Raw genomic sequence first — 65082 nt, 5'->3', positions numbered from 1 at the left:
CAGTCAATAAATCTTTTAGTTTGTTACTTGCCATATCAAGCCATCTCAAGTTACTACAGAACGCATGATTTAAGTCCAATTTTGTGTACTTGAGCTAGTTTAGCATAAAGGTCTTCTATCATAATGGTAGAATATCTATCTATTTGAGCAGCTCTGTTCACAGTCAGCTTGTAATCAACACAAATCCTCACTGTGCAGTCTGGTTTTAACATAGACTATTGGTGCAGCTCACTCTGAGAACTGCACCAGTTTAATTATCTCTTGGTCTTCCAACCTCTTCAACTGCACCTTTTTGATGTAGGGCGTAAGGGACAGGCCTGGCTCTAAAAAATGTTGGTCTTGACCCAGGGTTCATGGAAATTTTAGTCTTTACTCCTCCTATGCACCCCAGCTCTCTCTGAAAGACTTCTTGATACATACACAAGAGCTCCTGTAAAACACCATCTGTGGGTTCAGCTTGATTTGCTTGAGCCAGTTTCCTCCCAAAAGGCTAGGCCTCTGTCCTTTCACTGCCATCAGGGATGGATCAGCAGACTGGTGCTGGTAAGATACCAGTGTTGAAGTTGTGACTAATAACTTCAGTGCCTCCCCCGTATAGGTTGCCAACTTTGCCGAGGTATTGCTGAGCCTCACAGGTTGCAGACCCTGAAAATACTTACAGGTTTGTTCACCTATTACCATGGCCAAGGTGCCTGTATCGACCTCCAGAGTTAATGGATTCCGGTTAAACACAAGGATGATTTCAATGGGGGTGTCTTATTTAACTTTACAATGTTGAGCTTATAAACTTTGGACTTCTCTTCCGAATCTTCAATCTTGCTCCCTGGAGTCATTTTTTTTGTAAAGTAGGTACCGTCTGTCTGGCTTGTATGTGGCCCTTCCGATGACATCTGAAGCAAATGAGTTCTTTGCATCTGCCTTGGGGATGGTTTCAATGATAACACTTGTCAAACGCTTGTGGCTGATGATTTCTCTTCCTTCTCTTGGTTCCTGGTGACTGGTTTTTCGAGCTGCTGCCATTTCCCACCAAATTTTGTTCACTTCACCCTGCATGCCTTGCAGTTCAAAAGCGCTTTCTTCAGTGTTCTCAGTTACTTGAGCCAATTCAACCGCTTTATCCAGGGAAATTTTATCTTCAGCATGCAGCTTCTTTTGAATGTTCAAACTGCCAATACCACGTATGAGATGATCCCACAACATGATGGGAAGAAATTAGCTCAGCTTGGGACATGAACAGAGAGGGGAATAAAATCAGTAGCTAGGAACAGCTTTGTTAATGCGGTGAACTTAATGGATTTACTTTGCGTTAGCGTGGCCCCTTTCAAGGGTTTGTGTTCGTGGGTCACATGACCCTCCTGGGGCCTATCAGGAGGAATCATGCAAACTGTCGCCCATCAGGTGTTAGGGTGTGGAGCCTGGTGGGAGGTAACCTTCATTGTGAGTCCGGGATGGAACCGAGATCTCACCATTGCAATCCTGTTATGGGCATCTCGAGAGAGTTAGTGGCCATAACAGGATTCACACCTACGGAGAGCAGGCCCAGAAAATCACAACTGGAATGTCACACTAGTGCATCACACCCAGACCTGATGTTAATTCAGTGTAAGTGAATGGGTTTTGAATGCATTAAAGTCAGGCCTGGTTGACCAACCCTGTTTATTTTCATGCCTTTTGGGCAGAAGGCCTTTACAATATTCCTGTCTTGTCACCTGAATCACAAAGGACAAAAAGTCAGCAGTGACTCTGCCACACTTGGGTACTTGTTTTTGCGGGCTGACTAACTAATTGTTATGAGGCAAGGTACTCACTCGCATGCGGTTTACCTCAAAGTGCAACACAAAATAAACATAAGAAAATCATCTACAGAGGCCGGAATGTGGAATGGGAACAGAAGCACCAGAAATCCACCAGCATCTGGAACGAGCAATAATGGGTTCAACAAAACGTGGGAATGCTGGAAAATGAAAGAAAAAGCAAACGCTGCGACTGCTTATCAGGTCAGATAAATGTCGGAGCAGTTTTGGGGGTGGACCTCCTTTGCCTGTTTATTACGAGTGCATAATGTCACCCTCCTCAGAGCTCAGCTACGTGATCAGTTGCTGATTACAAGTTTCAGCAGCTATAATTTTTGCTTACAGATGACAAAAGAATTCTGCCAATAGTGAGAAAAATATCCAGTCCAATCGTACTTGCTAAGCTCTGCACGCTTCAGTGAGAACAATTATTCCTGACAACAATCTTGATTTCAAAATTAGCACAGTAAAGCATCAAGACTAAAGTGTTCATAATCTGTATTGCAATCTCATTGCCTTCACCCAGAGTGTTAAGTATTGTTGTCCCTAGCTGGCGTTAGCAATCTGTAAATAAAGCTGATCTCACATTCAACCCAAACAATGGTTGTCCGAGCAGAATGAAAAGGTAGATCGGATTTCTTGACAGTTCCTCACAAACCATTCAGCAGAAATATTGTAAGACAATGCTTCTTGGTGGTGCCACTGCTAATAGCAACCGAGTGCCAACATTGGTTTACTTCCAGGTGCTGCTGTTATAAAGCCGGGGCTGTGAGGTTTGCTTCAGATCACTTTCAATATTCAGTGTTAGTTGTACAACCGGCGCGGTTAAAACTCTCATCTGGCTGGCAAGAGCTTGAAGTGACAGTGTGAAGAACGGGTGTGCGTACTTCTGACATGAAGGGTTCTTCTTTGATGCTGATGGTGCCCAGGGGAGCAGTACTTTTGACAAGACGTATCTTTAAACTTGTCATGGAGTTGCTCTCTTGAGTGTCATCTATTGCAGATCTCTTTATTCCTCAAGGAGACCGAAGGGTAATTTTCCAGTGTAAATGTGGATTAATGTTGCTGGCAGCATTGCATTTTTCTTTGTGATGACTCATTTTCCTGGCAAGAAGAATCTCTTTGATATATGCATTCTACGCTGCAAATTGTGCTCTGAAGGTTTAATGTTTATTTACAATCCAAAAGATTACCAAATTGGTGTTAATGTTAACCAAAGCATTAAAGATTTCAAATGAATGACAGAGCTATTAATTTGCTGCAACTAATTAAAAGTTGGTGATAGTGGAATGTCTGAAGAATTTGTGACCAGTAATGCTGAGCTTTATTGGACTACATCTAGACACATCATTTCAGGTTTAATTTCTATACAGCTGTTATCGATATGTTGAAGATTAATCAATATGTTCACTTTTTTCTGCAAGTAGTCATTTCATGAATATAATTCGGCAAAACCGCACGTGATGTAAGGTTTGCTTTTCCTCGTTTTTCCTGTTATATTATAACTACTATATTTGAATCCGAATCAATAACTGTTCATAAATTGTTTCAAGAAGGAATGAATTTAGAGAATGGCAGTAATGTATTTGGTCCTTCTAACTTTTTAAACATTAATGAGACTATTCTTCTGTCCCAAGCATAATAATTCAAATGCAAATTCTTGTTTTAAGCAAATGAAGAGAAGGCACAAAAACTCCAATAATTTCCTTTTCTCAGAGCTTCACCCCAAGAGTTGTAAAGAGAAATTGGCTTTTTGGTCTCCCTGTCTAAGTGTTTGAATTCCCTTTGATACCACAGCTGGGATTTTGCCACGATATAGGATGCAATGGGGGAGGGCAGCAGGACCACAGCGGCAGTCCTTCCGGTTTCAGTCAATTAAGAGGCTGCTGGACGGTGGGCTGTCTATCTGAGGATTGAGAGGGCCAGCAGCTGTTTTGTATCAGCCGTGCCACCGACAGACATAGCCGCCACTGAGGCTGCAACTGGAAAGATAGGGTGTCTCCATATCGAGATGCCATCAAGAGAAGTTGAAAAATATATTTCTGTGCCAGGCCCCAGCAATCAGACAGATAACCCCACCAGCGCAATGTCAGGGCCAAGGGTGCTGGGCAGCTATTTTTCGGTGTATAGAGTTCCTGGAGATGAAGGCTTCTTCAGGGGGGCCTCCCAGCTCATATCCAGAGTGCTGACAAAATCCCGTTTTGCTAATTGAAATGCTCCGACTTCTCAATGCTCAGGAACAGGAGAGATGGAAAGGGTACTGACTCTATTTGTACCTCTTGCTGTCACAAAGTGCCCTTTGGTTCTGACACAAATGATGTTGGTCCAAATTTTGGTCTATCATGAATACATTCAAGGATTGAATTGTATGAGCCGCTTCTGTAAGTATCTCATGTGCTTTTGCTGGAGTTGATTCCTATAGCTTAATATTTACTTTTATGAGAGGTTAGCTGAGAATCCTAATAATCATATCCCTTGTGATCTGAACTGGATACCTATATCTTTCATATCTACTTCAACCTACTTGACCATCACTAGGCGGAGCAAACCAGTGAGCTGTTATGAATCAATAGCGGTTTTATTTCAGATATGGTAAAGATATAGAAAAGCAATGATGATTATTTTCACTTAATTTGATCAGTACAAATTAATTCATGTGACAATACAAAATAACGAATCCACTGTGCTCTCACACAGAGGTGGGTTGTTTTACTTGAACAAGAGTCATGGAATGCAATTTTCACCAATAGTTATATTTTTTTATTTGATTTATTATTGTCACATGTATTAGTATACAGTGAAAAGTATTGTTTCTTGTGTGCTATACAGACAAAGCATACCGTTCATGGAAAAGGAAACGAGAGAGTGCAGAATGTAGTGTTACAGTCAGAGCTAGGGTGTAGAGAAAGATCAACTTAATGCAAGGTAGGTCCATTCAAAAGTCTGATGGCAGCAGGGAAGACGCTGTTCTTGAGTTGGTTGGTATGTGATCTCAGACTTCTGTATCTTTTTCCCGACGGGAAAAAGTTTATAGATTGGCTTCCAGTTTTATACTATTCAACTGGCCAATTCATTGTAAATTGATTATTGTATACTGTATAATGGGAGGCTCATCTGCCAGCACCCATGCTGAAAGTGAAACGTACTCGTAATATGCAAAAATTGAATTGAAGCTACTTGCACAAAACGGTGTTGAATATTCCTCAAGAGAAAGTAGGAGGAGGAAGTTGGAGACCGATGGGGAGGCAAAAATAACTGAATTAATTATTTTGTCTATTGTTATTCTCTGTATAGTTTAAAATATTGCAGCCCATAATTACTGTCACAGAATCATAGAACCTCATAACACATTAGAAGGTCATTTAGCCCATTGTGTTTATACTCACTCTTTGTAAGATCAACCCACTGAGTTCTGCTTTACTCCCCTTTTCCCTTATTAGTACTGAAGACTTGTGCTCCAGAACTTGCTTGACTCCAAGTCAAGATGTTCCAGTGCAGTTACAGCACTGGCATCTATCCGGCAATGTGAAAAATTGCCCACATACATCCTGTACACAAAAATCAACACAAATCCAACCCTGCCAAGTGGGGTTATGCTGCAACTGTACAGGACCTTGGTGAGACCACATTTGGAATATTGTGTGCAGTTCTGATCACCTCACTATAAGAAAGATGTGGAAGCGCTGGAAAGAGTGCAGAGGAGATTTACCAGGATGCTGTCTGGTTTGGAGGGTAGGTCTTATGAGGAAAGGTTGAGGGAGCTAGGGCTGTTCTCTCTGGAGCAGAGGAGGCTGAAGGGAGACTTAATAGAGGTTTATAAAATGATGAAGAGGATAGATAGAGCGAACGTTCAAAGACTATTTCCTCGGGTGGATGGAGCTATTACAAGGGGGCATAACTATAGGGTTCGTGGTGGGAGATACAGGAAGGATATCAGAGGTAGGTTCTTTACGCAGAGAGTGGTTGGGGTGTGGAATGGACTGCCTGCAGTGACAGTGGAGTCAGACACTTTAGGAACATTTAAGCGGTTATTGGATAGGCACATGGAGCACACCAGGATGATAGGGAGTGGGATAGCTTGATCTTGGTTTCAGATAAAGCTCGGCACAACATCGTGGGCCGAAGGGCCTGTTCTGTGCTGTACTGTTCTATGTTCTATGTTCTGCCAATTCCTGCCCCATCAGTCTACACTCGATCATCAGCAAAGGGATGGAAGAGGTAATCAACAGTGCTATCAAGCAGCATTTACTCAGTTGCTCACTAATGCTCAATTTAGGTTCCACCAAAGCCACTCAGCTCCTGCTCTCATTACAGTCTTGGTTCAAACATGAACAAAAGAGCTGAATGTCAGAAGTAAGGTGAGTGTAACTACATAAAGGAAGATGGTTGTTGTTGTTGGAAGTCAATCTTCTCAGTTCCAGGGCATCACTGCAGGAGTTCATCAGGGGAGTACTGTAGGCCCAACTATCTTCAACTATTTCATCGATGACTTTCCTTTCATTATAAGATCAGAAGTGGGAATGTTCACTGATGAAGGCACAATGTTCAGCGTCATTCACCACTTCTCAGATAATGAAGCAGTCCATGTCAAAATGCAGCAAGACCTGGACAATATCCAGGCTTGGGATGGCAAGTGGCAAATAACATTCACACCACACAAGTACCAGGCAATGACCATCTCCAAAAAGAAGGAATCTAACCATCACCCCTTGACATTCAATGGCATTACTATCGCTGAATTCCCCAATATGTAGGGTGTTTTCCTGTTGTGTGAAGGTCATTCTGCCTTACTGGTCACAACTGAAATCACTCATTTATGGCCGAAGGTCTGGGTTTACATTTATGAACCATGCTAAGGATGATAAATAATATAATCGACACAGGTTTCAAGTTTTGAATAAGAAAATGTTTATTATGTACAGTGCATCTAAATATGGCACAATCGATGCTAAGCGTTCGTATGTGGCTATTCCAATACAGGTTACTTCCCCTTGGACTTCACCGAACTGAGCCCCTCCGGGTTCCCTTACTCACGATTGTTAAACCCCCAAAATTATGTAAGGTTTGGTGAGGAGATGTGAGGTGACTCTCCACACAGCGTTGGTCTGAGTCTTCTGTAGGGTGCAGATGAAACATTTACCCCGTCGCATTCCCTCTGGACAAAGTCTTCGGGGTCACACCCATTCCTTGGGGAATGCGACTTTCTTCAGTCCTTGTTGTAGAGAGACAGAGAGTCAGATAAAAGAGTCTGATATACTCATCTTTTCGAGCTTTATGCCTCGTGTTCCTTCCTTTCATTCCAGCACTGTTCAACCCCCTCCTATTAGAGACTGCCCCGATTATACCATTTCCTGCCTGATCTACCCAGATGGTGAAAACAAACCAAAAATTGTATCGATTGATCCCCTGGAGAGAAATCTTTCTTCAAATGTGTATTGTTTCCCATCCCTTGCCTAGCTGGTATTGTGGAACAATGGGAACTCCTGAGTTTGAAAATTGCAGGATGTATGAACTGCCTTCCAATGAACACTATATTCTCCTTAATCAATCAGACTGATCGATATTATTGTCAGCCCAGCCAATTTGGAGCCGGTGATTAGGTGGTCGTGTCTCTGGGCAGCGTTGATTTTGGTTTAACATTTGAGTCATTTTGTCCTTTCGGGTCTTGGAAACAATGGCCTGTGTTTTATACAGAGTCCCTTTTCCCAAAACCAGGATATTTCCTGGGGAAAACTTGGATTAAAAATGATGACCCTGCGACAGTCTGGAGGCTTATCATTGACTAGAAACTGAACTGGACAAGCCATATAAATACTGTAGCTAAAAGGTCAGGTCAGAAGCTAGGAATCCTGTGGTGAATAACTCACCTCCTGACTCCCCAAAGCCTGACCAACATCTAAAAGGCACAAGTCAGAAGTGTGAAGGAATAATTTCTACTTGCCTGGATGAGTGAAGCTCCAACAACAGTCAAGAAGGTCAACACCATCCAGGACAAAGCAGCCTGCTTGATTTGTACCCCATCCACAAACATTCAATCCCTCCACCACTGATGCACAGTAGCAGCAGTGTGTACCACCTACAAGATGCACTGCAGAAACTAACCACAGCTCCATAGACAGCATGTTCCAATTCCATGACTCCTACCATCTAGAAGGACAAACACAGAAGAAACATGGGAACACCACCACCTGAAAGATTCCCTTCAAGTACCTTGTCTTGGAATATCATCATTCCTTCAGTCACTGGGTCAAAATTCTGGGATATCCTCCCCAACAGCACTGTGTGTATATCTACATCACATGGATTGCAGCAGTTCAAGAAGGCAGCTCACCACTGCCTTCTCAAGGGCAATTAGAGATGGACAATAAATGCTGGCTAGCCAGAGACACCCACATCTCACAAACAAATTTAAAAAAAGAAAATTTCTTCTTCTAATATTTATCTACTTCCCTTTTAAATGCAACAATGGATTCTATTGTGGACCCACTATTGTTTTTGGGAGGACATTCCGCATCCTAACAAACCTTTGCATAAGACTCTTCTCCTAACTTCTCCCTTAAGCTACGTCCTCTAATTACCAATTCACTAGCCAGCTGAAATAAATTCTAGAATTATCTTATTAAACATCTCAGAATCTTTTATTCATGCCAATTGGTTACCCCCATATCATGAGCTTTTATTTTCCACAACAATCTTGGATGTGGCAGCTTTTTAAATGTCTTCTGGAAATTTAAGTTCAGTACGTGCACAGGTTCCCCTTCATACATAGCACGTTTTACTCCAAAGTTATCCAACTAATTAGTTAAACATGATTTTCCTCTCCCAAAACCATGTTGACATTGCTTGATTACTGTGAATTTTTCTAAGTGCCCTGCTGTAACATCTTTAACAGTAGCTTTTAACATTTTCCCTATGACAGGTATTAAGGTAACTGGCCTGTAGATTCCTTATTTCTGTCTCCTTCCTTTTCTAAATAAAGGAATTAAAAGGGCTATTTTTCAATCTAATGGAATCTTTACCAAATCTGGGGAATTTTGGAAAATTAAAACCAATACATCAACATTCTCATTTGCCACTTTTGAAACCCGAAGATGAAGTCCATCAGGACCCGAGAACTGCAGCTCCACTAATTTGTTCAGTACCACTTCTCTGAGGATTGTAATTTCTTTTTTTAGTTCCTTCCCTTTTTTTGCTGATTTACAGCTATTTCTAGGATGTTACTTGTATCCGCTACAGTGAAGACCAATGCAAAATACCTTTTAAATTCACCTGCCATCTCCTTATTTTCCATTAATTCCCCAGACTCACTTTCTATAGGACCAATGCTCACTTTGTTAACTCTTTTCTAAAACATATCTATCGAAATTCTTACTATCTGTTTATATATTTCCTCCTTCTATTAATCTTTTAGTCATTCTTTTCTATTTTTAATATTCTGTCCAATCTTCTGACCTGTCACTCATTGTTGTGCAATTATATTTTTTTCTTTACATTTGATACTATCTTTAACTTTTTAGTTAACTGTGGATAGTAGCTCCTCCCCTTGGAATTTGTCTCCCATTAGAATGTATCTATTCTGTGACTCTGAAATATACCTTTAATTGTCTGACACAATATCTCTATTGAACTATCCCGTAATCTAATTTGCCAGTTCACCTTAGCTGGCTCTGCTTTCATACCCTCATAATTGCCCTAATTTAAGTTTAAAACACTAGTCTTGGATACACTTTTCTCTCCCTCAAACTGAATGTAAAATTCAATCATATTATGATTGCTGCTATCTAGGGGCACCTTCACTATGAGGTCACTAATTAATCCAATCTTGTTGCAGAATACAGGTCTGGTAGAACCTGCTCTCTGATTGGCTCCAGAACATGCTGCTCTGGAAACTTACCTATAAACATTCTACTAACCCCTTATCTAGGCTACCTTTTGCCAACTGATTTTTCCAGTCTATATGTAGATTAAAATCCTCCATGATCATCGCCATACCTTTCTGCTATACTCCATCCTATCATGTGTGGACTGTTAGAGGACTGGTACAACACTGCAAGAAGTGACTTCTTGCCTTTATCATTTCTCATCTCATCTCTACCTAACTGCTTCTATGGTTAGGATTGTATTTGCGGGAGTTCAGAAAAATGAAGGGTGGGGGTTTCTCATAGAAACCTATAAAATTCTAACAGGACTAGACAAGGTAGATGCAAGAAGGATGTTCCCAATGGTTGGTGGTCACAGTCTGAGGATTCAGGATAGACAATGTAAGACAGAGTTAAGGAGAAATTTATTCACCCTCAGCCTATGGAATTCACTACCACAGTAAGTAGTAGGCACAGTGAGAAAGTGACTGGATTTTTTATAAAGGACTGGTAAATGGCCAGTAGGTTGTTGTCCCTTTAAGGTATCTTACTGCCTCTTCCAGTAATGCAGCAGTATCCCTGCTGTGGCACCCGTGGGGTTCTCTGACTTTGCACTGTCTAGCTTCTTTTGAAAACAGGAATCTCCCGCAAGATTATTTTGCATAAGTAATGAACTTTGACCTAAGAAAATTAGTCTGACTAGGGAAAACATGAAAGGACAGGGAGAAGTTAAATCCCTTGGAACTTTGCCTAGAAACAGAGATTGTCTTCCCTGGTTGCTCTGTACTTAAAATAAGGGGGGGACATTCTCCAGGCCCGCTAGCTCCCGACCCATAGAATTGGGCATTGGGCAAGAAACGGGTTTGGTGCCCCCACCACACCTGCCCGATCAGGTTCCCTGACAGAGCAGGCAGAAATCTGATAATCATGTAAAACCTCTGTTTAGCACTTCATTCGTGGGCTTGAAGCCTGATTCAAATCCCTCCCACTGTTCACTCACCTCAACAGTGGGAGCTGCACCTGGTGGGCTTTGGTACAAGTCCTGACAATCGTGAACCTGGTGTGTGGGACCCCTAGTGGGGTCAAGGAGGTAAGTCCAGTGCCCATGTGCCTGCTCCCACTGCCATGCTGCAAAGGGAGGGTCCCCTGAGGGTGCTGGGGTTGGTGAGCAGCTGAAAGGCTGGAATGAATAAATCGATCACACGGCTACCTGAAATCACCATGCCATGGGTGATCTTCAGGTCTGCCAGGATGGAAGTGGCAATCCAGCCATAGACACCCATCCCAGAGGACAGTTCCCAACCAACCCCTAGGATTTGGTGCCCCTCCCTTTACAGTGGTAGAGGGCATATGGACACTGGATTTAACTCCTTGAGCCTCCCCTTGGAGTCCAGCATGCCTGGCGAGAGTGTCACTGCCAGGGTGCCAGGGGAGAGTGCATTGTTGGCACTGCCAAGGGGCAGGGTCTGAAAGTGGGCCTGACTGGGAGTTTGAAGGAGGAGAGGGGCTGAGTGGGGGGCTCAGTTGGGTTTTTAGGTGGGAGGAGGTGCTGAGTAGGGAATGAGTGGGGGGCTGAGGAGAGAGGTGGGCTAAGTGGGGATGTTAGGTCATCTTCATGCCTGAATGGAGGATGAGCAGTTATTTGTGGGGGAGGGGGAGTGGTGGGGGAAGGATACCAGTTTTTGTCAAGGGGTTGGTAGTGCTCCCCTGATCAGTGGGGGGAGGGGGGGGGCAAACCTGTTCCTTGCCCAATGCCCGATTCTACAGGCCAACATGATTCCCGCCGGGAGCTAGCAGGTCTGGAAAATGTCGGCCCCTTATTTTAAGTACAGAGCAGCCAGGGAAGACGATCTCTATTCCTAGGCAGAGTTCCAAGGGATTTAACTTCTCCCTGTGCCTTCATGTTTTTCTCTAGTCTAACTAATTTTCATAGGTCACAGGTCATTACTGAAAAGCCGGGTTGGCTGGCGGGATTCTCAGGATGCATAACTTTACATCCATCAGATGAGAGCATCCCACCTGACAGTAGTTGTCAGCGCCAGCAAGACACACTCCGGTTTTCACACTGGGGCGGGCACTTGTTGTCAATTTGGGAGAATCGCTGCCAAGACCTCAATATACCAATACCAAATTCTCAAGAAAATAGAAAACAGAAACCATGGCCATCAGATGACTTTAGTGATGGAGGTCCAAAATCTTCCCACAAAACGCTCTGGCCAGAATTCTCCAGCCGATAACGCCCCGGCGATGCTGCCAGTGAGGATGGAGAATTTGGCGCTCAGCCAAATCTCTGTTCACTGCAGGGGGACCTGAGAATCCCGCTGGCATGAACGGCAGTAGAATCCCACCTTGACGGTTTTCTGTCCCGTCTGCTATGATTCCTGCAATGGGCGGGACCGAAAAATTTACTCCTGAATGTTGGAAAATAATCTTCTGGTAATTTATGAAAAATAGGTTGGGTCATTAATACTTTGTTTTGATTTTGATTCTGCCACAATGCATTCTTACAAAATATAATACCACTGTTAAGTGGGAGTCAGAACATCTGGAACATTTAAACTCCAGACTTAGGCTCCAGGACTCAAACATTATTACTTTCGCAACAATGCAGAGCCTGAGTCAGACTGCAACCACCAGAACACCAACAGAATCAGTGTGCCTGCAGCGTTCACTTTACTGCATAACTGATTGGAGATATAAGTTAAACACTTTCACTGGTTTGTTTTCCTTAACCAGATATTAGGTCAAGTGTGCTACCAATAAACCGTGGCTGACACTTTCAAATGTTGTCAAATTGCAACCATTGTGTGGAACACATATGGTCTCTCCTTGGGAATTAGCACAAGCTCAATTATTGTAAACTGTAAATTTCACTCCTCACAGATGCATGAAGTTAAGTTGGGAGTACCAAAATCTTTGACATTGGCTCTTCGGACATAATGGCCCTGAAACTGCGATCAGCCTGAAGTTTCTCTGACAAACCAAATTTATCAAAAGATTCACAGAAAAGAATCAACCATCAACCTCTACTGCCACCAAGTGCCTGATCTTTGAATCTTCTCAATTGTTAACAGAACCTAGTAGCTTTTCAGCTTGTTGTGCTGTTCAGCTAATCAAAGAAAGATCTGGGGCGAGATTCTCAGGGCCTGTTCACCGCGGGGTCAAATCCCATTATGGCTGCTAACTCTCACAAGAGGGCCGTAATGTGATTTGTGGTGGCGAGATCTCAATCTGAGATCATCCCCGCCATCCACTGGTGACGTTTTCTGGGCGTGAGCCTGACTTCCGTGAAATTGACTGCATTTAAATGTCATTGGACGGCTTCATGCCATTGCTTCCAGGAGCATTGAATGCTGCCCCGCTGGCATGATGTCACGTCGGCTAGTTTTCAAAATTAAAATTCAATTCTGATGACCGTGCTGGGGACGCAGAGATAAGTATAGCTCCCAGGTGGTGAGAGACATGGCCGGACACTGCCCAGGTTGGCACTGTCAGGGGCGGGGCTGTCTGTGTAGCCCCATCGGGGAGGGTTCCCTTATGTGTGGGGGGGGGGCACCCCATTTTTTTCAGTTGTGTTCGGGGCCTGCCCCTCTAAGTACAAGGGTTGGGGGTGTTCCCCAGGTCCAAGGGGAGTCCCAGTGTTCTGGAGGATGGGTCGAGGGGGGGAATCCCAATGTCGGTGGGTAGGGATGGGAGGGGGTCTTTATCTTTACTGTGAGATAGGGGCACCCTCACCCTGATCTCCAATGCCAGCTTTGCCAGCCACTTAAAGCCCCCTCCCCTCCCCAAGCTGTCTGTGTGACCCTCGCTTGCACTTTGAAATTTCCCGGAGTGATTGCAGTTTGATCAAGCTGGAAAAGGCAGATATGAAACCATAGTTTTTCTCACCTGCTCTGTAGCACTGAGCAATTTTTGGAAAATTTCCCCTGTAATCTTTGCTAAACATAACAAAGGAAATTGAATTAAGCATAAATAAATTGCTCATCAATCTCCACATCTGAAAGAAATTTTCAACTGTTGTGTCTGTCGATGACCTGGGAATGTGAGTATGCCATCCAGAGACTTTTTGTGAGAGGGATTCCATTCTTACAACGAATTTCCCAATATCAATTATTCTAATAATGCAATTACAACTGATCCATCTAAATGCCTGAAGAAGGCGTACCCTGGTGCACTGTTTCCATCGCAATAACTCCACTAAATAATTGGAGAAGTTTGTGGGGTGTGGTTGCTAAGCTGTGGTATTTGTTTTTCTTGGTCACCATAGATATGAGCAAAGTTGAGGAGGCTGCCGACAACTTTTCTGAAAGTAGGTGCACGGTTTCACCTCTGCAACTAGTTGAAAGGCGATAGTATGCTTTTATTGAAGGAACATTGCCTTCATTGGTTTGCAAACACACAACACAATAATGTAAACCATACAAAAATATATCACTCTGACTTTGTACATGATGTGACGAAATAGTCACTTCCCTGACTTGCACACATAAAAATGGTGTTTTGTATCCAATCAGATTTTTTGTTATTGCAGATGTTTGCAGGGAGGACAGAAGACTCGAAGTTTACATGTGCTTTGCACGTAGGAATGACCTGAAAAATGGACAAGCATTTTGGGAGATTGTAGAAGCAGCATGGAGGATATAAATTTTCTCTCTCTCTAGTGGTCCCTAAAAGCAAGGTGGATGCTTGCCATAGATCACATGGTAAGATTTATTTCAATGAGGGGATGCTGTTGTGCTGCAGCTATCTCAAGCTTCTGGTTGGAGTCAAACCGTCTACTCTTGGAAACATTTTAGAGGCAGCACAGAGGTTGCTAGGTGCAGAGGCGGCTGTGCAAAAATCCCTGCTTGGTGATCCAGCACTTTGTCTCAGCCTCAAAAAAACACAATAAAACAAAAAAAAGCTCCAGCTTTGACCCACCCCCGCACACCCACGCCCCCTTGCCCCATCCATGGCAACCAATGCCATGTCATGCAAGTCTACCCACCCCATGTAATGATGCACGCTGCAGACTTTATCAGGAACATAAAGGATGTTCATTGACAAGGAAAATCTATACAGAGGCCAGCAGCCCCCTGGCTGCCCTGGAGCAGCCCACCAGCTGCCCCAATCCCGACATGTCTTCTACATGGCTTTTAGATGTATTCTACCTAAGGTAAGACTCCACTCTCTGGGGTGATTACCAACTCTCGTCCCAATGGATCCCTCAACACAGGTAATCCTCTTCTGCTGTGTTGCTCTTAAAGGACAATTACCATAATCCATTATGCCCTCCATGCCAATCTATGTCCTTCTACCCATACCTCATGGCCTGCATACCCTGCATGCCAACCTTTGCTCTTCCAACCACTCTCCATGACCTTTAATACCCCCGATGGAACTTGGTGCCAACTCAAGTCAACCAATGCCGCCTTCCACAGAGTATCCGCCATAAACAGACTTTGGGAAATAAAGTTTTAAGTTCTAAGGCCTGGACTCTTGCAATGATGGAGAGCCTCCAATTGGGAATCTTCATTAGCCTCAGCTTTTTGCAGGAAGGAGAGGAGGACCAGGCAGGTCAGGTAATGTTTATTTATTTTATTAGTCACAAGTAAGGCTTACATTAACACTGCAATGAAGTTACTGTGAAATTCCCCTAGACGCCACACACTGACGTCTGTTCAGGTCAATGCACCTAACCAGCATGTCTTTCGGACTATGGGAGGAAACTGGAGCACCCGGAGGAAACCCACACAGACACAGGGAGAACGTGCAAACTCCACACAGACAGCGACCCAAGCCGGGAATCGAACCCGGGTCCCTGGTGCTGTGAGGCAGCAGTGCTAACCACTGTGCCACCCATGGTAGCATCACAGGTGTTATGTGCCAAGATGTCAATGTCCCCATACCTATACCAAGGTGTCTGTACCTCACCTGACAGATTATTCCATGTGGAGGCTCCAACCTCCAAAGGAAAATTATGACAGCAATCACAATGTCATTAAAGTGAAGCCTTCAGGCTGGATACCTCTCCAATCATCTGTGGGGTGTTTTCGATCATGTGAGGGCCATTCAGCCAAACTGGTCATGAACTCACTCATTTACAGTTGAAGGTCTGGGCTTACATTTATGAACCATGCTAAGGATGACAAATAATGTATTTGACAAGATTTCAAGTTTTGAATAATAAAATTATGTTTATTACGTACAGTGAATCTAAATATAACACAACCTATCTTCAGGCATTTGTATGTATTTACCTAGCAACAATTATAGGAACTGGTCAGGGCATCTGGATTAGCCACGTAATGTGGCATCTGTTGCTGGGACACATGGAGTTAGCATGCACCCTACGACTGGCACAGCCAATAACAGAGCCAGCCAGCTACAGCCTTACAACTACTTCTTGCAACAACTCCTCAACGTTAGCAGCCATTAAACATTCACCAACAGATGAGAGACTCCATCACTTGTACTTTGCGTTTCTTCTCACTTAGCTCCACCAAACAAATTCAAATTATGGAAAGCAATTAGGACCAAAATTCTATGCTAAAATCAGAATTTGCAACCAGTTAGTATTATTAGCACAGCATCCATTTACTGTCTGATTTCACCTTAATCCAAAATTACCCCCCCCCCCCCACCCCTTTTATCGCCATGATACAAGTTATAGTGAAGCCTGAAAACTGTTCAACTAACATTCTATTGCATGGTTGTAAATCTGTAACGTTATACCTTCACCCAGAAATTTGCTGCTTATGGAATCATAGAATCCCGACAGTGCAGAAGGAGGCCATTCAGCCCACCAAGCCTGCACCAACAATAATCCCACCCAGGCCCTACCCCCTAATCACACATTATTCACCCTGTGGACTGTGGGAGGAAACCGGAGCACCTGGAGGAAATCCGCGCAAACGCTGGGAGAATGTGCAAACTCCACACAGGCAGTGACCTGAGGCTGGAACTGAACCCAGGTCCCTGGTACTGTGAGGCAGCAGTGCGAACCACTGTGCCACCATGCTGTCCATATCTGTTCTAATACCTGTTTAACAACAACAACTTGCATTTGCATATCTCAACACCTGTGTTAACATTGCAATATTTTTGAAGGTATTTCTCTTAAAAAAAAGTGTCAGGAAAACATTTGCTTGCTTCGAGAGGAAAATAGTTTGAAGAGCTCATTTTTGTAATAGAGGTCAATCAATTGGAATGATATTATCAGCATTGTTCAGTGAAGGGAGTGTGCTTTTCAGAACACAATCAGCTATATCATAACTTTGTACGGTGGCACAAAATAGGTGATAATGAATCGGAAACATGTCTTACTCCCCCCAATTTTTAGTTCCATGTAGCTCATACTTGAAGAAAAAAAGAAGACAAGAAAAATTGTCATACTGTCTGGTCAGCCTAATAAGCAACGTACCCACTTGACATATTGCAGTTAACACAAAAATACTGTCCGAAAATATATTTAGATTAGTGCAATTGTTTTGTGATTTCCAAAATAAATTGCTTAGCGTTAATACAGATTGTGTCGCAGTGCTGCTGTGCTATTTTGGTTCTCGCTCATTCACTGATTTCCGCTGGTTGTTTATGCTGCTGCTGTTGTTCCTGAAAGAGATGAGAATAAGATAACTTGTCCAATGTGCCTGTGAGAACTGCAGCACAGCAATACATGAATTCACCGGTGCCTAGGTTTTAGAGACCCTCCCCCACAGGGACATTCAAATATGTTGCACAATATAGGCCTTATACTACACAAACAGAAAATGCTGACGAAGGGTCATCCTGACTTGAAATGTTGGCTCTATTCTCTCTCCACAGAGGCTGTCAGACCTGCTGAGATTTTCCAGCATTTTCTATTTCTGTTTCAGATTCCAGCATCTGCAGTATTTTGCCTTTATCGTAGGCCTTACACTGCCTGTCTGTGGATAAAAAGAAGAAAAATGCACCAAGAACACTCCTTCACACTACCATGCAAAGATTTCCTCCCCTAAAGGGCATTGGTAAAGCAGGGTTTTTTTTACAACGATCTGACACTTTTGCGATCACTGGTTTCAGAATTGGGTAATCTGGTTTAATTTATTGAATTTAAAATTTCCAACTGCATGATGGAATTGAAACTTCTGCCCTCCAGATTATGAATCCAAGAATCTGGATTATAAATCTTATGACGTAACATATGCTTCTGTATCCAAGTGGTAAAGATTTAATGTGATGTAATTTTCAGTTGGCACTTATTCCATGGGTCCAGGGTGTTTTTTACGTTTAATATGAATGCAAATAAATAAGGACAGTTTTGTGCTGTAGATCATTACCCACTCAGAATTGGGTTTAGATCCAAGGATAAAATCTTACAATAACGCAGTAAAGGCTATTTGTAACCCACAAGGCTTTTGCAGTCAACAGGGGTAGGTGGGAGTTACATTTCAACAGCCTGGGCTAAACGTGAGTTCAATGCTGCAATCAGTTGTCTAACCCGGATTTTCAACACACGAGAAGCATCTTATGTAGGACTTTTGCAACTGCCTTCGCCAAACAGCGGCACAATGGTTAGCATTGCTGTCTCTCAGCACCAGGGACCCAGGTTCAATTCTGGCCTCAGGTAATAGTCTATGGAGTTTGCACGTTCACCCTGTATCTGCATGGGTTTCCTCCGGGTGCTCTGGTTTCCTCCCACAATCCAAAGATGTGGGGGGTTAGGTTGATCGGCCATGCTAAATTGCCTTTCAGTGTCAGGGGGACTAGCAGGATAAATACGTGGGGCTACAGGCTGGGTGGGATTGTGGTCAGTGCAGACTCGATGGGCCGAATGGCTCCTTCTGCACTGTAGGGATTCTATGATTCTATGGAGAAAGTACGTCTAGAAAGCGCTCACTGTGCTTGCACCAGCTCTGTACATGTGTAATGCACAGAAAGCATGTACTTCACAGGCGCCAAGTATACGGTGTGCAGAGACACACGATCTACTGGAAACTAGTTCTTGATCAACCGGTTGACCACAAACAATGTTTTGGGCAAAATGATTTAAGATGTCAGAATGAATTTTTTTGGTTTTTGTTCCGAGAAAAATTTGTTTCAGGTACAAATAAGGTTGCCAATTGTGATGAAATGTATTTCTGGAGGTTTCATCACATGACTTTCCTCCACTCTCCAGCCAGTAGTCGACCTATACATCTACCCTTGTGATGTATTGTCTTGCTACACCAATTGGAAAGCAAAAAGGCTCATTACTCAACTGGATAATTCTTGACTGTCAACCAAACCGTCTTTACTCCTATTTTCAATATTTTTAAAATCGAGCAAAGAGAAAATGTCCTCATGATTTTTCTCCAGGGCTGTTGAAAGCAGTGTCCTGGAGATTAATTTTCAATTCCTGAAGACTCCAGGCCAATCCTGGGGGGTTGTCAATCCTAGGCACTAAGGTCAGGATAAGGGACAGAGTGTTTGATTACTGGGCCGTTTCCCTTTAAGACTTCCAGGATTTCCAGTGTTTTCCTGGAATGTGGTTGTTGAAGTTGGCACAAATCGATCAGCCCTATTCTCACAAAGCGTGAGTTTGCGGGGGAGCGGGGGGGAGATGAGAAGAGAGGCGCCACTTGTATTATTTCATGACCTCTATGTTTTCTGCAATGGAGGGGGAGGGGGGGGGGGGGGGGACGGTGGCAGTAGAGCATAGAGGTTATTAAAGCGACTCTGCAACAAGTCACACTGTTGCCTGTGCCTGTACTAACAATTGTTGGTGGATCCCCATGGTATACTAAAGAACCACAAGTGAATATTCTATTTTTTTCACCTTCCAAGCATTTTAAGGCGTAATTAAAATGTTCTAGGTTTACGGTTGTCCATTTAATGCCAGCACAAAATCATGTCATGGGGCTAGGCCTGCATTCATTCTGAATCTAGACTATTTAAATGGCTGAAGGTAGGACATCTAGCTGATTGTATGGCTGGACAGGTGCATGACATTTTGGTCCAAGCAGAGGGGGCCTTGAAAATTGCTGGGATGTGTTTAGGGACCAGGGTGGTCTAAGTTTCTGAAATAATTACATTCAGCACGGCTTGGAGCAAAATGTATATTACAAATGTCGAGTTGTGGTATGTATTCTATCACATATTCATGAGAAAAAATAAATCAGAATTGGTTACCTAAAGACAAACATCAACGCTGTAAATCCAGAGCTGCCTTTGTCTCTGTCGATTATTAATAATGTCAATTTGTCAAAAATTTTCTCTTTTGTGATTGCAGAATGAAGTATGAATATAGAACCATAGACCCCTAGAGTCCAGAAAGAGGCCATTCAGCCCATTGAGCTTGCACCGAGTCTACGAAAGAGTATCCAGGCACTCCCTCTACCTGTCCCCACAACTGCATGCATTTACCATGGTCAGTTCCCCTAACCTATGCATCTTTGGACATTAAGGGATAATTTAGCATGGCCAATCCACCTAGCCTGCACATCTTTGGACTGTGGGAGGAAACTGAAGCACCCGGAGGAAACCCATGGAGACACAGTGAAAACATCCAAACTCTACACAGACAGTGACCCAAGGGTGGAATCGAACCTGGGTTCTGGTGCTGTGAGGCAGCAGTGCTAACCACTATGCCACAGTGCCACCTTAATGATAGATAGGTAAATATAAAATCCACATTATCAGTGACATGAGATTACATGGTAACAGAGCATAGAGAGATAGCTGTGTGTGGAGTCTTCTCGGTGTACCTTGTCAACAGTTAGCATAATGTTCAATAGAAGATAGAGTATGATAACAGCATTGATTCCAGCACTATTTGTAAATTCCAAAACACAACTACCACATCTAAGACCAAAAACAATAACAACAATGTGATTTGCCAAAGTCTGCCAATGCACTCTCATCAATAATGTCCATCTTAGGTACTGGACCTATGGAATGGATCTGTGGATTGGACCTGTATATCATATAGTATGTGTTAGCTGTCGCTCAGTGATAGAGCTCTTACTTCTGTGTCATAAAGTGATGGGATCAAGTCTTACTCCAGAACCATTACCACAAATTCTAGTTTGGCACTTCAGTGTAACACTGAGGAAGTGCTGCAACATCAGTGGTGTTGTTTTTTGGATGAGGTGTTAAATGGAGACCTTGGCCGGAATTTTACCACCCCGCCCGCCATGGGAATCGGAGCGGGTGAGGGGCGGACAATGGGAAGGTCCATTGGCCTTGGGAGGGATTTTACGGTTTCTGGACAAACAAGGCTGTAAAATCCCGCCCCTTGTCTTTGCAGGTCGGTGGAATAGATCCCATGGCACTGGTTGAGGAGAAAAAAATGACTTGCACTTATTTAGCATTTTCACAACCTCACAATACCTTAAAGTTTTTTATGGCCAATTAAGTAATAGCAACACTCCAACAAAACTGGGGAAGTGGAACAATATGATCACTGCTTTCCTGTAGAAAACAGAATCACAAAATTGTTACAGTGCAGAAGGGGGCTAATCGGTCCATTGTGTCTGCACCGGTTCTCCTGAAGACCATTCTCCTCCCTTCACCCTGTAACCCTGCACATTTTTCCATTTCAGATAATATTTTAGTTCCCTTTTGAATGTTTCAGTTGAACATGCTGTTAGCATCTCATCCGAGTACTCCCCCATAAGTACAGTGCAGTGGCAGCCTAGAATTTCATGTTCAATTCCTGAAGTAGGACTGGAGCCCACAACCTTCCGACTCAAAGGTGTGAGTTCTACTAATAGGTATGAGCCATGGATAAAACCCCTGATGTCCTGGCCAATATTTATCCCTTAAATAACACCATAAAAACAGTCGATCAGGTTATATCTATCTGTGTACACTCCTTGTGAACCAATTAATTCCTGAATTTCCTACACTACATCAGTGAGCACACTTCAGAAATATATAGGGTCTCAATTGGCAGACTGTAGATTGGGCCAAGAATCACAAATAAATTATGGAATTCATTTGGGGGTGAAGTAACTCCAGATCTGGCCTATATGCCGCATCTTAGCAGAAAAGGAAGATAATACCCCAATTCTGTGATTAAAGTCTGATGAAAATGACATGTAAATGAAAAGCCTCATGAAATTCCTCATGCTGTCTTCTCCAACCACAGTTCACAACATTGTGCAGCACTTTGGGGTACAATATCCAATTGATTCACCCTAATAAGTGCATAATTTTGGTGGAAGATTGGCAAAAGCATGAAGCATAAGCAACCTCTTACCTGTTCTTGCCTCTCCTTATTTTGATGGAATGGTCTGTACACAGTGAATTGGGGTTAGTTGTACCTTTGTGTGATAGTATAAAATGTGCAAAAGCAAATCGGCAGCCATTTTACATCTCTTCAATTTTTATTTACATTGGAGTCATTGGAAATAAAACTGAGAGAGATATAAAATAGGCTACCAACTCACTATAACCTAGTACATAAAGTCACAATCTACCCTCAATGCATACATTGCAAAATGTGTAATGGAATAAGTCTTACAAACGTTGACACTCTAAGTCCTTCAAAATTAATATTAAGCTCCAACACAAGGTCAAATGTCGTCAAACTACATTTTTAAAGTTGTCTCTGAGAATGCCTATATTGTGAAGGTAAATCTGTAATGTCTGAAAATGTTATTACTTTTGATTAATTATCATATAAAATAATGCATTGTGCAGGAATACAGCCATGATATATATGGAGTACTTCAGCCATTCACCCACATTTTGCCAAAGCTTTGTAACTTTCTCCTCCACTCGGTCCATGAAGACACTGTGTGCACCCCGATTCCTCCAGTGTCTCTGGAAAGGAATTAAAATGATAACAGTCGTGTTTCATGCCAGACAGATACCACTGCAAAATTGTGCTCAGGCTACATTAGAAGGACAAATGAAACGCTTTTCACACAGCCACTAAGGGCTGAATTTTTAAATAGCCACAAGAGATGGGAGTGGAGGTTGATGGGTCCTCAATTCCCTGATACCAGTTTACTGCCACGTTTCTACCTCTGAGCCATTTTGAAACTCAACACAGGGTGGGAATAACTACTCACCCGCAAGTGACCGGTAGCTAATTAGGCTTCATTAAGAGTCTATTGAACCCACTCCAGTGATGCTGACTGGAATTTACCAGTCAACATGCAACCCATTCACTAAGCCCGAAACACAGCCCAGGAATGAAGACAGCCTCCTAGTGGCAGGCCAGCGCTGCATCAACCGTTTTTGAGGCCACGCTGTGAATGGTTCCCTCTCCACTGGAACGAAATGGCAGCTGTAGCCAGTTTTAATTTCACCTTTTAAAAAAATCCATCTGTCCTCCATCTTGAGTCACCCTCCCTATCCTAAATATATCTCTGATGGTGGGAGTGCCGACTACCAAAGTGGAGGGCCTTCTTTTGGCCCTGCAGCCTCAGGTGTCCTCAGGTTATCCTTAATTGGACAGCAAGCATGCCCCCTGAACGCTAATTGGCCAACTCGTCATAAACTACCTCGAGTGTCAGGCGTCAATGTAATGCAGGGCTGGGATACAGCAATATGCCCAACTTCAGGGTCGGGACCTCAGGACTAAAATCCAACCCCAAACATCTGGCATGTGTTGAATGACTGCCTGATAAATTAAGTACTGACCGTATAGGAAGCTGATTTCTGTGGCCAGGTTTCTCTCCTCAGGCTGAGCTGTGGGTCCCATTTCAATTCCTGAGGTTTGTGAGTCTCAAAACGTTGAGAACATGTGCCCTTTAGCTGCTTGATATCTGGGAGAAGCTTGTGAGCTAATGAAAGAAATGAAACATCAGTTAGTTAATGTATGATTCATCTGTAGTCAGTCCAATAAATTTTCCATAGCATTGCTCAAGTGGTGCTGTCTTTCAGTTGAGATGTTAAACCAAGGCCCGGTAGCCCTTACTGGTGGGTCTAAAACACCTCACAGTTCTATTTCAACATATCATAAACATGCATGTTTACTGGCAGTCAGTTAGGCCAGGTCGGCACTCGCACCTTAAAAGGATAGAACTGGTTTCAGGAACAGAAGTTTTCAGAAGTTTTCATGCAGCACCAACAGCAGCATGGAGATGAAACAGAAGAGACCTTTAAGTCTCATAACATACAAACAACTTGAGAAACAAAAGGAGCCTATTTGTTGGAAGATGGCTTAAGTCAACTCTGTTCAGGGAATGGCTACTACACAGGTGGAGATGTTTGACTGTGGGAAAACAAAAATGAGAAGATGAACGGTTTGCTGTTTAAATCAAACTGAGTTGAAGATGATTAACTAGGGAATGTCAGTTCTGATACGCAAATGGTAGCACTTGTAGGACAGATAGTTTGAAAAGTCTGAGGACACATACCAATCGACTCAAAAACAGCCTCTTCCCTGCTGCCATCAGACTTTTGAATGGACCTATCTTGCACTAAGTTGATCTTTCTCTACATCCTAGCTATGACTGTAACGCTACATTCTGCACTCTCTCCTTTCCTTCTCTATGAACGGTATGCTTTGTCGGTATAGCGTGCAAGAAACAATACTTTTCACTGTATACTAACACATGTGACGATAATAAATCAAATCAAATCAAAATAAGCCTGAAGGGCTGGATTCTCCGACCTCGCCCGCAGCTGGGATTCTTTGATCCCACTGAAGTGAATGGAGATTTGGCAGAGTGTCAAATTCCCTGTTCTCACTTGCAGCGGCGGCGGGGCATGAACGGCTGGAGAATTCCAGCCTTAGTGTATTGAATAAATGATTCAGTCAGTTTTTTTACACTTGGCAAAATAACGGCAATCTGTTCATGCTATTGAGTGAAAAAGTCTTAATTCCCTCAACCAAATCAATCCATGTGATTTCAAATAGCACACCATTTACTCTGCCTTTAATTAAAGTCATTAGTTATTTGTTATGAGTGTGTCTGCTGACGGTAATTATTCACATTTCTGATTGCACGTAATGTAATATTTTCAATGCCAAGCTTTAGACATGATTCTCAAATCTAGCCATCAGTATGAAAATTGCAATCCATTAAATCCTTCAAAAGTAGAAGTGATCACCAAACACCTTTATATATGCAGTTGTTTGTTTAAGTGATAATCCACTTTAAAACCATTACACATATCATGAGCATTGGAGGCAATTTTTCGCAACTATATGCCCAGGAACAATTAAAAATGTTTGTTCCTCCAATCATTTGTTACAGTGGGTTCGCATTAATTTCCTAATTTATCACAATTAATATACCTGTGTTTAAGTTCTTTGATTTGAGCTTCAGATTGAATGGGTCCCTGTCAAAACTGGTCACAAAGTTCGGAATATTGGTGTCATACTAACAATAGAAGAAAAAGACAGCTATTATAATCATTGCATGTAGTTTTGCAGAAATAAACATACTTTATCACCATGGCAACCTTTGTATGTGTCGACAATGAGAAACATAAGATCGGCTACAACAATTATTACCCAGCAATGCAGCGTAATGGCAGGATCTTGGTACTGCAATTTTCCACATGCTTAAAGAGATAAGGGTTTACAGTTGGATTTCCTCCCACAGCGAGATCCCCATCTCATTGGTACAGTTGGAATGAGTTCTTATTACGTCAGGATTTTTGAAACTTGAGGGAAAAGTGAAGTAGGAAGTGATAAAGGATTGTGGGCAGAGAACAGGGCATTGTGATTAGTTTTGGACAACAAAGAACTTGCATAGACTCGAAGAGGCAAATCTAATATGCTACGGTGTGTTCTGTGCTGTAATTTTCTCAGAGGACTATATCCCCCATTGTTTTACACATTTCTTGAATGGAAAATTAAGGTTGAAGTGGTGAATTCCAGGTCACAATTTCTGAACTGCCCTGGAAATACAGTGATAGTCAACAAAGCAGTGTCAGTGACTACTGAAACTACAGGGCACCTACCCGAAACAGGCAAACTGATGCATTAGGCGGTGGAGAGGCAATGAAGGGTGAGGTGGCGTGATAATTAAATGAGATTTTGTACAGGATAGGATGGAAGCAATACATTTTTGAATCAGTTGGATTTTCTGCCGTTAGGGTTAAAGAGGTTAAAAGGAAGGCTTTGAAAAATTGAAGTTCACAGGTGACGAATGCGCAAATGAAAGTTTCAGTATTGGGATGATGTGCTGCTGGGAATAACTGATATTCTCAGTGTTGGTAATAAGTAATTGTGGTGATAGATTAGAGGTGAGGATTAAAGTTCAGTTCATGTCAAGCTGGAGACCAAGGCTCTGCATTGTTGGATTGAGCTTAATTGATATCTGGGCTGCCGGAAATCAGAGGGTGTAACATAAAAAGTTTCTTGCAGAGGCTGTACAGCATCATTTCAGTCTTGGCAAAGTTGAATGACAAAAATGCTCCCTCATCAATAATTTGGAATCAGATAAACACTACAACAGTAAAGTCATAAAGTAGGCAAGTGGGAGGCTGTAGACCTGGACACCAAAAAAGACAATACTTTCAGGAGAGGATGTTTCATCTGGATTTCTGCACTATCTCATGCTTTAGAAGCTTATATATATATTTGCAATTGTAGAGGACGGCTGTCTCTCTAATTCATAATTAGAATAATATTAATGAATAAATACCTGTCTGAAATCATGTGGTTTTGAATCTTTGAAAGCACCAGCCTTATACTTTCCGTACTTCACAAACATAATATTAGCTTCAAATGGATCAAGAATTTTAAACCTGCAGACAAAGTTTGAAGTCCCTTTCTTCACAACAACTTCAGGAAACAGAACCTTTCTACATGTTCCAACCTTCTTAAAATCTTTTGACGTGTTTGCTTTTTCCCAAGCCATTTTCTCATTGAATATCGCTGAAGATGTGTAAAATTGTGGACTGAAATCTGGAGGTTTCCTGTTCCAGATAGAATGCACTGGTTCTGGTTTTGGATGAACATAGCTTTTGCTTCTAGTCACAGTCAGGTTCTGCCTTGCACTAAATTTGATGTTTTGCAAAAATCCAAAGGACGGTTCACTAAACAAAGCGATCTTTGGATCCATTTCCTCATTTCATTGGCATCCCATGGATAAAAGTTGACTTCGGAGCATCAAGTTTCAAGAGTAACAGTGAAATTCTTCTGCAAGAGGGCAAAAAAAAAATGTTAGGAGTGTAGTATAAGGTCTGGCACACATAGGGTTAATGGGGGACTGAATACAGTGACGTCTACACAGTGATGTAAGAGTGCACATGAATGCACCCATGGTCCATCCAGTGTTGGACAGAGTTGTGTCTATGAACAAGCATGGAGACAGCTCCCAGCTTGTGCCTTTTCCTGTATATTTGTAAATAGCTGCAAGAATCAAAAAAGACTTATAGTTAACCTACATATGACTATGAAGAAGACTCCTTCAGACCTATCGAATTGAATCGAACCCAATAATATATGAGGGTAGCTTGTGGACACAAAAACCAAACCTCACAGAAAATGCAGAAAATAAATAAAATGCTGGGAGACTGAGAAAAGCATTCAGCAAAGTAGTTTGACCTGAAAAGAAACTTGAGGAGCTGAGGCACAGAGGAAAAATCACCAGAAAAACATTCCAAAGTAAGGCTTGGAAGCTGAAGGCAAAAATTTAAAATTCCTCACTCAGGCAAAAAACACCATGGGATTTCTTGGAAGTCCAGCTTCTATTCCCAGAGCACAGAGTCAGCAGAACTAGCAGGAATGAGCTAAAACATTTAAATTCCAAGATGAATAAGTCCTGAGAAATGTTTATGTACTTCAGTGGTCAAAATTGCCTCTTAAAAACTCTGTTGGAAAAGTCAGATCCTTGAGTTGGCGCCTGAAAGTGTGCCATACTCCAAATAGAAAAAAAACACTTGGGAGAAGCTGGCTTCTAAACTCAGCCAAGAGCAAGCAAAAGTCAGGATTTGACAAATTGGTGATTTTAAAGTGAAACTCTGAACAAGACAACTCTGCAGGTAACTGATCCAGGCAGTCATTGCTGAAAATATGATTTCAAGTTGAGTGCAATTACCATCGTAGTGGAGCTCACCAACAATGGCGAGAGTGAGAAATTCCTTTGTCTCCAAGAGAATGGCAATGCCACCTTCAAATTCTGAAAGCTCTTAAAGCAAAACCTACATGTTGGATATTGTGGTACTGAGGCTAGGAAGAAAGGAGGGGTAAAAACTAACAGAGCTTTATTTATAAGGTGTGTTGACTACAGGCTGCTTCTTCACTCTGGCAGTTTCCCATGTTAGTGACCTGAAACGTCACTTCTGGTAGCGACATGCATATATTAATACACAGTGCTTACTGCAGCTACTAATACTCAATATAAATATATAACATTTCCTCTCTTCTTAAATTGAACATGCCCAACAATTTTCAATAGTTTAACATGAACAATAATCAAACAACAATGATCAGTTAGTCAGATGGTATGAAGGTTGTCGCTCTTGGAACGGTGGGTGGTGAATCTCTGGTGTCTTCTTCTTTGCACTAGTTGTAGCCTTGTATTTCCATATTTGTATGAACATCATAAGTGGTTGTTTTGACCGGTGTTGATTTTGTAATTAGAGGTTGACTGTGTGCTTGGTCTGAAGGGGAATTGTTGACTTCCACAACAGTGTCCATGGCTGTCAGAGTTTCAGGAAGGTTCAGGTCAGGACTTTGTACAGTTGAATCTGAATTATCAGCAGCTTCCATTTCCAGCGGATCAGTTCTCCCCACCAACAGCTGGTCCCCATGCCTCCTCCAGATGACTGTATCTCGGATTGGACAGTATATGAGACAGGTCCAGTCTGTACAAGGATCATCATAGAAACCCAACAGTGCAGAAGGAGGCCATTCAGCCCATCGAGTCTGCACTGACAACAATCCCACCCAGGCCCTTTACCCATAACTGCACATATTTATCCCGCTAATCCTTCTTACCTACGTATCCCGGGACACTAAGGGGCAATTTAGCATGGCCAATCAACCTAAGCCGCACATCTTTAGACTGTAGGAGGAAACCGGAGCACCTGGAGAAAACCCACGCAGACACAGGGAGAATGTGCAAACTCCACATAGACAGTGACCCAAGCTGGGAATCGAACCCAGGTCCCTGGAGCTGTGAGGCAGTAGTGCTAACTACTGTGCCACCGTGCTGGCCCCACTGTGCCAATTGTGGCAGGAACCCGATTCTTTCCTGTGGAGTAATGCCTAGCCAACACTCCTTTTACCTAGGTGGAAGACACATTGTTTTGTTTTGCCTTCCCACCATTTTACCTGTCCTTGTTGTTTCTGTTGAATGATTTCTTTCGTTTTTGAAGATTTCAACAAGTCGAATGCCAAACGTAGTTATCTCTTCATCATTAATAATGCAATGTCATCAGGTTGACTTCGATCTGGTTCAGTCCAATCTTTTCTAACCATATTCAACCCATCAATGTTGAATAATTGCCCTTTACTACATGTAAAGACAAATCTGCTGTTTGCCTGTTAAGTTGCATAGCTATTCCAATGTCACCTTTCAGAGGAACCACTCCACCTCTGTATGTCTTCAACACTATTCTTGAAGCTTTCAAGGGAATATGTCTGAGGTTTTCCTTTCATACAGCTTCTGGCACCAGTGAGACTGCTGCCCCAGTGTTGACTTCCATCCACCAGTATCTATTGGTAGCAATAGCGTGCACACTCAATGATCATTCATTTTCAGACTGTGAGTTGCTTTGTTTCTCTCGACGCTTTTGCACATGAACACAACATGGTTTCAAACAACAGATGCACCACTTTATATGGGCCCAGAGGAATTTCACTTTCAATCATTGGCGTTGTTAAATTCTTTACTACTGAGAGGAATCCTCAAGAACTCACTCCACAGACAGGCGTCAGGAAACACAGGTATTTATTGCAGGTCTTACTTGCTCCACATTCCAAACTACAAGTGCCCTCTCAGGGCAGTTCCCGGGCAGATCACTTCACACCGAGGGTCACCTGACCCATTCCCTTAAAGGGGCTATGCCCCAACATATATAACAGGCATGGACCACTAAGGTATGGTGACAAGCAAATCTTCGAGCTGATGACGGTTATCAGTAAGCAGCCTTTCTCTCTTGTTATGAAATTGTCAGTAGTTTCAAAATCATTAGTTTAGGTGCGACTATCATTTTGTAGTTTGAATTAATATGTTCTTAAACATTTTCTGCTAAAATTGATGGAAGCCATTTTCATAAAAACTAAGCCAGTATTATTGGAAACCAGCTAGATTAGTTAATAACATAAGAACTAGGAGCAGGAGTAAGCCATCTGGCCCCTCAAGCCTGCTCCGCCATTCAATAAGATCATGGCTGATCTTTTCGTGGACTCAGCTTCACTTACCCGCCCGCTCACCATAACCCTTAATTCCTTTACTGTTCAAAAATGTATCTATCCTTACCTTAAAAACATTCAATGAGGTAGCCTCAACTGCTTCACTGGGCAGGGAATTCCACAGATTCGCAACCCTTTGTATGAAGAAGTTCCTCCTCAACTCAGTCCTCAATCTGCTTCCCCTTATTTTGAGGCTATGCCCCCTAGTTCTAGTTTCACCCGCCAGTGGAAACAACTTCTCTGCTTCTATCTTATCTACTCCTTTCATAATCTTGGATGTTTCTATAAGATCTCTCCTCATTCTTCTGAATTCCAATGAGTATAGCCCCAGTCTACTCAGTCTCTCCTCATAAGCCAACCCTCTCAACTCCGGAATCAACCTAGTGAATCTCCTCTGTACACCCTCCAGTGCCAGTATACCCTTTCTCAAGTAAGGAGACCAAAACTGTACACAGTACTCCAGATGTGGCCTCACCAGCACCCTACACAGCTGCAACATAACATCGCTGTTTTTAAACTCCATCCCTCTAACAATAAAGGACAAAATTCCATTTGCCTTCTTAATTACCTGCTGCACCTGCAAACCAACTCCTTGAGATTCCTGCACAAGGACATCAAAGTCCCTCTGCACAGCAGCATGCTGCAATTTTTTACCATTTAAATAATAGTCCATTTTGCTGTTATTCCTACCAAAATGGATGACCTCACATTTACCAACATTGTACTCCATCTGCCAGACCCTCGCCCACTCACTTAGACTATCTATACCCCTTTGCAGACTTTCAGCGTCCTCTGCACACTTTGCTCTGCCACCCATCTTAGTGTCATCTGCAAATTTTGACACACTACACTTGGTCCCCAACTCCAAATCATCTATGTAAATCATAAACAATTGCGGTCCCAACACCGATCCCTGAGGCACACCACTAGTCACTGATCGCCAACCAGAAAAACACCCATTTACCCCCACTCTTTGCTTTCTGTTAGTTAACCAATCCTCTATCCATGCTAACACATTACCCGTAACACTGTGCACCTTTATCTTATGTAGCAGTCTTTGGTGCGGCACCTTGTCAAATGCCTTCTGGAAATCCAGATACACCACATCCGCAGATTCCCATTGTCCACTGCACATGAAATATTCTCAAAGAATTCCACCAAATTAGTCAAACATGACCTTCCCTTCATGAACCCATGCTAAGCAGGCAGCCTGTAATTGTGAGACAATTAAAGAATAATTCACCGATTCATCGAAATTCATCGATATGTTAGAAATTTTGGAAATGTAATTTGGAACACAAATGTTTATAATCTTTGTAATTATAAACAGATTATTAACACTTGATTACAAATACAGACTTTTAACGTGCTGTTGGAATAAAACTATTGTGTGCTTGTCAGGCCACAGAATAAAAAGATAACATGAATGTTAACCTTGACTCGGAGAACTGAATCAGCCCTTGCCTTAAGGGATCTCAACTCCAAATGACAGACAACTATGCTGACCAATTATTGGTCGACACTCAAGCCTGCCTCAAGATAAGAGCTGACATGTGTAATTAGCTAAAACCAATGGGCTAATTCGTATTTCATTATTGACAAGTTATGGACCAATTGGCTAAGGTTTACGTTCAATTTATAAGGTATGAAAAAGGGGTCTTGAGAAGCTATTTTGGGTAAGGACAGGCAGGGGCACACAAACAGACGAAGGTGAAAAGAGAGATGTAAAGAGAAAGGTGAAGAGAGGGAGAGATATGTTTATGAGGGGTGGGAAGAGAGTGATGTTTATGGAGAGCTGGTGAGGACAGTTTTTGATGATGTCACTTCATGACTTGGTCTGAGAAGGGTGGTGAGAAGCCTGTTTCATTGTTAAAGTTAAGCTGTCTCCTCTTACTGTTAATTACTGCTAATTGCTGTTAATTGATGTTTTGCTTTTTATCTTACTGACCTGTGTCCTTTTTAATGGTTAATAAACTTTCTGAATTCATTTTTCAAAGTGTTCTTTCTTGCCAAACAGTTAAGACTCCAGAGCCTTATGTGATTTATGATTGCGGGGTGGGTTGGGGAGGGGGTTATTGCAAACAAGTGAACGCCATAAATATTACTCAGATAAATAAAAACACAACTTATATTTGGTGGCTGTGGCAGGATTGTGACTAAGATTGAGCACTTTAGTGATGACAAAATAACTTTAAGATGAGGCACAATCTTTCTGTTTTGACTCAATACCAAGTTGAACTGTTTATCTGGTAAAGAGTTTGAGCTACTAGGTTCTAAATGCATATTTAAAACAGAATATGCTTGATTCGAGGAAGTGATTGATTTTATTCCATTGAAGGTTAACAGTAGGATATGGAAGTTATCAAAATATCTGAATCTTTTAGTGTATGGAGCATATTGTTGTGCGGTTACAAGTGATGCCATTATCCGAGACAAAGAGCAAAGATTCTTTGAGCTCAAGAAAGAATTGGAACAGGAGAAACAACTCCATTCAAAGCAGCTGGAGCACGAGAATCATTTAGCAGAGGAGAAAGGACATGCATCAGTTTTGTTACAACAGCCGGGTCACATCATTGCCTCTGCTAATGAGACAATTGTGAAAGGGAAAGTGTTTATAAACAGAGACTTTCACAAGCTGAGGAAGAGGTGTCTTAAACTGGAATTGCATGACTCATAGGCTGCTTTTAGGAAGTGTTTGAAGGAAGCAAGAACAGAGGGCGGCACGGTAGCACAGTGGTTAGCACTGCTGCTTCACAGCTCCAGGGTCCTGGGTTTGATTCCCGGCTCGGGTCACTGTCTGTGTGGAGTTTGCACATTCTCCTCGTGTCTGCGTGGGTTTCCTCCGGGTGCTCCGGTTTCCTCCCACAGTCCAAAGATGTGCGGGTTAGGTTGATTGGCAAGGTTAAAAAAATTGCCCCTTAGAGTCCTGGGATGCGTAGGTTAGAGCGATTAGCAGGTAAAATATGTGGGGGTAGGGCCTGGGTGGGATTGTGGTCGGTGCAGACTCGATGGGCCGAATGGCCTCCTTCTGCACTGTAGGATTTCTATGATTCTATGAGGTAAACCATGCTCATTGTGAATCAAAAGTATCAGTTAGTAGAAGAGTTGATGAGGTGAAGCATGGCCTTTACTGCAATTATTCATGGAATTTCCAATCCAGTCTATGCAGCCTCAGGTTTTTCTTCAGACCCTAAAATTTGTATGCAATGTGCTCAGCTAGTCACTGAGTTTGATCATTCACATTCAGTGTTTACCCTTTCACTCTCTTTAGTAAGAAAATCGGATAATGACAGATTGCAATAATCAGCAAGACCATAGTTACAGATCCTGATGGACAGACTATAAGACAGGAAGAGAAATCAACACCACATTCTCATATCACGATACAGGCTTATGTCAAGGTCCTGGGAAAAATTGGTAATGGGGATGATCCCCTAGCTGTGAATAGGAGGTGGTTAGATTTTAAACAGTGTCCTTCAGTCACTTCAGTGTCCTTCCCTCTGAGAAAACATCAGTTTCTGAGTCAGTACTATCTGGAGATGTCTGTGAAATGCTTAGTGAGAAAGAATAGTGTTCCTCTTTCTCAAGCTATTGGGCAAACTTATATTAGGGAGTTAGAAACAGTCAAAGGCCTTCACTCGGAGGTAAATAGAAAATAGGGATAGATTAAGTGGGGTGAATCCAGATTGGAAGATTACGAAGGACTTGGAGAAATACTGGATAAGCTGCAAAAGAACCTGTTTGCAGTTATGTTTGAATGTTATTGTTGAGTCAGTTAAAGTTAAAATGTAGCAAACGAGTTTATAGTTTTCTCTTTGGGCTAATACTAGTAAGAGTTTTATTTGTTGTGTTTAGTTCCCTAGGATATATTTCTAGAAATTAAAATTACAGTGCAGAAAGAGGCCATTCGGCCCATTAAGCCTGCACCAACCACAATCCCACCCAGGGCTCTACCCTGTGACCCCAAGTATTTACCCTGCTAATCTCCCTGACACTAAGGGGAAATTTAGCATGGCCATTGCGCCTAACCTGCACAACGTAGTGTTATATGGTGTTTAGAACTTTTTAAAAGAATGTCATGTAGGGCACCATCAGATCCCCTCAGTGCCACATCCAACGCTGAATCTCAGCCTTCATTGAGCGGACTGGTAGATCTAATGACTCGGAAACAAGGGTCATGGGGTTAATCTCTCTCCAGGGCCCCCACCCCTTGCATTAGCTAACCTGTTGGATTTCACCCTCCCCACTTCCCAACATCCACATCACCATCTGAATGTGAATGTCCAGGTGCAACAAGGAAACCCAAGACCCTCCTGAATGAGACTTCAGTGGTCTCATGCAGATGGGCAGGAGAGAGAGAGGTGCCCTCATCATGACTCAGTTTCAAGAGGTTCAGGATTAGGGAGGACACTTCATCATAGAATCATAGAATATAGAATCCCTACAGTGCAGAAAGAGGCCATTTGGCCCATCAAGCCTGCATCGACACTAATCCCACCCAGGTCCTATCCCTGTAACCCCAAGTATTTACCCTGCTAATCTCCCTGACACTAAGGGAACATTTAGCATAGCCAATCAATCTAACCTGCACATCTTTGGACTGTGGGAAGAAACCAGAGCACCCGGAGGAAACCCACCCAGACACAGAGAGAATGTGCAGATTCCCCACAGTCACTCAAGGCCAGAATAAACCCAGGTTCCTGGAGTTGTGAAGCAGCAGTGCTAACTACTGTGCCATTTGGGTGACCCTTGTAGATGTGGCCCATCCTATGTGCCTGGGGAGCTCGGTGGTTCACAAAAGTGAGTCTTAATACATAGTGAGATCAAATATATACGAATGCCTAACATCACCTGTGCCCACACTGTGCGACTACAATTTCTTAGCCCACCTTATCCCACCGCTACACCTAGGTGTTTCCCTCGGATGCACATCTGAGGTTGAGGCGGCCTGTTGTCTATTGCCTGAGATGACCTGAGTGGGTGATCTTTGGAGGGCCAGGACATGGAGGCCTCCTTGCGGGTAGCACAGGTATGCTGGAGATGCCTCGGTCTCTGGGAGGGGTGAGTGAGATGGACTGGACACTCCCAGGGTCTCCTGCCCACCTGCAGGTAATTGGTTGTCCTCCTCTCCTCCAGAGCATCCAATATTCGTGTCAGGGCACCTTCTGTGAACCTAGGAACTGGCTATCTTGCTGCCATCCTTTTGGCTGGACTGTGAGCGAGTGCTATGGAGTCATTTAAATGCAGATTGAAGTGCTCAGGTGACCCCAGGGCGGCCGTTTCAGACACATTGCGCTATGGACACAGTTTTGTTCCTGTTTAAAAAAAGGTTTTTCCAAGTGTCTAACAATTCCAGTCTAGAATGTGACAATGGGGCTGGCGGAATTCATTCCAGTTTTTATGCCAAAAATGATACTTAGCCTAATTTTAGGAAGATTCCACTCTTAATCTCTTGAAATGGAATGCTTTAAAGTTTATTTATTAGTGTCAGAAGTAGGCTTACATTAAAACTGCAATGAAGTTACTGTGAAAATCTCATAGTCGCCACACTCTGGCGCTTGTTTGGGTACACTGAGGGAGAACTTAGCATGGTCAATGCACCTAACCAGCACATCTTTCGGACTGTGGGAGGAAACCAGAGCACCCGGAGGTAACCCATACAGGCATGGGGAGAACGTGGAGACTCCTCACAAACAGTGACCCAAGCTGGGAATCGAACCCAGGTCCCTGGTGCTGTGAGACAGCAGTGCTAACCACTGTGCCACCATGTAGCCCATACTTTCCCCAGATAGTGGCAAAAGTAAGGGGAGGTTTCTTGATTATAAACAAAGTTTTGCAATGCCCGAATTGTCCCCAGACATGGCCTAAATTCTGCACAATCTAAACTGAGCAGTGTAACTTTAACAATGTGTTTCTCCTTTTCAGATGAATGGTGCTTGGCAAACATTGCCACATCCAGTACATATTAGAGCTGATGGCCAGTCAGAAGCCTCTGCATTTAGAATAGTGAAGGCAGCCTATCCCAACTCTGCTTTTTGGACGTGGCTGCCACAGTGAGTGCAGGCACTTATCCAACCCACTCTGAAACTGACAAAATCTTTGCTAGATCTTCACCAGCTGTACTCTGAATTAAGTGGCCTCTTTAGAATGTCCTGGCCCTGCAAAGGTCCTGGTTTACACCCTCTTCTCTCCAGCCAGCACACCCAACGAAGGAATTTCAATGTCAGCACAGCACTATTCCTTATAGAACATCTAACCATGCAGTAAAGGGTTTCTACCAGCAGAGAGTGACATTTAACAATATATAATAACACACACTGAACAACAGCACCACCTGCTGTGATCCCACCTTCACTCTCCAAAGGGGACCCAAAGAAATAAACAGCATAGAAACAGCAGTTGAGATTTTTCTAATCTCTCAGTTGGAAAGGGACAGGCAGGGAGAGATTTAAAAAACATTTAATGGTTGCGAGCAGAGCAGAGGAAATTGGCTGCCATGAAAAAAGCCATGCCCAGAAAATGATTCTGACTGTGATGTGAATGTTCCCACTGTTAACCCAGGAGAGTATGGTTATGGAGCCCGGTTTACTTGCTTGACCTTTTGGCGTATATCTTCCAATTTGCAGCACAAAAACTAAGTCGGCTTGATAAATAAACCTACACTGAAAAAAAGTAAAAGTAGAAAAAAAACAACACTTGAAACTTTATGGGAAATTTGGGAAAAATGTTCCAGTAGACATGTTGTAGCACGGGAATAACAATTAGTTTGTGGATGTGACTAATATGTCTGGATGATGGAAATGAAACAGTTCTAAAGTGTCATCTAGTTTAGCGCAATGCCTGTTAACTACCTTACCATTGGGGTGGCTCGGTAGCACAGTGGTTAGCACTGCTGCTTCACAACGCCAGGGACCCAGGTTCGATTCCTGGCTTGGTTCACTTGGTCTGTGTGGAGTTTACATGTTGTCTGTGTGGGTTTCATCAGGGTGCTCTGGTTTCCTCCCACATTCTGAAAGATGTGCTGGTTAGGTGCATTGACCCGGACTAGGGGAATTTCACAGTAACTTCATTGCAATGTTAATGTAAGCTTTACTTGTGACTAATAAATAAACTTAAAAAGTAATTATTTTATGTGGGAAAAACAGATTGTAAGGATTTGCAGAGGAAAGTAGGAATTTCTGAATGAAAAAAGCCCATCCTAATAGTCACATGATACAATTATAGGAACAGAAGTAGACTATTTAGCAATACCAACCTGCTCTGCCTTTCTGATGGCTGACCTGTCTCTTAATTATCCACATGATTTGGCTCCATATCCTTTTATAACCCTTTCCAGCAAAAAATATAAATCTCAGAAAATTTATTATAATGCCATCATACTGACTTCATAACAATCAATCTCAATCAATTTGTCTACAATCAATGGGAACAGGGAGGCTCCTCAAACCTGTTCTGCTGTTCAACTAGGTCATGGCTGATTTTCTACCTCAATGCCATTTTCCCATGCTATCCCCATATCCCTTGATGTCTTTATTGGCCAGAAATTCTATCGTCCCGCCACCACTGGAATCAGAGTGGGCGAGGGGCGGACCATGGCAAGGTCCGTTGACCTCGGGCGGGATTTTACGGTTTTGGGACGAGCAAGGTCGTAAAATCCCACCCATTATCTAGAAATCTATCGATCTCTATCTTGAACATACTCCGTGACTGAGCTTCCACGGCACTCTGGGGTAAAGAATTGCAAAGATTCACCACCCACTAAGTGAAGAAATTCCTCTTCATTTCAGTCCTAAATGGCCTACCCTTTATTCTGAGTTTGTGTCTCCTAGTTCAAGACATCCTTCTTGTATCTACCCTGTTGAGCCCTGCAAGGATTTTATGTCTCAATTAGATCACCTCTCATTTTTCTAAACTCTAGAGAATACAGATCGTGTCTCCTCAATCTCTCCTCATAGGGCAATCCTGCCATTCCAGGAATTAGTCTGGTGAACCCTCACTACACTCCCTCGAAGGCAAGTATAACCTTCCTGAGGTAAGGGGGCCAAAACTGTTCACAATACTCTAGGTGTGGTCTGACCAAAGCTAATTACAATTGCAGCAAGACGTATGTACTCCTGTACTCAAATTCTCTTGCAATAAGGGCCAACACACCATTTTACTTCCTAATTGCCTGCTGCAGCCTCATGTTAACTTTCAGTGACAAATAAACAAGGACATCCAGGTCCACTTGAACATCAACACTTCTCAAACTCTCACCATTTAAGAAATTCTGTGTTTCCTTCCGAAGCGGTAACTTCACATTTTTCCACACTATAATCCATCTGCCATGTTCTTACCCACTCACTCAGCCTGTCTAAATCTCTTTTAAACCTCCTGCTATCCTTCTTAGTACTCACATTCCCATCCAATTTTGTGCCATTAACAAACTTGGAAATATTACAATTGATCCACACATGCAAATCATCAGGTTAAATTGTGAATAGCTGGGACATGGATCTTGCAGTACCCTACTAGTCACAGTAGTGACCCATTCATTCCTAATCTACTTTCTGTCCATTGACCAATTCTCAATCCAGACCAGTATATTACCCCCTATCTCATGTGCTCTAATTTTGTTTACTATCTTATGTGGAAGCTTATCTTCTGAAAATCCAAATACGATCATAACTCTATCTCCTTTATGCCTGCATTGGAAAAAGAGAGAATCAGGCAAGCTAGGAAAGCGTTTATATGGAGTAAGGGGAAAATGAAGACATAAGGCAGCAAATTAGAGGAGTAAATTGGAAGGAGGTATTCTCGGGGAAATGTACTGAAGAGAGGTGGCAGTTTTTCAAGGAATGTCTGTCTAGAGTTCTACAGGACAACGTTCCGAGCAGACAGAGAGGAGTTGGTAGGTTAAAGGAACCGTGGTGCACGAAAGCTGTGCGGGACCTAGTCGAGAAGAAAAGGAAAGCGTACAAAAGGTTCAGAGAGCTTGGCGGAGATAGGGATCTAGATGAGTATATGGCTTGTAGGAAGGGACTAAAGAAGGAAATTAGGAGAGCCAGAAGGGGTCACGAGAAGGCCTTGGCAGGTAGAATTAAGGAAAACCCTAAGGTGTTCTATAAATATGTGAAGAGTAAAAGGATGAGACGTGAAGGAACAGGGCCTATAAAAGGTGAAGGCGGGAAAATCTGTACGGAACCAGTAGAAATGGCAGAGGTGCTTAATGAGTATTTTGCCTTGGTTTTCACAGAGGATAAGGACCTGGGTGGATGTACTGCGGGCTTGCGGTGGACTGAAAAGATTGAGTATGTGGACTTTAATAAAGAGGTTGCGCTGGAATCTTTGAATGGCATCAAGATAGATAAGTCGGCGGGTCCGGATGGGATGTACCTCAGGTTACTGTGGGAGATGAGGGAAGAGATTGCAGAGCCTCTGGCGATGATCTTTGCGTCGTCGATGGAGACGGGGGAGGTGCCAGAGGATTGGAGGATTGCAGATGTGGTTCCTGTTTTCAAGAAGGGGAATAGGGACAGCCCAGGAAATTACCGACCGATGAGTCTAACCTCAGTGGTTGGTAAGCTGATGGAGAAGATCCTGAGGGACAAGATTTATATGCATTTAGAGAGGTCTAGTATGCTCAAGAATACTCAGCATGGCTTTGTCAAAGGCAGATCGTGCCTTACGAGCCTGGTGGAGTTCTTCGAAAATGTGACCAAACACATTGACGAAGGGAAAGCGGTAGATGTGGTTTATATGGATTTTAGCAAGGCGTTCGATAAGGACCCCATGCAAGGCTTCTAGAAAAAGTGAGAGGGCATGGGATCCAAGGTGCTGCTGCCCTGTGGATCCAGAACTGGTTTGCCCAAAGGAGGCAGAGAGTGTGTATAGATGGGTCTTTTTCTAAATGGAGGTCGGTCACCAGTGGTGTGTCTCAGGGATCTGTTCTGGGACCCTTGCTGTTTGTCATTTTCATAAATGACCTGGATGAGGAAGTGGAGGGATGGGTTGGTAAGTTTGCCGACAACACGAAGGTCGGTGGGGTTATGGATAGTCTAGAGAGATGTCAGAAGTTACAGAGGGACATAGATAGGATGCAAGACTGGGCGGGGAAGTGGCAGATGGACTTCAACCCAGATAAATGCGTAGTGGTCCATTTTGGCAGGTCAAATGGGATGAAGGAGTACAATATTAAGGGAAAGACTCTTAGTACTGTAGAGGATCAGAAGGACCTCGGGGTCCGGGTCCATAGGACTCTAAAATCAGCCCCGCAAGTGGAGGAGGTGGTTAAGAAGGTGTATGGTGTGCTGGCCTTTATCAATCGAGGGATTGAGTTTAGGAGTCCGGGGATAATGATGCAGCTATATAAGACCCTCGTCAGACCCCACTTGGAGTACTGTGCTCAGTTCTGGTCGCCTCATTACAGGAAGGATGTGGAAAAGATTGAAAGGATGCAGAGGCGATTTACAAGGATGTTGCCTGGATTGAGTGGCATGCCTTATGAGGATAGGCTGAGGGAGCTCGGTCTTTTCTCCTTGGAGAGACGTAGGATGAGAGGAGACCTAATAGAGGTATATAAGATGTTGAGAGGCATAGATCGGGTGGACTCTCAGAGGCTTTTTCCCAGGGTGGAAATGGCTGCTATGAGAGGACACAGATTTAAGGTGCTGGGGGGGTAGGGTACAGGGGAAATGTTAGGGGGACGTTTTTCACACAGAGGGTGGTGGGCGAGTGGAATCGGCTGCCGTCAGTGGTGGTGGAGGCAAACTCAATAGGGTCTTTTAAGAGACTCCTGGATGAGTACATGGGACTTAATAGGATAGAGGGTTATAGGTAGGCCTAAAAGGTAGGGATATGTTCGGCACAACTTGTTGGGCCGAAGGGCCTGTTTTGTGCTGTAGTTTTTCTATGTTTCTTTCTATGTTTCTATCACACCCTCTGTTTCCCCCTTATCTAATACAAACTTAAACCTAGTGTGGAAAGTTCCAAAGTTTCTTGCTCCTCCCAAACATGCCATGTTTTAAGTCACTCATGTACATAGACAATTTTAATGTTAAATCTTGATGTAACAAATGTAACCAGAAACTGTGACAATTGTGTAAATCTGTGGAAAGGAAGATGCAGAAGGTTTATTAATAATTCCTGCTTTCAAATCCCTCCATGGCCTCACACCTCGCTATCTCTGTAATCTTCCCTGACTCTACAGATCTTTGAGATCTGGGCATAGGACAATCACCCAGCCCAATTTCAATTGCTAGACCATGCTTTCAGCTGCTGAGACCTTAAACTCTTTCGTTACTATACCCCCAACCACCATTCTGTTTCCATGGCCGGTATTTTACGACCTCGCTCAGGTGAGGCCAACAGAGAATTCAGTTCTGCAAGCCGTGCCCGAAATCAGGGCGGGTGTGGTGGTAAAATTCCAGCCCATATCACTCTCTCTCCTTCCTGAGGTACTCCTTCGAATCTATCATTCTGATTAAGCATCTGTCCTAATACTTCCTCAAGTGATTCTGTGTCAAATTTTATTTGGAAGTTTTGCGGTGAATTGCCCAGGAATATTTACTACTTTGAAGGTGCTATGTAATTACAAGTTGTTGTTGTAGCATTCAGAAAGCTTTCACCCCAAAACTGTTAATAGTGTGATGATCGATGCATAATTTTAAGTAGAATTTTTGTTTACATGTAGTTTTGTGTGTATAAAGGGGTTAGCAATGTAATGATTTTGGGGGGAAAGAAACACAAACTGGGTAGTTGCCTCGCAACAGCAGTCAAGTGACACAGTGACGCAGAAAAGGATCAGGAAGAGCTCAGTGCATGAAGACGGGGATTTTTCAGTTCTCTGAAGAACAAAACTAATGAGGCAGTTTACTGAACAGCCAATTACAGAACTCAGTAACGTGATCAGTTTAGCAGTGTTACTACTGAAACGATGTCCAGGATTTTCTGGTCTTGCCCACCCCTGGAATCATTGCAGGGGCGGGATGGAACATTTGATGGACCACCCAAAGGTTCATTGTCTTTGCAGGAGAATTTCTGGTCCCAAGTGAGTTTAAAGTTTTTGAGTGTCTTGAAGAGAGATGCAAGTTGTGTGAGAAGCATCAAGTGAATGTTCTGGAGTTCACTGGTATAAAACCATTGGCACATGTGGCAGTCCCAAGTGAGGAGCCTTTGTACCAAGTTAGTGGTGACTCTTCACTGGATAATGTGTCTGTAAAGATACTGCTAGGTAAAGAAATATTGGAAAATCAAATCATCTTCTTGTGTTTGTATTGAGATCGTTCCAAACTTTTTGTCAGGTGTAATATAGTTCTTATTTTCTTGTTTCAATAAATATTTTATTTTTTGTGTTAAAAGTTTGTCAGCAGACCCCTGTGAATTTGTTCAGTAATTTTTCTTCACGGTTTCTATAAAAGAAATTAGGATCTTTCAAGCCACGTTTCACTCTGGGATCTGACTGGTCCAGTAATAAAATCCACTAGATTGTAACAATAGATTATTGATTTATTTGGCAGTGTGAGGGACTACTGTAGGAAAACATTTTCAAATAATTCAAAGCAGCAAGTGGTAACTTTGAGAATACATTTAAAAGCAAATGGAACAAATGGAATAGATGCGGAACCACTGTTAGATTGGGAGTTGTACATACTCCTGTCCAAGAATTTCATTCATTTATTCATCAAATGATTGCTGCAATGTACCAGCCTGTCTCTCATAGTTTGAGTGGCTGACAAGCTGCAGTAGCTCCATAACTAATTCACTGAAGTTCCGTAAAATCACACAGGGTGAAGAAAAAACGCGTAGCAACTCCTTTTCAATGTGCATTATTGTCCCACTGCACAATTTTCAAGAAGCCCTGATCTCTATTCTAAAAATCCCCGGGTGTGAAATTGGTCTTTGGTGGGAACACAACACAAGAGATAGTCATTTTACTTTGATGCGAGTCTCTTTTCCATATTGTTAATGGAATTGAAAGTCTGACAGATTTGATTTGTGATGTGTAGCATTTTCCCATTTTAAAAATAAAGCTAGCATTATGGTTTTCTGCCCGATTATCAATTCTCAATTTATACTAGTGTATTACCCCGAATCCCATGTGCTCCAACTTGCCTCCCGTGTGGGAACTTGTCAAAAGTCTTCTGAAAATCCAAATACCACATCCACTGGCTCTCCTTTATCAAAGCTACAAGTAACATCCCCAAAAAACACCAAGAGCTTTGTCAGGCATTACATTATTCCATGTTAACTCAACCCAATCATATCATTATTTTCTAAGTTATTTCCAGTTATCACATCCTTTATAATAGATTTGAACATTTTCCCTACTGCTAACGTCAAACTAACCGGTCTGTAATTCTCCTTTTTCTATCTCTCTCCCTTCTTAAATATCTCCCTTCCCTCTGCAGGAACCATTCCAGAATTTATAGAATTTTGGAAGATCAGCACCAATGCATCCATTATCTCGATAGCCACTTCCTTCAACACTCTGGGGTGAAGATCATCAGGTCTAGGGGATTCATCAAACTTTAATCAATTTTTTGAGTGCTATCTCTTTATTAATACTAATTATTTTCAGTTCCTCGCTTTCACAAGCCCTTTGATTCCCTACTATTTATGGGAGATTTTCTGTATTTTCCGCCATGAAGACAGAGGAAGGTTGGTCAGTCACCTTCCTTGACATCCACAACATGCATTGGCACCTGTGCTCTGACGTCTGAATGTAATTTAGGCAAATCAGCAAAATTCTGGGTCACAGGTGGATTTGTCTTGATGCAGGGTTCTGATGCCTGTCCAGTTGGTGTCCTTCTGTGGTTTGCCCATGCAGCCTGGGACTGATTCCTTGCTGCTGCTTCTGCTGCTGCACTCCTGCTCCAGCATCTGGTCCTCCCTCCCTCTGTATCACTTCTTCCTCACGTGGGGCCTCCAGGAGGATAGAATGGGTGAGTGCTATCTCCCTTTATTGTGTGCTGCTCAAGTAGGAAAGTTCCTGGCTTTCTCAATCTCCTTGGAACCCAATAGGATTTCACCTCTGCTTGCTCCACAGAGAGGCAATGACAGCAATCTGAAGCACCTCGAGAGCTGGACCACAGGCTCTTACCCATCAGTTTCACCGGGTCCTTCCACTTTACTGAGACAACAACCTCCTCTCCCTTGCCTCAAAAGTTCCAACTCACAAAGAAGACAGCTCTGAAATGACTGACGCTGCCAGCTTTCAACAGTTGGGGACCTGCCGGCTTGTTAAATTCAAAGGACAACATAAAATCGCCAGTTTTTGGAAAAGTCCAAACCGTATTACCTTGGACACACCAGAGGGCCATGTAGGCAGAAAGGAGAGAACCCTTTGAAAGGGTGAACTCACTACCTTGGAACAGGTAGAAGCTGAACCATAGGTGGGCCACAGTGAAGAGGCATTGGAGGAGAATGAAGACTCGAGGAGAATAATGAGGGAAAGTGCAACATGCATACAACAATTAGCTAATGTCACAACAAACTCTTATTACAAATATTTCAGCCCAAATGGAGCAGACATGTTACGGCAACATTATGAAGAACTACAAATTTAATTATAATTAATTTGTTTATTTAAGACAAAGGGAAATTTGCTAAATGTTATATTACGTTACACAAACACTGAAATATGAGAAAATGGATTGTAAAATCAGATTAATCAGTATAACAATGTAAAGTAGGGAAATAAATCTTACCTTCAACAAAGCTAGTTCATTTGAAGAAAGTGCATTAAACATTAAAATCAACAGTGAGAAACAGCTATATTCATTTTAATTCCCTTCCACAGAATTTCTTGACTATTGTGTTTCTAGTAAACTGCTACAAACACATCGGCAGCTCCCTGAAAGGTCACAACTAAGTAACAGCCCTAGCAACAAGCAAGGTAACATGCAGATTCAGAAACCAACCCACAAACCTCCATGCCACTATCCCTGCATCTTCCACACATAGCAAACAATGCTAAAGAAAATAATTGACTTTAATTAGTACTGACCGGACAAATTACGATATCAACAAATGTTTGGACTGGGAACACCAAGGTTAACTCAGTAAAATAAACAGTAAAGTTGAGAAACTAAAGCATACTCCTTCACTGTGTTGCTAAGGAACAGACCTCCTGCAGTTCACCGGCTGACTAAAACAGACATGTGAAAGTTACACTCAGACTCTAAGAGGAAGTGACATTTTCCTAATAATAAGGGACACAGATAATAAGCCACAGGTACCCCCATTTATGTCACATTCTAGAAAAACCTATGCCACATTTTCCAATTATATAAACAGGCTGAAGAGTGTGCTGTTGCCACCAATGTGTGAAAATGTGATTTCTGCCTTTGGGTCAAAGTTGTAATGAAAAATTTGTTAACAGCCACAGCAATAATGGCACAGGTTTACTGCATTTCTTACACTTAACCTACTGTTCAGATCCTAGCCTTAGCAATTGAGTTGCCTTAAGAGAATGATCTTTACTTCTCTTGTTGTGAAGAGGAAGGTGTTTACAGAAGAGATGGACCCCTGACAAATAACAATAACGTGAACGTAATAGGGTTTGCTGGAGTTCAGGAGGACAAATTTTGTCCCTTTAACAAGTAGTAAGGCAAATGTTTATAAATTATGATTCACAAGTAATATACAACTTATGAATATATATATATGTGTGTGAGTGAGATAAAAAATCTTTGCATCTTGCATGGTACCTCACCTTTTAGTAATTGTATTTATTTCCTATTTTTATCACTCACTCACTTGGTAATTCTCTCACTGTTGAGTCACAAAGCTCTGGGTTCAAGCTTCTCTCCAGGTCTTGAGCACGAAAATCGAGTTTGATACACTAGTGCAGCACCGGAGGGGGTGTTGTACTGTCAGAAGCGCCATCTTTTGGATGAGACATTAAATGGGGGCCCCTGTTTAGGTGGGTGTAAAAGATCGCATTGCAGTATTTTGAATAAGAGTGGGGGCATTATTTTTGGTGGCTTGGCCAATCTTTTTCCTTCAGTTACCATCACAAAAACAGATTATCTGATCTTTATCACATTGCTGCTTGTGGTAGTTTGCTGTGTGCAAATTGGCTGTAGCGCTTCCTACATTACAACAATGACTACACTTCAAATGTACTCCATTGACTGTAAAGTACTTTGAGACATCCAGTGATTGTGAAAAGTGCTATAAAAATGAACATTTTTTCATTTACATTAGCGTAACTAACACTGAAATGATGAGATATTCTGAAAAGAATCATTTATGGAGAGGATCGGCTGTTTTCCATCATTATTATTATTATTTTTGCATGTACCATGCTTCCTGGTATATTCACAAAATTACACTGCCATTTTAATCCAACTTTTTTGAAACCGCAATACCAAACATGTCCAGTAGGTAGCAGCAAGTCACTACAATTTTACTTTCATGAACTTGACTGGATAAAGTTGACATGGAGATGCAATAGATTTAAAATAATACATTAGATACTGGCTGGTGTAGCAAATTGATGCCATATCAGCACAGTAGCAATTGGGACTGAGATTGATGGTTAATAGCAACAACCTGGATTTATATTGTACCTTTAATATCGGATGGCACTTCCCAGGACAGTTATCGAGCACAAGCTGTCACTGGACCACATGAGGAGAAACTAGGAGAGGCAGCCAAAATCTTGGTCACAGAAGTCAGTTGTAAGGACGATTGTAAAAGAGGTTCTGGGAGGGAATTACAGATCCTGGGGTCAGAGTAAGTTGAAGGCATGGTCAAGAAAAGAAAGTTGAGGAGATGCAAGAGGCCAAAATTGGAGAACTGCAGACATCTCAAAGAGTTGCAGGAAGACGATTACTATGGTAGGGAGAATGTTTACAATGATAAAAGTATTGCATCCAGCATATCTTGCATGTATGTTCCTGACAACCAGGGTTGCCAGTAAGTTTTAAGTTTATTTATTAGTGTCACAAGTAGGCTTACATTAACACTGTTAATTAACATTAACACTGAAGTTACTGTGAAAATCCCTAGTCGCCACAGTCCGGCGCCTGTTCGGGTACACTGAGGGAGAATTTGCATGGCCAGTGCACCTAACAAGGACATCGTTCAGACTGTGGGAAGAAACCGGAGCACCTGAAGGAAACCCACCCAGACTCGGGGCGAACGTGCAGACTCCACACAGACAGTGACCCAACCTGGGAATCGAACCTGAATACTTGGCGCTGTGAGGCAACAGTGTTAACCACTGTGCCACCAACAACTGTTGGGCAAAATTAAATGGTAAAGGCCACTTTTCCAGGTGCAATCGATGCAGAAAGATGGAAGTTCAAAAATGGAGTAATAGTGGTTTGAATCTTTCAGCTGGAAGAATGAGTCTGTTCTGTTGGTGGGAAACAGGAAGAGATCCAAACCCTAGCTCTGTCACCTCACTGGCAATATATCTGATCTGAGTGGAAATATTTTACTGTTGTACTTTGGGAGTGCAGGGTTGGTATATGGGTCAACTATCCTTTATCTGGCTTGCGTCCTAAGGTCTGAAAAGAAGTAGCTACAGAGCGAGTGGATGCATTGGTTGTAATTTTTCAAAAATACTTGGAATTACCAAGTACCAGAGGATTGGAAAAGTGCCAAAGTAACACCCTTATTCAGGAAGTGAGGGAGGCAAAAAGCAGGTAACCATAGGTTGATTAGCCTAACATCTATTGTTTGAAAAATGTTGGAATCAATGATGCAGCCTCACATCAGAGTAAGGATGGTTCTGCCAACAGCCGTCAAAATTACCATCATTTTAAACCTCCACATGACCAGATTTTTCCAAGTGGAGGAAGTGACATAGTAAACATCTCCCAGTATTCATCCATCACTGGTGATGGAGGTTCTTCTGTGAGGAGAAGAGCGTTTATCCCTTTCTCTCTAGAAGCAGAATGAGTGAATTTTCCAGTATAACGAGATTCACAACAGTACAAGGAGCTATCAACCATACACCCATGACTCTGCGGACCTCAAATGCCAAGGCTTACCATCCCACCACTGTATAGTTGATGTGTGACTATGCACAAACCTTCATGTTGGTGAATACCATTATCCTGGCAGCAGCCACCATGTCTTCCTCCTGACGTGATGTGTCATTCCCACAATAAGAACCAAAGATTGACTGTTCGAAGACAAATGGTCGCTGACCTTCATTCATCACTCAGCCAGATGTGCACAATGGGCAGATGATGAAAACCATGCTGCCCCCAGTGGAGACCATTGGCATTCCCATGTAATAGTTCTCCTGCCTGCACTTATTGGGTGGGGGTGAGTGCCCTACAATATTCACAAGTCTCCAAGCTTGTAGTGATTCTGAACATCTTCCATAACCTCATCATTATGAGAGTAAAGTCCTTGTGTTTAGGTATCCAGAGGGAGGAGCTGGAGGAGGAAGAAGAGGTGGCAGGGAGAATGGAGCAGTAGAAGTTGTGCAAGAGTGTCTGCTTTACTTCGGGGAACATCCCGTCACTACTGTAGCTGCAGTATTCTATATTTAACATCCATATAGAACTCCCCATCACAGACCCCCCTTGGCCAATCCTGAAATAAGAGCAACCAACATTAACATTTCCAAAAGATCTTCATCAAAAGGCACACCATTTATTCAAACTAATGAACTAATCACCCTTAGTGCCTGCCTAGTGGGCGTCTTTGCCTGTCCTAATGCTCCGATGTAGTGCAAAGCAGTAGTGACAGCATGGCTAGTGGAAGCCTATTGATTTTCAATGAGGGAGACTGTAGATGGCCTTTTAGGATACCCTTGGGCAACTCTGAGCCTTGTCAACTCAGCTTCAGACTGCAGCACCTCAACATTGGTTTCGGGGGGCAGGGAGGGCGGGGTAGGGTGCATGATTAGCAGTTTAGGATGGCTGGCTGAGAGGCAAAAGTAAGGCAATGATGGAATGACAGTGGCAGTGCTGGGAGCACAAATACAGTCGTCCTGAGAGAGGACAGCAAGTTTGAGCTTAATAATACCACTGCTGCTTTCATAAAACAGCATCTCACCAATGCACCTAATACTCATCATTTGGTGGATGACAGGTTGCTGGACTGATGCAAGTGCCTACATGCCACTTTGAGCAGAATATTGATGTTAGCGGTCTGAGCCTGCATGGCAACAAGTGTGGATCCCAAGATATCTGTCTGAATTTCTGCTGCAGCACTGAGATGTTGGGTCACTTCCATCTGCACTACAGTGGAAGCTGAGAGAATGGCACTGGACACTCCATCATGGCCAGGTCCATTGGTGTACTTCCTGGATGGACTACTACTTCAATGCTGCAAAGGATGGGCTCCAAGCTTTGTATGTTTTCAGGAAATCCTCCGGCTCTCTTTTGAACACTGACAGTGAATCCATTCAAACTGGACCAGCCTGCAAATTATTTCAGAATTTGATGACATTCTCTGAAAAGTAAAGCTTCCTGACATCTAACCTAATTCCAGATTTTGTTTTAATGTCTGATTGGAAGTGCTATTTGTTACTGCATGTCCAAGCCCAATGAAATAGGATTTACTTTTAGCAATGAGTTGCAAAAAAAATCACATTTTTAAAGGCAACGAGTGAAACTTGATGGCTCTGAATAAAAAGCAAGGAGAGATTAGTTGCTGAAAAGACTTGCTCCCTGTTCAGAAGAGAGCCGAATGGGTTCCATCAATGGGTGATTTGCAGTTTAATGCAATAGTTTAATAATGACTGTCTATTGCATGCCAAAGTATACCCTGTCAAGGAATAGAGTGACATGACCAGACTGTCATTTTCATTTTACTAGATTATATGGTTGAACCTGCATAATAATAGTTCTGAACATTTAAACTACGGTAGGAACAATGGCCTGAATCTTCCAGTGTGGGAGCGATGAATGACTCAACTTAAATTGCTGCTTCCTTGATCATCAGTGTTTGGAATACCTGAATAATTCCCAATGTGTTGTTTTAATCGTGAGAAAACAACATATTTTTTACATTAAAATGTCTATGATCTATAATTGAATAATTTCAGCAACTTGGATTACGTAGGTGTAGTTAGCCCAAGACTAAAGGTCAAGAAGTTTCTATTAAGGATAATTAAACAGAAATGTTTTTAACATGCCAGACTAGAAGCAGAAATCTGGCACACATGCGGCTTTGGTTAACAGTGACATTCAGAGAAATGTTTGAGTAACTGAGGCCAAGCAAAAGCCCAGTGACCGGTGTTAAAGGTCATGTGAATTTGAGCACTGCAACAGCAGTAATTCCTGACCTCAGGGAAAACCTATCTGTAGAATGTGCTGAAGGACACAGTCGCCTACTGACTAAGATAGTCATAAAGAGTACACGAGTTTCTGAACTCAAAGGGGTAGTTATATTTCAATGTATAAAGTCCCTTGAGTCTTGTATAACTTGATGGACTGTTCCAGGTTTAATATTCATCCTACATGCAAATTTTCAAAGATCTATTTGACAGCTGAAAGCTCAGTGTGATCATTCTGATGTGGAGATGCCGGCGTTGGACTGGGGTAAACACAGTAAGAAGTTTAACAACACCAGGTTAAAGTCCAACAGGTTTATTTGGTAGCAAAAGCCACACAAGCTTTCGGAGCCTTAAGCCCCTTCTTCAGGTGAGTGGGAATTCTGTTCACAAACAGGGCATATAAAGACACAGACTCAATTTACAGAATAATGGTTGGAATGCGAATACTTACAGCTAATCAAGTCTTGAAGATACAAACAATGTGAGTGGAGAGAGCATCAAGACAGGCTAAAGAGATATGTATTGTCTCCAGACAGGACAGCCAGTGAGACTCTGCAGGTCCAGGAAGCTGTGGGGATTACAGATAGTGTGACATGAACCCAATATCCCAGTTGAGGCCGTCCTCATGTGTGCGGAACTTGGTTATCAGTTTCTCTTCCTGTTCTCTTCCTGTTGGAGACCACTTCAGCGGTCACGGGCATTCGGCCTCTGATATTCGGGTAAGCGTTCTCCAAGGTGGCCTTCACAACACACAACGGCGCAGAGTCGCTGAGCAGAAACTGACTTAAGGCTCCGAAAGCTTGTGTGGCTTTTGCTACCAAATAAACCTGTTGGACTTTAACCTGGTGTTGTTAAACTTCTTACTGTGATCATTCTGACCCAGGGTTGCCCTACCTGTGAGTGGCTGCAGAAAGGAAATACTCCCAATGTCGCAAATTCAACACAGTTAGATTGCAACATGCTTTCTTCATGAAGAATTGGTCTGTTTATTACAAGCAACATTGAATATCTAATTGGATATTTGATGAGGTTTGTCACATTTTATAATTATGATGAATTTGAGCATAATTTTCATAACCAGACAAATTTAAAACTGACCAAATTATCAGAGTAATACATACTTAACACGATTTATTTGTTCTAGGGGGAGTTTTAGCACCCATGAATGGCTGAATTGGGAATGGGAGGTAAGTCAACATTGGAGAAGCTTGAAGCATAAACGCAGTCTGACTCCGACACACCAACTACCAGATTTAATGGGGGTGATTTTGAGCCCGCACTCTCCATCCGCAGGAAAGGTGGCCGATACTCAAAATCCAGAGAGATTCAGGAAACACGATTCATGCCAGCAAGTTTCTGAATTCTGAACTTCCAGCCCCTCTTGATGGCAGAGTAGTGTGAAGCATGCCGCGGCACCCCAGGAAGCTCATTTTAATACAATAACATGTCTTAGCGAGCACTCTCTCCAGGACTTCCCCACTCACCGGATATTCAGCGGGTGCCAGCATGTCATCACGCCAGCGCCATTTATAACAGCTCTACATAAGTGTGAACCTGGGGGCACCTTCACCTCCAAAGGGGATTTCAGAGGTGAGCACCCAGGGAGCCAGCACCCTCCATGGTGCACACTTCTCAAGGGCACTGGAGAGGACTTGGGGGATGCAGATAAGCTCAACTCGGGGCCGGGGTGGGGGTGGGAGGGGAGGACCCAGAATCTCTATTTCAGGGAGAGGGGTTGGGAGGGGTCATTTGCAATCCATACCTTCCCTTCATGCACCTTGCTTTAAAGGGGTTGTGAAGGCTGGTTTGCAGGGACCACTTCCCATGTCCTCCTTCCTAGGTTCCTGCCCGAATCACAGCTGAGGGAATGCCCTCCCTTAGTGGGGGCTGGCAAGCATTGGGAGGGTTTGACAACAAGAGGCTCAGCACTGGGAGTGACTATGAGTTACCAGCGTGGGGTCCCGGGAGAGACCAGGCTGTCAGAGCACTGTAGGGGAATTAGGAATGGGCTGTATCTCCCTTCGGGCAGCCTGAAGGGCCTTGTACTCGGGGGAGGATAACTGCAGTGTGGTTGGAACCCACACTCAGGCAGCAGTGTGAGGACAAAGCGAAGATGCTACTCAGCAGTCCAATTGTCAGGGCTGCTTGTGTGTAACAGTAGATCTCAATGAATTATGGAAGGCTGCTCAGCTCTGCACCTCTTGTGACCTGGGAGAAACAGGGTGCACTCTGGGAATCCGCTGGACATGCTAATTGCTGGTCACGCACTATTCAGCTGTGCCGCATCTGCCACAAGATGCAGACATTTGGCTGAACAGCCACCCTGGCCTCCCCTCACTCCATCCAGCATCTTGGTGACGGCCCCCCTCCCAAAAGCGAGCTGCAAACGTCTTGGCTGCCATTCCTTGCAGTCATTCTGGAACAATGGGGAGCTGTTTATATGGAGCTTCCCAGTGACTCGCAGCAGGTCAGTTGTTGCATGAAGAGCAAATTCAGGGGGAACATGTCACAGGTGCAGCGTGATTCTCGTGGGCATAAAAAATTATTACTGATGAGGCATAAGTTCCAATCCGGAATCACGACGAGTCGCCGATGGGAATGATTCTGTTATTCACGCTGTAACAAACACTCTGCCATTTTTTGGTAAGATTTCGTCCAATATGTTTGGCAATGTGCAAATGATCAGCTCTCTAGAGTTGGCACAAACAATAATACATGAAAATCAGCATTTTACATCATAATTACCAGAAAGTGAGAGGATTTTCATCTTTATTTTAATCCTTCTTTGAATTTAAAACTTCCCACGTGGGATTGAGAAACTCAGCAGTGAAAAGGCAATTGCACTTCCTGGCGGTGTTTAAAGTTCTGATTGCTCAGTACAGCTGCCTTTTCAGCTTCCTTGGGCCAATGACTTGTCAAGAGTTCTTGTCAGCATGGAGGTTTTTGACAAGTTTGGAACCTTTCGAACGGACTCAGCAGGCAGGGAGGTGCCTTCACTGTGTCTGAACTGGATGCAGAAGGCAATCATGATCTACACCAGCGCTGACATGCAGTGGCAGGAGCAGATGTTGGACAAGAGAGGAGACTAACAGAGGAGCTGAGATCACAGGAAGTGCGACTCATGTGAGAGAGTCTAAAGACTGAGGCACAGCTTCCTTGGCCAATCTGAAGCAGTCCATCCACAGTCTTAGTTTGACACAACGGGGAATCATGAACATCCACCGACTCCGACAAGAACATTGTCCCTTGCTGTCAAAGTTATCAATGCCCTCAATTTATTTGCCTCTAGTTTATTCCAGTGCACCATTAGAAATATTTCAAAGGGCTCTCAGTTTGCACACAAATATATGCCTCAGAGCATGGGTAGGTTGTTTCTCAGGAGGTTGTTTGTCAGGAGGTTGACTTACGTCAACTTCTCCTGCAAGGACAATAGTCAGAATGAGGAGGCACTTACATGCATCTCTCTGGCTTTCCAAGAAAGCCCACCAACGCCAAGGAAATTTGTCATGTCCGCGACGACTCTCACCAACTTTTATACATGCACCATAGAAAGCATCCTTTCTGGATGTATCACAGTTTGTCATGGCTCCTGCTCTGCCCCAAAACTGCAAGAAACTACAAAGGGTTGTAAAAGTAGCCCAATCCATCACGCAAACCAGCCTCCCGTCCATTGACTCTGTCTACACTTCCCACTGCCTCAGAAAAGCAGCCAGCACAATCAAGGATCCCACGCACCCAGGACATACTCTCTTCTACCTTCTCCTGTCAGGAAAAAGATCATGTACCAACCGACTCAAGAACAGCTTCTTCCCTGCTGCCATAATTTGAAATGACCTACCTTATATTAAGTCAATCTTTCTCTACACCCAAGCCATGACTGTAATACTCCATTCTGTACCGTCTCTTTTCCTTCTCTATGTAAGATATGCTTTGTCTGTATAGCACGCAAGAAACAATGGCCATGATTCTCCCATCACGACCTGCAACTTTTCTTGGGTGTCGGGGTGGGAAATGCGCATCACTGGCCTTGTTCCAGGATTTGCACATGCGCCAGGAACGCATGCACATCTCCCAGAGCCGGCAACAGTCGCAGGCCAGACCTTGCTTGAAACCGGCGGGAACATAGAACATTACAGCGCAGTACAGGCCCTTTGGCCCTCGATGTTGCGCCGACCAGTGAAACCAATCTAAAGCCCATCAATCTACACTATTCCAATATCATCCATATGTTTATCCAATAACCATTTGAATGCTCTTAATATTGGCGAGTCCACTACTGCTGCAGGCAGGGCATTCCACGCCCTTACTACTCTCTGAGTAAAGAACCTACATCTAACATCTGTTCTATATCTATCACCCCTCAATTTAAAGCTATGTCCCCTAGTGTTAGCCATCACGATCCGAGGAAAAAGGCTCTCACTATCCACCCTATCTAATCCTCTGATCATCTTGTATGCTCTATTAAGTCACCTCTTAACCTTCTTCTCTCTAACGAAAACAACCTCAAGCCCCTCAGCCTTTCCTCATACGATTTTCCCACCATACCACGCAACATCCTGGTAAATCTCCTCTGCACCCTTCCCAACACTTCCACATCCTTCCTATAATGCGGCGACCAGAACTGTACGCAATACTCCAAGTGCGGCCGCACCAGAGTTTTGTACAGTTGCAGCATGACCTCCTGGCTCCGAAACTCAATCCCTCTACCAAAAGCTAACACACCGTGCGCCTTCTTAACAACCCTATCAACCTGGGTGCCAACTTTCAGGGATCTATGCACATGGACACCCAGATCCCTCTGTTCATCCACACTACCAAGTATCTTACCATTAGCCCAGTACTCTGTATTCCTGTTACTCCTTCCAAAGTGAATCACTTCGTACTTTTCCGCATTAAACTCCATTTGCCACCTCTCAGCCCAGCTCTGCAGCTTATCTATGTCCCTCTGTAACCTGCCACTTCCCTCTGCACTGTCAACAACTCCACCGACTTTAGTGTCATCCGCAAATTTACTAACCCATCCTTCTACGCCCTCATCCAGGTCATTAATAAAAATGACAAACAGCAGTGGCCCCAAAACAGATCCTTGCGGTACACCACTAGAAACTGAATTCCAGGATGAATGTTTCCCATCAACCACCACCCTCTGTTTTCTTACAGCTAGCCAATTCCTGATCCAAACCACTAAATCACCCTCAATCCCATGTGTCCGTATTTTCTGCAAAAGCTTACCATGGGGAACCTTATCAAACACTTTGCTGAAATCCATATACATCACATCAACCGCTTTACCCTCATCCACCTCTTTGGTTACCTTCTCAAAGAACTCAATAAGGTTTGTGAGGCACGACCTACCCTTCACAAAACCGTGCTGACTATCCCTAATCAAATTATTCCTGTCCAGGTGATTATAAATCCTATTTCTTATAATCCTTTCCAATACTTTGCCCACAGCAGAAATAAGGCTCACCGGTCTATAATTACCAGGGTTGTCCCTACTCCCCTTTTTGAACAAGGGGACAACATTTGCTATCCTCCAGTCTTCTGGCACTGTTCCAGTAGACAATGACGACCCAAAGATCAAAGCCAAAGGCTCTGCAATCTCCTCTCTAGCCCCCCAGAGAATCCTAGGATAAATCCCATCCGGCCCAGGGGACTTATCTATTTTTACCCTTTCCAGAATTGCTAACACCTCCTCCTTATGAACCTCAATCCCATCCAGTCCAACAGCCTGCATCTCAGTACTCCCCTCGACACTGTCCCTCTCCAGTGTGAATACTGACGAAAAATATTCATTTAGTGCCTCTCCTATCTCTTCAGACTCCACGCACAACTTCCCACTCCTGTCGTTGACTGGCCCTAACCTTACCCTAGCCATTCTTTTACTCCTGACATACCTATAGAAAGCTTTAGGGTTTTCCTTGATCCTACCTGCCAAAGACTTCTCATGTCCCCTCCTGGCTCTTCTTAACTCTTTCTTTAGGTCCTTCCTGGCTAACTTGTAACTTTCAAGCTCCCTAACTGAGCCTTCACGACTCATCCTTACATAAGTCTCCTTCTTCCTCTTCACAAGAGATTCGACCTCCTTAGTAAACCACGGTTCCCTCACACATCTGCTCCCTCCCTGCCTAACAGGTACATATTTATCAAGGACGCGTAGTAGCTGTTCCTTGAACAAGTTCCACATTTCAATTGTGCCCATCCCCTGCAGTTTCCTTCCCCAACCTATGCCAGCTAAATCTCGCCTAATCGCATCATAATTTCCTTTCCCCCGCTATAACTCTTTCCCTTTGGTATATACCTATCCTTTCCATAGCTAAGGTAAATGTAATTGAATTGAGGTCACTGTCACCAAAGTGCTCACCTACCTCCAAATCTAACACCTGGCCTGGTTCATTACCCAGTACCAAATCCAATGTGGCCTCGCCTCTTGTTGGTCTATCTACATACTGTGTCAGGAAGCCTTCTTGCACACATTGGACAAAAACCAACCCCTCCAAAGTACTCGAACTATAGCTTTTCCAGTCAATATTTGTAAAGTTAAAGTCCCTCAGTACAACTACCCTGTTACTTTTGCTCATTTGAATCATTTGAATCTGTTTTTAATATGTTTTAAATGTAGTTTGAATGTAATTATCGGGAACTTACCGATCCCGATTGAATCTCCTACCCAGCCAGGAGTACTTCATTCCGGCGGGGTTAGAGTAGCTCCACACATTTGGGGAACTAGCGGGAGACCCCGCCGGAATGAAAGGGGGCAATCAGGGCCCCCCAGGCGGTCAGGCAGCAGGGGTGGTACCCCCTAGGCATGGGCACCCTGGCAGTGCCAGCCTGTGCCCCCGGCACTTCCCAACGGGCAAAGTGTCCATGCCCGGGGCACCTTGGGGGCAGGGTCTACTGTGGGTGGAGCTAGGCATGATCAGTGGCGTGGGGGGTGCTGCTGCCACTCTGCATTGGAGTCAGTCTGGGATGGAGGGAGGGCAGCGATTGTGGCGGTCTGGGGGAAGAGGGTAGTCTGCTGGGAGGGGGGGGGCCTGCCTCCTGGGAGGGGGTCTGACTCTGGGGGGGGGGTCAGCGGGAGGGGGTCTGCTGGGATGAGGGAGTTGGGGGGGATTGCCACTGCTGGGGAGTGGTGGGGGGTCCGGGCTGGCCTGGGAATTGTTGTGGGGGCCGCGATCAGGCCATGGGAAGGACTGGAGGGGCAGCACTGTGGGGGTCCCGGGCTGGCCAGCGATCAAGCTGGCCAGCAAACGGGGAGACTGACAGATCGGGGCCACTGCGCATGCGCAGAGTTCCAGAACTGTCAGACTCTGGCGCGAATAGGCCCCGCCCCCCGGGTTTTTAATAAGATTCACGACTGTGGTGCACAAGAGTGTGGAGATTCGGGTCAGAATTTGAACTGACAGAACAGTTTTCCCGCCAATTCGGTGCTTTTGGGAGCATCGCGGCCAATACTTTTCAGTGTATGCTAATACATGTGGCAATAATAAATCGAATCAAATCAAGATACAAGAGTGCTTTGCTGCACTTTTAGTGGACTCAACCTGCAGCCAAGTTCCTAGGACCAAGACCAGGAATTTTGCTCGACAAAGCCACCTGATAGAATCTTCAATGGACATTGGCTTACTGGACTTTGGACTCATGTGAAACCATAACTCTCTCATTTTTATTGTGGTCTTTGCCCTGAACCTCCTTTCTTTCCCCCATCCCTCTTTTGTTGCATGAATGTCAAAAAGGGGCAGACTTTGAGAAATCCCTTGCTATATTTTGTGTAAAACAAACTGACACTCTCTTATTTTACCTTATCCTGAGTTTGCTGTGGGATTATTGAGAGAGGATTGGATTCCTTCAAAACTGAAGGTTTGGGGAAAATTCACCACCACTTATAAAGGGAAAATCAGAAATACCTTGGTGTTTATGGTTGGGTGGTGAGAGGAGAAATCAGGGCAGTTTAAATTAACTGCACTCCTATCCTAACAAAGAAGAAAAAAGAAAATTACAGTACAGGAACAGGCTGTTCGGCCCTCCAAGCCTGCACCGACCATGCTGCCTGTCTGACAACCCAGTATTCCAAACCATTTCACTGCAGAAACCAGACTCCATGGTTGACACAATAGGAGATAAGAGATACATCCATTACATCTGGCAGATTATCTCTCACCAATGAGGCACACGTGTGCTCAAGCTGGATCCACTTGACAATCAGAAGCGTCATCAAGCAAGCATTCAACAAGTTGAAGATCTAATTCAGATAACAAGATAGATCTGAATTTGTCCTCAGCTGTGAGGAGTTACAGCCTCTGGGCTTTGAAATGTCTGAGGTCCCTGGTAGAAACTGTTCCACCTTCATGCGTGTAGGGCAGATTCAGCTACTGGGAGATGAGGCAACAGGTGGGGGAATGGGGTGGCAATGGGTGAAAAGTGGGAGCATTTTGAGGGAAGTTATTTTTCATCATTGTGCCTCTCTGAGGCCAGCAGAACATCACTCCCAACTCTACTGTCGGCAAAATTGGTGAAAATCAGTGTCTTGCTGTAAGGATATAAATAAGGTAACAGTCATCTTTGTGAGGAAGGCAGACATGTTGGCATCCAAAGTCTACAAGATTACGGTCATGTCCTGCATGGACTCATTTGAAAGCCATACTTGAAGCTCCATAGAGGTAACCATTTCCTCCATTGCAGACATTCCCCCAGTGATCACTGGTGCTTGAGTTGGACTACTCCATCCTCTCTATTATTGTGGACATAGGCATGGCACATCTGTCAGTACTTGACTGAGATGGTGATTTGCGTTTAGCATTCTCCTTCTTAACAAGAGCCCCTGAGGTTCAGTATCTGTGTTCAGTGGAGCTGAGCTTGGGCAGGAATGCACCCCTTGATGCAAATTCCCCACAGTTGTCTCTGCCACCAGCATCCGCTCATACTCATGGAATAATAGCAAAATACGACTGATGCTGGAAATCTGAAATAAAAAAAGAAAATGCTAGAAACACACAGCAGGCCTGGTGGCAACTTTGGGGAGAGAAAGGGAGATAACAGCTGGGATTCTCTGATCTCGTGGAGCCCACTACCACTGCCAGTGAGAATGGAGACTTTGGCACTCAGCCAAATCTCCGTTCACTGCAGTGGGACTGGATAATCCCAACTGCGGGCGAAGTTCGAGAATTCTGGCCCATGTTTCAAACTCGCATGACACTTCTTCAGTCCCGCTGCTGCCAGACCTGCTGAGTTTTTCCAGCATTTTCTATTTTGATTCCACTCATACTGACTTGTGAATTACAAAAACCCAATTAACTCTTTAACTGGACTCAATGAAGTGCAAGTATTTGTACTGGTACATGAATATATATCCCGTGATCATGCATCCTCAGAATGAATAAGGGCCTCTGAAGAACCAAACAAGCAGATGTCATGCAACACTTGTTGTATGTGTGAAAGCTCTAGAAGTCTAAGTAAAGGGATATGAACTAGTCATTGCAAAGTCATGACCTTGACAATCGCCATACTCAAGCATCTCATGTTTCAATCATTGTTGAAAGTCAGCACATGTGTCAGAGATATTTGTAACTCTGTCACCATCTACCCATGACTTCCTGGTCATAACCCTAACCCTAACCTCCAATCCAGATGTGTCACTTAACTCCACACCCTTCCTCTGGAGGAGGTCTTCTGGCTCAGTGGGTCCTGCACCTACCTTTACATCAGAAGCTCTGGGTTCAAGTCCCATTCAAGGAATTGATGGCCACAGATATCTTGTATTATATCTTCATAATGTGACCAAACCTGTTGTTTATCAGCCTGTAAATCCTTCCAATATACCTATGGTAGGTGGCAAGAGTGGGAGAATGTCCTGGTCAGCCATGCTGGATGCAAAGTGAAGCCTCTACTGATAGATTCAAGGAATAACTAGCCACTGAAGCTGACATAAGCATGTGATTTGCCTGCCTCAGATGTTACTGAATATGGGACGCTTCTGAGGCCTAAATCTTCTGGTCCCACCCACCATGGGGCTCGACATGGGTGGGACAGAGAATTTGACGGACAAGCAAAAGGTCTGTTAACCTCAGGTGCAAATTTCTGGTCCCAGGGTGACCGGGACAGGAAAGTCCCACTCTACGTCTCCTCCTTGGCATCCATGAGCTGTCCAATTTGCAGGGGGTCACTTCCAATCTTTCTCCCTCTCCCTTACCTTCACTTCTCTTACAAGCACGGAAAATCTAGACCTGTGGGTAAGTGAAAGTCACCTGTTCACATGATGGATATAGTACATTCAGTAGGTGCAACTATCGAACCCATTGCATGAGGGTTTAGGTGAAAGGCATTCGTTGAAGATTACATAAGGAAAGGGTCAGATAGTAAATAGAAAACAAAGGTTGGCAGGTGCTGAGAGTTAAGTGGATGAAGTGATGGAACATGCTTTAAAGACAGAGTGGGAGGGGTTGTGTTGGCACCATAGTATGAGTGGAATTTTAATGGTTCTGGTGGGCTTGGGGCCAGGAAATGTGGTGAGCTGTTCAAAGGCCCATTGACGTTAGGGGGACCAGAAGATTTAAACTGCAGGAGGGAGGTAAAATTCTGCCAATGTCAGTGAATCAACAAGCGTGCTCACTTTTGTTGATTTGATTAGTTCATTAAATTTTTTCCTGTACTGCATCCGACACGGGCATAACACTTCTGCTGTATTCTCAAGTATCTCCAACCATGCCTTTTTGGTAACAGCAGCAGGTTTCTTTCCCCCATTGGCACCATGGTAGAGGAGGCCATTCAAGAGGGGGGGAGCAGAAAGACAAGTGGCAGGGGACTCTATAATTAGGGTGATTGATAGCATCCTTTGTAAATCGGATCGTGAGTCTCTCATCGTATGTTGCTTGCCCGGTGCCAGGGTGAGGGATGTCTCTGACCAGCTTGAAAGGATATTGAAGTGGGAGGGGGAGGATCCAGTTGTTGTAGGCCACGTTGGGACAAACAACATAGGCAAGAGTAGTAAAGATGATCTATTTGGGGATTATCAAGCATTAGGTGCTAAATTAAAGAACAGGCCCTCAAGGGTTATAATCTCTGGATTATTACCCAAGCCATGTGCAAATTGGCATAGGGATGAGAAAATTAGGGAAGTGAACATGTGGCTAAAAGAGTGGTGTGGGAAAGAGGGGTTCCATTTCATGGTGCATTGGCATCAGTATTGGAACAGGAGGGATCTGTACCATTGGGGCGGTCTTCACCTGAACCGATCTGGGACCAGCGTTCTAATGGGAAGGATAAATAGGGTGGTCACAAGGACTTTAAACTAGCAAGTGGAGGGAAGGGAAGGGTAAAACTACGGGAAGTATAATGGTTAATAGGAAGCAAAGCAGCAGGTTAGCATGTGGGGAGAAGGTTTCAACTGCACGGAAAATTACAAAAAAAGTTAAAAGGGAGAAGAACTCAGGAGATGTTATTAATGGAGGTGTTAGGATTCAAAGAGAAGGTATAAAGACTAGCATTCAGGCACTTTACCTAAATACTCATAGCATTTGAAATAAAGTAATTGAATTAATGACACAAATCATCGCATAATATGATTTAGTGGCCACTACAGCGGCATGGTTGTAGTAGGGTGGTCACGACTGGAAGTTAAAAATCCAGGGGTATCAGACTATTCGGAAGGACAGACAGGAAAGTAAGGGAGATAGCTCTGATATTTAAGGATGACATCAGGGCAGTAGTGAGAGATGATATAGGTTCTATGGAGAAAAGCGTTGAATTCATTTGGGTGGAAATTTGAAATAGGAGAAAAAAAAGTCACTGATAGGCATAATCTATAGGCCGCCAAATAATAATATCATGATGGGGTGAGCAATAAACAAGGAAATAACTGAAGCATGTAAAAATGATCCGGCAATTATTATGGGGGAACTTTAATCTACATGTCGATTGGTCAAACCAGGTCAGTAAAGGCAGCCTTGAGGAGGAGTTCATAGAACGTATCTGCGATAGTTTCCTCAAACAGTATGTAAAGGAACATACAAAGGAACAAGCTATTCTAGATCTGGTCCTGTGTAATGAGACAGGAATAATTAATGATCTCACAGTTAGGGATCCTCTCGGAAGGAGCAATCACAGTATTGATTTGTTGAATTTAAAATACAGCTGGAGCGTGAGAAGGTAAAATCCAATACCAGTGTCTTGTGCTTAAACAAAGGGGACTTCAATGGGATGAGAGAGGAGTTGGCTAAGGTAGACTGGGAGCAAAAACTTTATGGTGGGACAATTGAGGAACTGTGGAGGACTTTCAAAGTGATTTTTCACAGTGCTCAGCAAAAGTATATACCAGTGAGAAGGAAGAACTGTAGAAAAAGAGATAATCAGCCATGGATACCCAAGGAAATAAAGGAGGGTATCAAATTGAAAGAAAATGCATCCAAAGTGACAACAATTAGTGGGAACCGAGAGGATTGAGACATGTTTAAAGGTCAACAGAAAACCATGAAAAAAGCTATAAAGAAAAGAAAGATATATTATGAGGGTAAACTAGCTCAGAATATAAAAACATATAGCAAAAGTTTCTACAAATATATAAAAAGAAAGAGTGGCTAAAGTAAACATTGGTCCTTTAGAGGCTGAGAAGGGGGATTTAATAATGGGAAATGACCGAGGCAGTGAACAGGTATTTTGTGTCGGTCTTCACAGTGGAAGACACAAATAACATGCCAAAAATTGATCACAAGAAAGCTATGGCAGGTGAGGACCTGGAAACGATTATGATCACTAAAGAAGCAGTGTTAGGTAAACTAATGGGGCTAAAGGTAGACAAGTCTCCTGGCCATGATGGAATGCATCCCAGGGTACTAAAAGAGATGGCGGGGAAAATAGCAAATGCACTCGTGGTAATTTACCAAAATTCACTGGACTCTGGGACGGTTCCAGCAGATTGGAAACAGCAAATGTGATGCTACTGTTTAAAAAAGGAGCTAAACAAAAGGCAAGTAACTATAGGCTGGTTAGCTTAACTTCTGTAATGGGGAAAATGTTTGAATCTATCAAGAAAGAAATTGCGAGACATCTGGATAGAAATTGTCCCATTGGGAAGACACAACATAGGTTCATGAAAGGCAGGTCATGTTTAACTAATTTAGTGGAATTCTTTGAGGACATTATGAGTGCCAGGGACAGCGGGGAACTGGCGGATGTTGTGTATCTGGATTTCCAAAAGGCATTCGACAAGGTGCCGCACAAAAGATTGCTACGTAAGATAAAGGTGCACAGTGTTACAGGTAATGTATCAGCACGGATAGAGGATTGGTTAACTAACAGAAAGCAAAAAGTGGGGATAAATGGGTGTTTTTCTGGTTGGCGATCAGTGACTGGTGGTGTGCCTCAGGGATCAGTGCTGGGACCATAATTGTTTACAATTTACATCAATGATTTGGAGTTGGGGACCAAATGCAATGTGTCACAAATGATACTAAGATGAGTGGTAGAGCAAAGTGTGCAGAGGACACTGAACATCTGCAAAGGGATATAGATAGTCTAAGTGAGTGGGTGAGGGTCAGGCAAATGGAGTACAATGTTGGTAAATGTGAGGTCATCCATTTTGGTAAGAATAACAGCAAAATTGACTATTATTTAAATGGCAAAAAATTGCAGCATGTTGCAGTGCAGAGGAACCTGGGTGTCCTTGTGCATGAATCACAAAAATTTGACTTACGAAGGCAAATGGAATTTTGTCCTTCATTGCTAGGGATGGAGTTTAAAAACAGGGAGGTTATGTTGCAGCTGTATAAGGTGCTGGTGAGGCCACACCTGGAGTACTGTGTACAATTTTGTTCTCCTTGCTTGAGAAAGGATATACTAGCACTGGAGCGGGTGTAGAGGAGATTCAGTACATTGATTTTGGAGTTGAGAGGGTTGGCTTATGAGGAGAGACTGACACTATACTCATTGGAATTTAGAAGAATTAGGGGGGATCTATAGGAACAGATAAAATTATGAAGGAAATAGATAAGATAGAAGCAGGGAGACTGTTTCCATTGGTGGGTAAAACCAGAACTAGGGGGCTTTGCCTCAACATGAGGGGGCACAGGTTTAAGACTGAGTTGAAGAGGAACTTCTTCACCCAAAGGGTTGTGAATCTGTGAAATTTCCTGCCCAGTGAAGCAGTTGAGGCTACCTCGTTGAATGTTTTTGAGACAAAGATAGATAGATTTTTGAATAGTAAAGGATTTAAGGGTTATGGTGAGCGGGCGGGTAAGTGGAGCTGAGTCCATGAAGAGATCAGCCTTGATCTTATTGAATGGTAGAGCAGGCTCGAGGGGCCAGATGGCCTACACCTGCTCCTAGTTCTTATATTCTTATGTTTAATATTACTTGTTTGTACTTCAGTACAGTGAGAATCAGCATTACCCACTGAGAGTACACATCTCCCAAAGTTAAATTCTCTGTCAAAATTACTAAATGAGTGAGCCCTGAGGAGGATTTGAAGTTATATTTCTTAAAATCCATTTAGGAATCCAGGACATATCATTATAAGCTTTGATTAATATTTTGTACGCATGTTGCATTTTTGGCTGCAGTTTTCATTTGTAAAATAAATCTGATTCGATAGAGGGTATCAATTGGAAAGGACAGCAAAATATAAGCACCGCTTTTACTTTTAGGTGATAATTACCTGTCGACCCTTTATTTTTACAATGTTGCCCTTACAATTGATGCATATTCAAGTATTCATATATTTTCTCACTGGCATTGTGAAGAGGAAATGAGATAAAGGATCACTTTTAATGCACACAATAGTTATGGTTTCTTGTTGGCAGTAGACTGTACAATCAGGTACAAAATGTTCAAAGGTCTGGCAGTAACTGTGTTTTGTAATGCTGCCAAGAAGGAAATCCACCCCATTAAAGGTTCACAGATGCGCAATTTGCACCAGCTGGATTTGAATAACAACTTGCAAAT

The 65082-nt window shown here is 43.2% G+C and overlaps 1 protein-coding gene across 1 annotated transcript; it reads right to left on the bottom strand.

The window, feature by feature from the left end:
• Positions 1–17197: 17197 nt before the first annotated feature.
• c2h7orf78 (chromosome 2 C7orf78 homolog) lies at positions 17198–26418 on the bottom strand. Its single transcript, XM_078200491.1, has 5 exons — positions 26203–26418; positions 24846–24930; positions 23243–23385; positions 22340–22417; positions 17198–17242 (listed from the first exon to the last, which is right to left on the bottom strand). The coding sequence occupies exons 1-5, from the start codon at positions 26416–26418 to the stop codon at positions 17198–17200; spliced, it is 567 nt and encodes a 188-aa protein (XP_078056617.1).
• Positions 26419–65082: the final 38664 nt, after the last annotated feature.

The sequence above is a fragment of the Mustelus asterias genome, chromosome 2, assembly GCF_964213995.1.
Source record: "Mustelus asterias chromosome 2, sMusAst1.hap1.1, whole genome shotgun sequence".
Taxonomy (NCBI): Eukaryota; Metazoa; Chordata; class Chondrichthyes; order Carcharhiniformes; family Triakidae; genus Mustelus; species Mustelus asterias.
Note: the sequence above shows the minus strand (reverse complement) of the source record. Positions and strands in the feature narration are given on the sequence as shown.

Excerpts from the sequence above, each read along its gene's own strand:
- c2h7orf78 (XM_078200491.1), bottom strand. The coding sequence starts at position 26,418 with ATGGCTTGGGAAAAAGCAAACACGTCAAAAGATTTTAAGAAGGTTGGA. Across the intron at positions 23,386-24,845 it reads ATCAAAGAACTTAAACACAG|CTCACAAGCTTCTCCCAGAT; the intron begins GTATATTAATTG and ends TTCTTTCATTAG. Across the intron at positions 17,243-22,339 it reads TTACAAAGCTTTGGCAAAAT|GAACAACAGCAGCAGCATAA; the intron begins GTGGGTGAATGG and ends CATCTCTTTCAG.